This window comes from Pleurodeles waltl, chromosome 4_1 (assembly GCF_031143425.1).
Source record: "Pleurodeles waltl isolate 20211129_DDA chromosome 4_1, aPleWal1.hap1.20221129, whole genome shotgun sequence".
NCBI classification, from domain to species: domain Eukaryota; kingdom Metazoa; phylum Chordata; class Amphibia; order Caudata; family Salamandridae; genus Pleurodeles; species Pleurodeles waltl.
In genome coordinates, this window is record NC_090442.1 from 759,510,605 (window position 1) to 759,582,693 (window position 72,089).

The following is a 72,089-nucleotide window of genomic DNA, read 5'->3' on the forward strand; positions in this document are numbered from 1 at the left end:
AGCATTAGTTGCTGGGAATGTTATGTGAGTTACAATGTGCTTACACAACTGCTCTGTGACTTCAATTTCCTTGACAGTGTGGCCTAGACTAGGTGGTCCAGAGTGGGACTGGCATACTGACACCATGGCATAGCTAATACTGTGATAGCTTGTGTGATGGCCTGAAATGAGTTCTTTCTCCTCACTTATGGTGTTTGGCGTCAATTGCTATGCACATTTCTTAGTTGTATTGACCAGATGAATGTAGGCTGTTATGTTACAGGGGCTCATGTTGCTCTACGTCCTTTAATTCTCATTTGAATGTTATTAATGGTTTCCCTTTTTGCAGATGTTGGTGTGGTCACTACTGTGAACTCATGTGATGCCTACAGGCTGCTTTCACACAGTTTGGAGGATGGTGACTTGTGGCATGCTCTCACACTAGTTATACGTACCCCAAAATGACTGTCCATTGAATGGATTCACACTTTACGTTACATTTGCACAGGATGATTAAGGTCAAGTCATTGCATATTGTTGTAATTAAAGCACAACACCTTCAGTTGTGTTTAAGTGTGTTTATTGAATTGACAAAAAGGTAGGGATAGTGCAGTAGAGTGGGGTGATGGTGGGCAAAATCTTCAGTGCTGTGGCCCAGTTGGTTTGTAGCACAGGTCCAGATTCCATGGGGCCATAGGAAAAGGAACAATGGCAGTCCAAAGTAAACAATGTGTCTCAGTGACTTACAAGGGAGACATTTAAGAGGGGATCACTTTCTCCCAGTGGTTTGGGTCATGGCTACAGTCTCTGGTGGCAGTCTGGGTCACAGGGAACATTTGTGGGGTGTTTTTTCTGCTGCAGAGGGAGGGGTGCTGGTGGCCTGTGAGGCCTGTGGCAGGTCCTCCTGTCCACTAGCTGCAGCAGATGCAGAGGGCTGGTCAATACACTGGCTAGTGGAAGGGGCCCATTGGTGTGCTGTGTACTCACGCATGATGGTAGCCATATCACTCTGCAGTGGAAGCCATGTTGGCATTTAAGGCCTGCAACTGCTGACCTCCTGGTGGTGTTCCCCCTGCAGCGTCTGGTTCCCCTGCAAGATGGTAAGTACCAGTCCAATCTGTCCTGGGATTTCTGGTATGCTCCCAGGACATGTCAGAGTGCCTGCTGGGCAGTCAGTTCCCTGGTTTGGCCTGCCCCTTGGTGCACAGCTATCCTCCCACTGGCCCTGGTCCCCTGTGCCTGTGTCCTCTGAACTGTATGCCCACTCCCACTGACACCAGGACCTTCATCGTCTTGCCTGTGTGGTGTCAACTCGGTCCCTGTACAGGTGGGCACACTGTTGATTGAAGTGTCCTCAGGACAGAAGTTTGGGGATGTCGGGTGCTTGCTGTGGTATTGGAGTCCAATGTGGGGTGCTCTGTGGTGGACTGGGTGTTGTCTGTGGAGTTCGACTGACCAGTGGTCCCAGAAATTCCAGGGAGATCATCCAGTTCCAGACATGCAGAGTTGCTGTCATCACTGGAGCCTTCTTCTGGTGGAGGACTGGGTTGACGTGGCACATGCTGGCCGCTGACATTCGCTGAGGTAACTGTGGACATGTATGAGATTTGTTACAGTCATTGTCAGTTACATATTCAGCATTTCTGGCTTTCCCTTTGGGATGGGTGTTATTCTCCCACCTTTGGTTTGTGTCTGGTGATGGATTTTGGGATTAGTAGTGCTACTTCCTGCCCATGCATTACTGTTGTGTGTGCATGCTGAGCTTGGAGGGGTGTACTTGCAGTGGGTACACAGTTGACAGTGGTTCTCTCTTTGGGATGGAGTGGGGTGAAGGGAGTCAGGGTGATGGGATGACATGCCTTGCAGGTATCAGTGGTGGTGGAGTAGTAATAGTGACTTACCAGTTTCCAGCCCTACAGTGATTCCAGTGAGGCCCTCTGGATGTAGGATAACCAAGACTTTCTCCTCCCATGTTCTCAATTGTGGGAGAGGAGGTGGGGTTCCACCACCAGTCTTCCTGACGGCAATGTGGTGCCTGGATGCTATTGTACGCGTATTCCCCGTAGGTCATTCCACCTCTTTCTTGTGTCATTCCTTGTAGTGGATAGGTTCACATGGAGTTCACCTTGTCCACAATCCTCCACCATAGCTCCATCTTCCTGGCAATGGATATCTGCTGGATCTGTGCACCGAACAGCTGTGGCTCAATCCTTGCGATTTCATCTACCATCACCTGCAACTCCTCATCAGTGAAACAGGGGTTCTTTTGTGGGAACATGCCTATTGTGTAGTGGGTGTAGTGTGTGTTGTGCAGAGGGTGAAATGTTTTTTCGGGATGCAGGGTGTGTGTGTATGTGGGATGCTGTGGAGTAGTGATTGTATCCAGTGTTGTTTTGTGTTAGGTGTTGAGGCATGGTATGTGTTGTGTGATACGTGACAGGTGTATAGGTGGTTGTGGTTTGTGTGTGCAGTTCTGTAAATGTTTGGGCTAGCAACGTGTAGGTCTATTTTAGCTTTTTCAAAGACTTGTGTGTTGTGTGGGGGTGTGTTTTATAATGCTGTTGGTGGGTATGTACAGTGTGTCTATATGTGTCAGGTGTGGGTTTTTCAATCTGGCCAATGTTGGCTTCTGTTGGTGTGGAGTGGGCAAATCGACTGCAGTGGTCCGCACCGCCAATAGGTAACTGCCGTTGAGTGACCGCTGTGGTGATTCGTGGGTCATTATTTGGAGGATGGTGTGTTGCAGGCATGACAGGGAGGGTGGTGGGACTGACTGTTTTTTGCCTTCATGAGGTCTGGCGGGATTGTTGTTTTGGCTGCTTTCTGGAAGTTTTGTGTTTGTGAGTCATAATCTGGCAGGTGGATTGCCACCTCCGTGGTGGTCTGTTGGTGGCCGTCACCACTGCGGTCTTCTGAAAAGACCACCAAATTTATAATGAGGGCCTATTTGCTGATGTTAGACTGTTACTAGAGATCCTGTATTATTACAAACTGTCACCAATTTGGGACTCCCCTGGGACTCCTGAGTACCTGAAGGATGTCTTAGCCGGCTCTTCGTGGAATGCACGGATTACGAGTTGGGGACAGGTAACAGTGGGAGACAAGCTAATGCCATGGGATGATTGGTCAAGGATTGTAAAATCGGGCATGTCCAGATTCAAGTATTCCCAGTTGAACAACTGGTTTAGGACAAAAGACTGGACAAACTGAGATCGTCTTGGTATTACTGATATAGAGTTGCATGAAACTAAGGTCTAGAAGAAGGAAGTAGCTAAATGGTATCAACATCTAACACTGGCAGACAAGAAGAATCTGAGATCGGCATATAGTATATGGGAAGACATCATGCCTCAAGAGGAACTACATGATCTTTTGCAATTATCCTTTAATTTACTTTATCCTTCAATAAAATCTTACCCTCTCAAGAAAAATTACTTGTTCACTCTTCACAGAATTTATTGGTCACCTAAGAAACTGGTGAAGACCAACGATAACAGAGACTCGAGGTGTAGAAGATGTGGAAGTTTGGATGCTGATGATCTCCATATGTTTGTTAGTTGTTTGGCTCTGGCATACTTCTGGCACCTAGTGGGTAAAACATTGCAAATATCTTTGGACCGGTGATGGAGGTAAGCCCAAAGCTGATTTTATTTAGAGCACTGGAGGGCAATGCAGAGCGGGCCTGATTTTGAAAAAGTATGCTTTATCTTGCTCCTCTTGGCAAGGAGAGAGATTTGCAGAAGATTATCCCACTTAGAGCCTCCTACTTCGTTAGACTGGTGGCACTCAGTGGTACATATATATTTGTAAGATCGAAAAGAAAATGGCAGGTAGGGAAAACCTTTCAGCCAGTCTATATTTGATCCTATAGGTAGACAGTTGGAAACTGGTAAGGTCCTGTGATTATGCCTCTATGGCTGAAATCAGTGTCATGGCTCTGGGTACCGTTTCGAGACTACTGGCCTTGGATTTAAACCTGATGAGCACTGGAAATGGTATTGCTGTCTGCATGCTCATATGAGGACTCAAGAAAAGGGCTGGTGCTTGCCCGCCAACAGTGTGTCCTCCCTCTGCAGGTTTCACGGATGGTAGGGCATGTGGCAAGGCACTGTGAGTGAGCAGGATGCTGGGTCACCAGCTGCCCTTGTTTCTGACAAGGATCACACTCAAACTTTGTTCCATTAGGTGAAGAAGTTAGGGCAGAGAAGATCAAAAGTACAAAAGAAAATTGACTGAAGACCAAGATAAATGGTAGCAGAGCAGATAGGATTCAAAGTGTGTACCTCCAGAAATGTCTACATTGACAATCTACTCACGTTCTTCAACCAGGGTAGTGGTAGCAATGGCGTTTGGAAAGATAAAAAGGGATCTGATATATGTGTATGTCTACTTGTACATTTAAAGACTTCAAAACCATCAGCTTGAGACTATAAATCTGAACAGGGAGCTTCCCAGCATTTTACTTACTTTACTCACTTTATCTTGTCTGTTTTTGTCTTATCCTACAGTTGACCTACTCTTTGAATTCAGGTTGTGTTCATCTCCCTCATGATGGCACGTGCTAGCAAGAAGAAATGTGTCCAGGCAGGGACCAGTGAACATACATACTGGGACAGGGGAACATACATGCAGAGGGACTGGTGGAGGACGAAGGATCAGGAAGAGTATAAGGTAGCATATGTGACACGGACTCTTTCTAAAACCCACAAGCTACTTCTCAGTCCACTGATCAAATCACCTATCAGTCCTAAAAAAACACTCCGGTCTGTTGACAACAAACTACAAAATCTAGTTTTGTAAATTGAGCAAACAAATATGCAAAGCAAAATGGTCATTTAATTACAACCACTTTAATTATTTCAGCAATCTCACCTAATATGATCAACACACATATCTCTGAACTATAGAGTCAATTTACGGCTGTGATGACTTTCCCACAAAAGTGTTAATTACACCACTTGTGTTAGACCTGTGATCCTAAAGGTGGTCTTCCCCTAAACCGTTCGCCTTCACCATTCCGATTCTTGCTGATCTTGTTTTGCTGGTCTTAAGGCTGTGCATTTCACTACTGCTAACCAATGCTAGAGTGCATGTGCTCCCTCTTTAAAACACAGTAACAGCTTACCCTCAAAATACAAATTTAATTTACCTATAACTCCCAAGTAAAATGGTACTTCATGTACCCAAGGCCTGTACATAAAAAGCTGCTAGTGGGCCTGTAGCACTTATTGTGGAGCCCACTTAAGTAGCCTTTTCAAACATGTCTCAAGTCTACAAATGCAACCTGTGTGTACAGTGTTAAACTGCCATTTCGACCTGGCAAAATAAACCTTTTGCTAGGCCCATACTTTCCTTTTAATTCATATAAGTCATCCCCGTGGTAAGCCCAGCACAGCCCAGAGGGCAGGGTCCAATATATTTAAAAAGTTGTATATGTACTTTTAAGTTTTGCATGTTGTGGTAGTGAAACCTCTTAGATTAATTTCTCACTACTGCAAGGATTGCCTCTTTCTATAGGACAACATTATTACATTTAATAAGATGAAACTAACAAATGGGAACAGGTAACAAGTTCATGTTTGGTGTCTTTACAATTATAATGAAAACAACACTTTTATGGTGAGGTCAGATTTAAAAATGCAATTTTGAAAATTCCACTTTTAGAAAGATGGCATTTTCCTGCCTTAGCTATTTAGTGCCTACGTTGTGTCTTTGGGTCACGTGACTGGGTGTAGCTGACAGTGGGCTTTGTGTATTCTTTCTGGACAGCCACACACAATAGAGAGCTTAGGTGTGCCTGGATGGGCCATCACTGGCAGGATGGGAGGGCTGACCTGGGCAGAGCCCTACTTTCATTTGAATAGGTTGTATCTTAATTCCATTCAAAGGGCTGCATACCCTCTAAGTTATTCTGGAGCCAGGGAAGGCAGGACACCTGTGGACTGCAAAACGAAACATCAAGCAGCTTCTCTTACTTCAAAGGATGGTCCAAGTATATATATTGGACCCCAGCCACCAACTCTTCAGTATACATCTGGATCTGTGGATACTCTGTCAGGAAGAAGGACTGCCTTGTTGCTGAAAGGAATGCTGATCTGCTAGACAGCTGCTCTGAAGGCCTGTTGCCCTGCTGTGTTGACCTGCTACCTTCCTGCCTGGGTATGAAAGACTGGCCCTACATCTGTGGAACCCAAGACACCAGAGTGACTCTAAGGGCTAGCTGGCTGACCAACTAACTAAATCCTCAGGGCCAGAAAGCTCCAATAACCATTAACCCAGTGCCTAGATTCTGCCATCTGTGTGTCCTACCCTGCCAAGGGGTGCTGCACCAGTCCTGGACCTTGGAAGTGGGCCTGAATATGCTCTGCCAGCCCATCTGTGAACCCAGCAGGATCAACACTGCTGCGCCATCTAAAGCAAAACCAACACATCACCTCTGCTGTGAGTATTCTATGAGTGGAAGGACTTCACATTGATCTTGCTGCCCACATCAGAACCATCACCTGTGCGAAGCTTTCCTTATGCAGGCACTCTCAGTGCAAATTTCTTGTCAACGGCAGCCTCTACGATGCAGGTTCAGGCATCACAGCCTTACAGCTACTCGGAAACAACGTATTGCCTTGACTAGGAGACGCATCCCGGACTCCAGATTTCACTTCGCAAGCCCTCATCAATGGGGTTTCAGGACTGACTCATTGCCTTCGCTGTGCAACACATTCCTCTGCACAGGACCTCGCACTGCTCCTCAACCTGGATATAAGGTACTCTTGTTCAGCAAGCCTCAGTGGGTCCCTGTAGCCAGGCCACGCTCCATCGCAATCATGCTAAAACTGATGAGTTTGTCCCGGTCTAGCGCAACCAGATTTCCACTATTCTCACTGAAATCTTTAAAATTGCCTATATCTGTTTCTACTGATTCAATTTTTGTAATTTTGGTCTCATTTTATTTATTAAAGAATAATATATTTTGTTTTAAATCTGGTTTGTGTTCCTTTTCTGGTGTGTTTTCACTGTGTTACTGTTTGAATTTTTGTTCAAATACTTTACACATTGCCTCTGAGTTAAGCCGGACTGACCTGTGCCAAGCTAGCAGGTTGCTGAGCACAGGTTAATTTAGGGTTTGATTGTGACTTCAACCTGACAAGAATTTGTAGTCCCTGCTTCAGTAGTGTTTCACCCCTCTCAACCGTTTCTTACAATGAGTTTCTCTTTAGTTCTGTCACCTCATTCAGGCAATCACAGCACTCTAGCCTTCAACCTCTACATGAATGATTCTTTCACATTTCAGCTTCATTAGCAACCATAGCTGAACTTGAGGCACTCTCCTTTAACAAAAGAGACCCTAATATAATTAGTGCATCAAAAATTACTCTCAGTAATTCATTTCCTCTAAAATTTAGAGCCAGTTTCTGCTGCTGCTGCCTTGTGTCGTGACCCTTACAACAATATACCACCATCACTTCCCATCTTAACTACCATGGGTGCCATTTCTGCACCTGGACTGAATTGAGTCACACATTGTTATTTCACTTCTATTTTTTAAGCAATCATTGTTCATTCTGTCCGCAATCAAGTGATGCAGTTGAATAATAACTTTTGAGAAATTACATAAAGGAGGCATAGCATACTCCGTTTTGATAGCCTACATGACAAAATACATCTTCTACTTGCTAAAATTGGGTCTATGTTAAGCAAGTTTGCCACAGAAGGAGTTAACACCTTTGCAACCTGAGCAAGTCAATACAAAAACAACTACAGTCTGCACTGGTTTTTACAATCTTACGGCAAATTAGCTGCTCTTTCCAGTTCCAATTGCGACTATGAGTCCCATGCAGAGCTCATGCTGCAGGATTCGTTTTTGGAAGTCCATCTTCCTGGACTCCTGAAGCAGAAAACCCATGGCCCTTCTCAGCCATACACATGCAAACTTCTAGATTTAATAAACTTAGAAAACTGAATAAAAATGTCAAAACTGATATTTTGTCTGTTTGTACTTCATTGCTGAAACCTTATCCTGTGTTTTTTAATGTGACTGGGTGGAGCAATGTTCATCTAAAGACTAACTGAGAGCCTGAAACACGTTGCACCTCAACTGTGGGGTAATTTTGGTATAAACGATAATCGTGAGTTGACAATTACAACAACAGATATGAAAATCAGTTTATCAATGAAAGAAAATGCATTAGACAAAAACAAAAATAGTTTATCCATATTAATTCCCAATCATAATGGCAATTCAGCTGACATATATGATCAAAATGAGCCTACATAGTCGAAAAATCATCCGATCTACAGACTGAACAAAATGCCAGTGGGAATGACCACTTTCCTAACAAAACATAAACAGTCCAATAAAGTACCATGATGAGTGGTGTGAGGGCGTCTGACTTTATTGATTTCTTCATGTTAGTCGATAAGTGGACGCGTTCAACGGTCAATAGACTTTTTGACTTGTTTAAGATGTTCACACCCTAAATACGTACATATCATAATTATCATCAAAACAACTAATACAATTCTTTGGAGTCACTAACTTTCACACACCAGGACCCATTAGGTCAGGAATAACCACACCTTTAGTATCAGTTAGAAAATGTATTTCCCTATATTAACAATGCTAGTATCACGTAAATTAGTCTCAAAACGACATAATATAAGTATAAAAACAACACTGGTTGACCGAATCTTCTAAAGAATCTCTACTTAACTAAAGCATTAATAACTAATCCCTCTAAAACCAAAGTACAAATCAACAATAAGAGTAAATGCGCAATGTAAATAACGTACATTTGAATTCAGCAAATTGAGTAACATCAAATAGCAATATAGTTGGAGGTAGGAAATCTCTCTAACTTCAGATTACTTTAGCATGTTGGGGCTTTATGCAAAAGATTTTAGTAAACATACATTCGGAAAACATCTAACTATGGCGCTATCAAAAGCAGCGGTTGGTACCTAGAAACAAAAGACAAATCAACAGTAAAGGCATTATCAAATTTTATATACCTTTCCTTATGGATCCGCAAGCTGCAATAATTTTTGTCAGTGGGCATCAGTTTGATCAGCAATCGGCAATGGGACATGAAAGGGGGTAATGGTTCAGAATCGTGGACTCTTAGCTCTCCGAACCATTAGAAAGAAGTGTCTAAGGTAGGCAGCAATTAGCATTAAAAGCCTAGCAAAATAAGTTAAATATCAAAATTCTCTAAGTAAGAGAATGATCAAAGGCACATCAAGCTCTGAGCATCGAATGCAAAGGTGAGCACCAGCATTACGCATGGAGCACAAAAGAGGTGAGAGATGGGGAGAGATTGTCCTGAGAACTCTTAGGGCAGTGCAGTTAAGTTAAAATTGTCCCACATTGTCATTGGTCAAAGAATCATGCGATAGCCATTAGTAGAATAATATTATTACACATTGATGATTGGCTTCTCTTCGTCTATGCACATCATTTGACTTGTCAAGAAACAATTTAAAGATCCTTCCGTCAGTACATCCATTGTTAGTTCCTAGGAACATCTCTTTTTCACACGCTTCAAGTTTATATTTGTAACAGTTTGGAAGATTCAGGTTTCTACACACATTTCCTCACAAGAAAACATTTTGCTACTACTATGATTTGGTCAACCTTCAGTTAGCACAGTACATCATTATTATTCAGAAAACATGAGATCATATTTTATTCTGACATTGTATTTTTTCAATATGAGGCTGTGTAATACTAAGGCTTAGACCTCGCTAACTTGAGGCCTACAGTTAATTTAAACGAACATATGGCATTTAATCGTAAGTATAGCATACTACTACAATTTTCACATTCATATAAGTTCTAAATATACATTAATATGCTTTTAATAAAACACTACATAGTATGTGGCAGCCATTCAAGTGGGCACATTTTCAAGTTGCACATTATTTTATGTGTGAATTAATTTTTTTTGCAGATTCAAAATACAGGATACATGAAATATTTATTAGTACTAATTTCAGCGCTCACAATCCCTCCTCTGATGACTAAATACGTCATAACACTTACATTCCCCCCATTTTTTTTCTTTTGTCTGTTCAAAATTCGGTCTCTTTTATATTTTTATTTAATCCTTTTTCAATTCTTTCATTTTATTCACATTATACAATTTACATATTCCCCATACTCCAATTAGGCAAATCACAATAATCAGAATCACTTGCATAATCTTCATTGATATCCTTTTTCCCAGGTTGCCAAGCCAATTCCCCACAGAAGTAATTCCTTTGACAACATTTTCCCAGTAACTTATTTCAGTTAGTTCTTTTAAGTCAGCTTTATCTTCGGTTAGATTGTTAAGAAGGTCTCTAATTTTTCTGCTATTAGCATGTATATACGAGCAACAATGTTGTGGACTCAGCAATTTACAAACTCTACCCTCCTTTGCTAAAATGATGTCTAACGCAAGGGGGTTCTGAAGAGTCATAGCTCTTAATGTAGCCATCTCTGTATCCACTAGGATAATGGCTCCTGAATAATCTGTCAACATGTTTTCCACAATAGTAGACAGCTTTCGAATTTTTATAGAATTCAGAACAACTCTTACTGAAGGAATCATTGCTCCAAATATGTCTCCAACTATGCCAGAAACTGATTCTCACTTTTGTCTTTCATGATGTAATTCAGTCATTTTAGTCTTCAAGTTGGCACATTTTGAGGAAAACTATCCTCAAGTAATATGTGCCATACTAGCCTCTAGGAAGATGGTAATATGGATTTGGCACACAGATGTAATAAACTCCTGGAACTGCTGGATCCTGTCCATTCAAAATAAATGGCCATTTATACTGAAACAGAAACACATGCCTGCATTCACTCTTTCCCTCAAACACCTTGTGAACTCTAGATTTAGGCCTATAGACACAAAGCGTTCCTACATGTTGCACATCTAAAGCTAATTTTCCTTGTGTGTTTATGTCACTAAATGCATAATCATTTCCTGGTGTCCTTATTACTAACCCTTTGTCTATTTTCTCTTTTAGTGCCTTTCTCCTGTCATAAGTATGATCTTAAAAGCTCTTTTCTACAGGTGTAAGCAAGCATGTTAAATTGTTTCTATGCACATAAACCATTCCAAATGTTAATGTAGGTTCAAAGAAATCTCTCACTATTACTATGTGATTGCACTTAGCTATTTTATTGAGATCTCTAATCTGGGGACAAACGAAAACACAAAATCATAATTGGAATAAAAATATTGGATATACTCCTGGTTATAAAATCTTGTTAGTAAAAGACTACAACCTATGCCATAAGTAAGGGGCAAACTATGATAGGTTACTCCTTCCTCGTCTGAGGCAGGAATGTGTGTGCAAACATAACACTCTTGCATCCATTGTGTCAACATACTCATGCAATAAGCGTTAGAAAACGTTAGCAGAAAGTTCTCCTTGTGTGTCATCTACGTGCAGATATTTCTCATCTAACCTAAACTTCTCTCTGAGAGTATAGTAGTTGTCTCTATAGCTGAGGTATGGTTGGCCTCAGTCTTGTCAATAATAGTCACACCTACAATCAATACCAGGCACACTATCATGCATACAATTGCCAAACCAATACCCATATATTTACAGCATCTACTCTTTTTACTCTGCTGGTTATGGTTACTCATGGTGTGTAAGGAATCAGAAAGTAGAAGAGAAAACTTATAACTATCCAGCAAAATCAAAAAAAAAAAATTCAGTCTTTCTTCCAGGACCCTTGTCAAAATAGGTAATTTTGCCAAAATCGATTTAGCAGCTTGTCAAATCAGGTTATCAAAATGGACTCTTCCGGTTAATTTCAACAGTCTCTTTTTCTCTTTTCTTAGAATTACAGGTTTACAACAGTTCAGTTCATCAGTTCTCTTCACGTGCCTAAATATTCACCTGGGATATCTCGATCAAAACAAAAGGACAAAAATTATTTCTGCCACTCACTGGCAGATACATATGCCCATTCAATTCTCTTTCTTTTCAGCTTTTGAACTCCAATTAATTCTCCATCACTCAAATCTTCCTTTCTTGTGGTATTGACTTCTTCCTCGATTGTTGTCACTGTAATTGCTTCTTTTCTCTTAACTTGTGACTTTGGCCACTTATCTCCTTTTCAGTGGACCTTCCGTTAACGGCTTTTATCCGCCTCAACTCCTTCCCCGCTAGGGTCAGTCGATTGTTCTTCTCGTCTTTCAAGACAGTCTGCTTCTGGGAGACCTCTCCTCTGATCAGACTCTCCTGTTACTTCAGTTGATGTTTATTCATTGTTACTGTCCTGTATGCCTTCCATTTTGTTTCTCACAGGAGGGTATTCGTTGGATGTGGTCTGTTTAGGTTCAGTCTCTGGTTCGCTTTCTCCTCTCTCCAATCCTGGAGTGTGTCTGGACATTGTTGGTATTCTCAACAACTCTGCTTCCTCATCCAAAGGATTTGGTACTCTCCGAGTGTGGCTGGTGTGAATACTGTTTGGAAGTCCATCACACTTTACAGCTGCTGTTGAGATCAACTCTATCTGGTAGGGGCCTTTCTACCGAGGCTTCAAGCACGACTTCCTCACATGCTTTCTGATCAAAACCCAGTTACCTTCTCTCAGGTTGTGTGCTTGGTCTTGAGACGGTTGCAATGTGGTGGTTTCCACCTGATGAGCGAAAGAGCGAACCACATCAGCCAGGCCATTGTACTAGTCCAACACCATATCATCTGTAATGTTCACTAGAGCATATCCAGGGACCGCCGGCAACCCATTGCTGTCAGGAATACTTCTCATTAACATCAGAACTAACAGTAGTGCGTCAGGCCATTTCAGATTCATGGACTCACACATTTTTTGCCATTTTTGACTTCAAGGTACCATTCATTTATTCCACAAGTCCTGATGCTTCAGGGCGGTAACTACAATACAGTTTCTGCTCAATGTTTAAGGTTGAACATAGCAATTTGATTACTTCATTGTTGAAGAGACTTCCTCTATCTGATTCTAAAGAGACCACAAACCCAAAATGTGGTATCAGTTCCCTAAGCAATAACTTCGCTACTGTAAGGCTGTAATTTCTTTGCGTAGGGTAAGCTTCAATCCAATGACTACAGATACACAGTCACCAACACATATCTCAATCCTCTGCACAAAGGCATCTCAATGAAACCCATTGCAATGTGGCCCATGTAAACTACTGTTCCTTTTCCAACATTCATCTGCTGACAAACAATACACTTATGGCAAATTGCTTTGGCAACCTATCTAAACTTCGGATTGAACCAACATGTTGCTTAAAATTTTGAACCATTGCATCCCTTCCAATATGGGCTTGTCCATGATAATATCTAGCCATTTGAGTTAGCAAACTATTCAGCAAAACCACCTGTCTTTCTTCTGAGATCCATACATCATCCTCCCCCTGAACACATTTCATCTTAATCTATTCCCGCTTTTCATCTTTAGGTACATTGTCCTGCAATGCTTTCAATTCCTCCATGGTATCTACAACATGCAAAGCATAACTAGGATGCATTTCATTGTCATCAGGTAACAGTTCCCATTTCTCTTTGAATGCGATACAGTTCAATGCGCAAACCCTTTCAACTTGATCTGCATATCCATTTGCCATTGAAAAAAAACTTGCGATTTCAGGTGTGTACTGCATTTCACCACAGCAATCTTTTTGGGCAACTGTAACAGTTCATGAATTCTCTCGCCATTTCTTACTGGTGAACCAGAAGAGGGCAAGAAACCTCTCTGCGACACAATTGGCCAAATTCATGGACTATTCCAAACGCATACTGACTGTGTGTGAAAATGGTGACCATAAGCTGTGCGGAAACACGGCATGCTCTAGTAAGCGCTACCAGCTCTGCCACTTGTGCAGAATATACTCCATGAAGCCAGGACGTTTCTAGGATCTCAGAGATAGTACATACAGCATATCCTGCTTTCAATACGTCCGTGTTATCTCTCAGGCAGGAGCCATCAATAAAGACAATTTGATCATTCTCTTCCAAACAAGTATCTCTAATATCGGGTCTTGGTTTTGTGCACAATTCATTTACCTATAGACAGTCATGTTCAATGTCATCCATTTTATCAATTTCAACATTCTCATTTGGAAGTAAAGTTGCTGGGTTAAGCACTGTACACCTTTTGATTAATACATTTGGGGACCCCAGGATTACCGTTTCATATTTGGGTGACCTGGCACTGGTCAAATGCTGGGTCTTGGACCTAGTGAGTAAAACTTCAATGGAGTGAGGGACCATTACAGTTAAAGGGTGTCCAATCACAATGCTCTCGATCTGAGTGAGGCTCTGTTCAACTCCTGCAATGAACCTTAGATTTCCTGGTAAGGCTGCTGCAACTTGGTCCAAAGTAGTTGAAAAATATGCCTCCTTGTGAGTCAGCTTTTGTAAGGGTTTTTAAATGACCGAAAAAATTGGAATTTGGCGGCAGTAGCTCACCATTCCCAAAAACATCTTAACATCTCTCTGAGTGGTTGGAGGATTCATATGCAATATGTCTGCAACTCTTTCTCTGGATATTTTCCGAATTCCTTTCTCAATGACATGACCCAAATATTTCACTTCTTTCTGACAGTACTGCAAATTTGCTGGAGACACTTTATGACCATTCTTCCCTAAATGTTTCATTAAGGCAATAGAATTGTACTTGCATTCTTCCTTTACTTGGATGCAATCAACAAATCATCCATGTACTGTACCAATGTCGACTGGTAAGGCAATTCCAGTGACTCTAAATTCTTTTTCAAGATCTGATTGAAAATGGAAGGTGACTCTGAGAAAACCTGTGGGATTCTACACCAACAGTAGACTCCATTTAAGAATTTGAAACAGAAGAGAAATTGGCTATCCTTATGAAGAGGAACAGAGAAAAATGCTTGTGACAGGTCCACTACTGTGAACCATTCAGAATCGCACGGGATTTGAAACATAATCACTGCAGGATTGGGTACCACCGGGCAACATTTAACCACAATGTTATTTATCTTTCTCAAATCTTGAACAATTCGAAACTTCCCACATGGTCTGCGCAATCCCATTATTGGTGAGTTACATGGACTGCTCAGCACCTCTTTCAAAACACCTTGGTCTACAAATTCTGAAATTATTGGTGCCAAACCTTAATTCCTCTCTTTTGTCATGTGGTACTGAGGAATCTGTGGAAAAAATGCTTTTTGCTTGACTGTAACTTTAACTGACTCAACTCCCTTTATCAGCCCGTTATCTTTTATTAAAAAGTCCCACACTTTCATCTTGACAGTTCCCTGCCTGTAAATCAGAAGGAAGATCTCCCACAATGAAAACTGGAAATAAACTAATCAGAGGATATTCCTCAGTCACTGTGTCACAATTTGTCTCTGTTAGTGAGTCATCTTCATCAACACTGTTTGTCTGAATTTCAGTTCTGTCATTTGAGCAAGTAATTGAGCATTTAGTTTTGCACAACAAATCCCTTCCCAGTAGGGACACAAGGCTCGAGTCACAAACTACGAATTTGTGCAATCCCCTGAAATTGGCAATTTTGACCGGGACTGTTTTTGTAATTGGGTTTGTCAAATATTGGTTTGCAACTCCTACAATCTGAACTGTTTTCCCTGAAAGAGGCAGGTTTGGAACTTCTGCAGTTCTCACTAAACCATCACTTTGCCTTTAACATAGGGACCTTTCTGATTTACCTCTAGTGATGCAGCCAACACGCATTCTTTCTCATCCAAATTTTCAATCACACAGTCATCGTTTATTCCATTCTCACTGTGTAGTGTAAATTGTTGTACAGTTTTATTACTCTGTTTAAACCTTTGACCTGTCACCGGCTGAGAAAGCTTCACTTGCTGCTGTTCCCTAGGTGCTTGAGGTATTTGAATTTGTTGTCTAGGCACCATTCGGACTTGAGGTTGCATCTGTTGTGTCTAGGGTATTTGAATGGTGGCAACTGCACCTGCTGCATGATCTGGAAACCTTGCATCTGATTCACATTATTTAGAAATTTTGGATTTGGACCTTTCATTCTTGGCCCTCTCATATTTTGGAAAGAATTGACATCACTCATTTGCTGAACAGCACCTCCTTGACTTACCATCGGGCAATCCCATTTCCAATGCCCGAGGCCTCTGCAAGCATGACACTGCAACATTATTTTCATGCCTTGCACATCATTCTTAACCACTACAGTATTAAAATCAGGACTACGATTTACACTTACTCCACGACCTCTACCTCTGCCTTGATTTGAAATGGCTGTTTTTGAAATTTGTAAATTTTGTTGTTGTGGAAAAATTCCCTGTTTGTGCCGTTTTGATCCACATCACCATTGCATTTTCTTTCAACTTTATCTACTTCAACTCAATCTCATCATTACAGTACTTTGCGTTTTGCAACACCTCATCAATCAGCTTTGCTTGCCAGCAAATCAAATGGCTCTTAATCATCTGGCTAATTTCAGGTCTCAGTCCTTCTACAAATCTGAACACAAAATGATTCATGTCCTTCAGCTCAATTGTTTCTGTGCCACTGTAATGCTTAAACGCCTGCAACAATCTCTCATAGTATGCATGTATGGATTCTTTTGCCTCCTGAGCTGTCCTATTTATACGTTGCCAGTCAACGTTTTGGGGCGAAATCCTTGTTTCCTAAAATTCAATAACCTTATAGTAATATTTCATTACTTCAGGAGATGGTGCACCTTTGCTGGATCTCTCTCTGGTTCCTTTGTTGATCAGTCTACACTCCTTTGCATTCCACCAATAAGTCTGCTGAGACTACTATCTCTAACAGAGTGTTTAAGTCTTCCCATAGCCCCAAGTTTCAAAATCCTATCCGTCTGCTGGTACCATTCTACAGGTTTCTCTCTCAGCCAAGGGTAGTCATTTGTAAATAACAGAATGTCTCTTCTGCTCCAAGGGACATGAACAAAGTTCCCTCCTGGAATTTTCCTCATCAGTAACATTTGACTGGGTCCTCAGCCTGCTGCATATTTGCAGGTAGAGTTTCAGAATCCCTTTTCCTTTTATCTCTTTTCTTCACCCATCTGCCTTCCCATTTGTCTAATGCTCTCAATGCTTAGAAGCACTTCTCTAAGGTGTGTTTTCATTCCTGGAGTTCTCATGTGTTCAAAATCTTTTGTGTCAAATTCTAACCTGCAACTTCTCTTCAAATGTTTAGCTTTCTCAGTGTCTATCTCATATTTATCTGCTATGTCTGCTAATTTTTGATGTACTATTCCTGCTCTTTTTGTAATTATTGGGCACAAGTAACACAGCTCATCTTCTGTGTATGACTCAATTCTGTTTACCCCCATTGTTCTTTCAATTAGTTCCTCTGCTTCTATCGCACGTCTAATACATTTTACGTAATTCCCTCCACTAGAATCGCCTCGAGAGCTACTCAGCTTTTCCAGCCATTCGGTTAATTGTTGAGCTGTCAAACTGTGTAATGAAAGGTTGTTGGACTTAGCATTTGGCAACTACTGGAAGGTTAGGTTTGGAGTCTATGGTGTCACTAAGCTCAGGTTAGGGCTCATGTATTACCTCACCTCAGTATTTGGAGGAGCTCTGTAAGGATGTAAGTCTATTAACGATCCTGCTCCATCAAGTGTCTGTCTCATAGGGATATTAATCTGGCATTCTCTTCAAGTCTCTTTCCAGATACGTTTTGGCTCATGACTCTGTCCGCTAGTCCCACTATTTCTCTGTGCGAACAATGGTATGACTGGACTGTAACTAGTACTGATACTGCGTCTGGACTTGGTCAGACGTTTGGGTCTCGTGGGTGCATTATTCCTGTATCCTGACTCATCAGTGCAGACATCTCTGTCTGTGATAAGGGTATACCTTGGAATCATCTATGACAGCATTAAAGGCATTAAATTTGGAGCTGACTCTATCTGAACCAATGCTGGTTTGGGTAAACGTGTCCTGCCTGCACTATCAGGTTTATTGCAGTATCTATAATGGGCACATCTGGGTAAACTCTGGGACTGGGACATTAGATTATGAACTACTGAAGTAGTAGGTCCACTAGGACTACTCTGTATCTGACTCTGTTGGTTCAGCTTGTGTCGGTGCTGTAGGGTTTACATTAGTGTTTGAGCCCTCCTTGTGTGTGCCATATGGTGAGGGACAATTTCTTAATAACTGTAAAATGAACTCATCATCATCTGACTCTTCATTGAGAGTCAAAGACTTCTGAGATTCTGTTGATCTCTGCTCTTTGAGCTCAGAAGGACCTGTATCCTTCTTTCTGATAGTTTTGCTGGCTTTGTTTTCATTGTCTTGTGTAATTGCAAGAAACAATTTAATTCCCTGTAAAGTCTCATCTCTCCAAACTTTCTGATCACTGTCCCATCTAGCCTCCACTAGTGTCTTTTCATCCTTTCTCATCCTTCTCTAGAATTTTAACTGCTTTTGCTGTCTACCTACTAGTTACCAGATTGCTAGCGCTTCAAACTGTGCTGGTCTTGGAGGAGGTTTCAAGTTATATAATACCCTCCTTAAATTCTCTAAAATCCTCAGATTAAATGCCCCATGGGAAGGAAACTCTAGACTCCAATCGTTTTCTGTTGCTTTGCACCAATGTTTTAACCAAAGGCATGGCGCAGCATCCTGCTCTTCGAATACAATATATGCGGGTGTACCTTCTGGTGGTTTAGCTTCCCCTATTGTCATTGGAATATACACATCTTCTCTTGGGGCACACTTTAAAGCTTTGAAAAATTTCATTTTTGCAAAATGTACACTACTTTCAATCAAATCAGTAAGTAACTTTTAAGCAAAATCCTTTTCGCCAATCTTCTCAACCAATTGTGCTTCCAGGTTGTCTGCCAATCCACGCTTGATCCTTCTCACTAACCAACCTCTCCCAGCGCAGCTCCAATGACGTCACACTCACACGTACAGCGGCTGACAAAGTCTTGCGGCTCATGCTCCTCAACTCGGATTCATAGCAAACTAATGCAAAATTATTGCGAACACTTCAACAAAATCCAAAAACCCAATTTGTCTGTTTACTACAGGTAGGGTAACACAGTTGCTTCAGAAACCTTACCGATTTTTCACTGACGGCCTTTCAGTCTAGCAGCTACTCTTTCTTTCTCAGTTTCCCTGATTTGCAAGCCAAATTCGACCTGCAAATTTTTCTTTTTGGACTTCGTAATGCCAGAAAACAGTTTTCTCATTAATCGCAACCCTACGATTTATTTATTCCATAGCATTGACTGAACCGGTGTTTCCAAATATTGAATCCCGGGCAATTAAAGAACTGGACGTAAGATATAACTTTGCTATACACTGGCACATATGAAGTTTATATATTATTTGTTATATATTGATAGTACATGTTGGTCTTCTCTGTCCATTTAGGTTCGTAGGTAGATATATAACCTGCCTTTTGAAGCCAGACACGATCTTTTATATTTGAAAATAATACAAGGTATGATCACGTGGTAGCACACTGCACCTTTGACTCTATGGGTGCTTCTGTTATTGGTATTTGAACTCTTGATTTGATCTATTATATAGTTGAGCTTCGCTATTGTTGGACTCTGGCATTGGACTTTTCCCAGTAACTAATAAACTAAGTAAGTCATACATTTAAATATATGCTGATTTATACTTTACTTGGTAGTGGTTTTTCTTTTTGGTTTCACTTATTATATCTTATAAATATGTAAAATAATTTGTTTACGTGGTGTTTTAGTGGACCAATGGCTAACTAGACTTTTTTTCTCCTCATACATCGGAGCTATCATATTTAATAGAATCACCTCTCTACTATCACTATTGGGCCTTTCCTTTCTTTTACACAAGGGTCTTTAATAGAATAAAATTTGTAACAAGAAGTTTGAGCATTTTGGTTTCTAATACTAATCTTTATTCATAATTTAGAGCCCTGAAGAAGTCGTTGGGAACTTCCCCATGACGAAACACGTGTTGGCTCAAAGTTGTTTTTCCATGAACGATGCTGTAAAGTAGAAGACATTTCTAATAAATCTCTGGATTGGAATGGACTGAAAAACGATTTATGTGATACTTTTGACTGCATTTCCTTGAATTGAACTCACTTGAACTTGACCTACTTGTGTCACAACATTTCTCACTTGACTCTTGATTTGGGTTTATTGTACTGAAATAAGTATAACTTGTACCGAGGGGGCCTCACATTGTGTTAAATGTTTTGGTCGGGTTTATTCTAAACCTCGGAGGGATGGGTGTTTTCCCTTGTGGTGGCAACCCCTGAAGTTATATTTGGCAAAGTTTTTTCCTGAGCGCCATTTATCCCCTGTTATTACACCCTCTTCTTTATTTTTATTACCCTTATTTGATGTGCTCACATTCAAACTCAGTCCTGTTTTACTTTATGTGTCTATAGCTCTTCTGCCAAACAAGATCCAAAATCTTGACTTGTTATTCATGCAGTCTACGTGTTTATTGTTATATTTAAAATCCTCTATTCCTTTGTGCAGACTGCAGCTTGATGTTGGATTATCCTCATCATCTCTTTATAAATGCCAGTGAATTCATTTATTCTGTGAGTGAGCTTGTGCTAATAAAGAAACTTTAAATTTGCTGCTTTATATGGAGAAGCACTTTTTTATGTACATATTTCAATTCATATGGTACATATTTCCAACACATTCTTAATTGGTGAGTTACTATCTCTAACGGTATGTCTGCTCTGTCAACATTTGCCTACATACAATTACTAAAGTCAACATTTAAAAATGGTCCTATGGAAGGGACTTCAAGTCTTCAATAAAAATACAAATTCTCTGGTTACATTCAAGACTCCAACACATCCTTTTATACATCATTGTATTATTGTCATATTGCATATGATACTTGCAATAGTCATGTAAGTTTTGTGGTGATCTCGTTTGTAATGTATATTACAACAACCATACATATCATTTGAGTGAGATGGTTGAAATAATGCTGGCTCCAATAACCCTGCATTAAAATAGGGACATTTAGACACAACTTAGCAGTCAGGTCCACAAGATTTCTTTTAACAGGAAGCAGGCAAAAAAGGGCATATTTGGGACCTTTTCTACCTTCATTTCTCAATTAAAAAGTGAACAAGTAGAGGAAAAAATATGTATAAGGGGACAAAGTTAGCCTTTTTGCATTTTAGCTAACTCGTGTTGGATAAAAAGTTGAGGTGAAACCAGTGCTTAACTTTTAAACAAATGCCTGCTGAGGCCCTAATTGTCCTAAGAAGCCCAACAGCTCTGCTGCTGGATGTTGGGGTTGCCGAATACCAAGGCTGTTTAGTCTCTATTTCACCCTATACATCTTTTATCCAACAATATACTCTACCTGCCCCATAGCAAACTCTCATGTGTGCCTTATGTCCCTGATTTCTCCTACCATCACCTCTGTAGTTTTTCTTTCTCTTCCTCCTTCTTCTCTTCGTTCCTTTTTTTCTGCTTTGCCTCCCTTTGTTGTGGGTCAAATTCTGATGATTAAAAATAAGTCCCAGTCCCAACAATGAGTATTGGTGGATCCATTCTGCAACCACAGAACAAATTGAGCACTGGGCAGAACCTCATTGAGTAAGTAGTGAGACAAGAGACGAGCAGTGCCAGAATGAAGGGGGTCTAGCTTGATCCTAGATGTGGCAGCTATATATTGATACAGACTAGGGGTCTGTATGTCCCTAGCGTAACAGGCTGAATGTGTCCCAGTGTAATTTGTCAATACTGGGACACATTTAGCAACAACCTTAGCTACTGCTTCTTGTTCAGAGCAGCAACCTGCAGGTGGTGAAGGGGCTTTCTTATTTTCAAATCCAACTATAACAGCTGAATTTCTATGGCTTTGTGCATCTAAGATTTGCACCCAACTAGAACGTCCTTGTACCCACTGGATTTTAGTGAATTTCTAAGGTTTCTTTATTTAACCACAACATCCCTGTAACCTTTGTTTTTTCATTGAATTTCTAGGTTTTTTTATGTTAAGTAACCTGGCCATCACAATGCACTGGGGAAGAGTTGAACATCAGATCTGGCCTGGCACTTTGCTGCCCCCACACAAGCTTGCTGCTCCTGCCCACCCCTCCTTGCAAGCCATTGTCCAACTCCATACCCCTGCTCACTCATTACAGTCCTGTGTGCCCATTGTTCTGCCACTGCTCTTCCCACCTGCCCTGAACAGTTAGCTTGCTGCCCAATCCACCTCCTCCCTCCCCTCTGTTGTCCATATTCATGCACCACGTCATCCCTGTGTCTCTGATTGGTCTGATTTGCTGCCACTGCCCTCCATTTAGCTTGATGTCTCTGCATACTCATCCTGCCCTCCGTTGCCCAATTCTATGCCCCATCATTGTCCTCCTGGTTAGCCCCTGTGCTTAGCTTGTTGCCCCTACTCTCCTTCCCCATTCCTTCTGATGTCTGTGTGCTTACCCCTACTCCCTCCTTTTTGCTCACCATGTTTAATTGACTTGCCACTACCCCTCCTATCTACTCTGTGTGGTCTGTTGAGCTGCCACTGCCCCTTCCAACTGTCTAGCATGGTAAGATGACTGCTGCCTGTCCCTGCTACCTCCACACTGCCTGTCCAAGTTCCATGCCCCTACCCCTATCCTTCCTGGCCACCATGGTCGATTTTGCTGCCACTCTCTTATGTCCTAAATGCTCTGTGGTGCTGCAACTGCCATCCCTTCTCTCCTCTATGGTCCTTTTGGCATACCCCTGCCCCCCCTCTTTTGTCCGCCATGGCCGTTGTGCCGCCAGTAAACCTCCAGCTTGCCATGAATGGCCTTCTGTGCTTCCCAGCCCCTCCTGCCCTGTGTGGTCAGCTTGCTGCCCCCTCCTACCTTGCCTTAGTTGTCTGTGCGTATGCCATTATAGTCTCACAGTAGCCCTCAATGGTGTGCTGTGCTTCCAGTGCCTATCCCTCTTGCCCTCCCTTATCAGCTTGCTGGTCCAGCCCTCCTGCCCTTCATGGTCTGTTAAATTACAACTGTCCCTCCTGTCTGTGCAGTATGGCCAGCTTGCTGCCCTTGCTTCTTTCTGTCCCCTCCCTATTGCTTTCCGTGGTGTGTTGGCTGCACTGCCACCCCGCTTGCACTGTGTGGTGTATTGGGATGCTGCAACTCCTGACGCCTACCCTGCAAAGTAGGTTTGCTTCCCCTACCCATCTCCCTCCCACCATCTGTTATTCAGGTCCATATCCCTACCCCATTCCTCCTGCCCTCCGTGATGCAATGTACAATACTTGCCAACATTTTGAACTAGGTAAGAGGGGAAGTGGGCAATTGATTTTCCTCATTGTCTTACATTTCAAAATAGGAGATTTTAGGCAGGAGACAGATAACATAAAGCACTCTTGGGCCAAAAAACAATGGAAGTCTCCTGCCTGAATCAGGTCTGTTGGCAAGTATGCTTGTACTGCCACTACCTCTTGCTTCTGTCCTCGGTGGTCTGCTATATTGCCACAGCCTCTCTTGCCAGTCCTGCATGGTTGGTTTGTTGCCCCCGCCCACCTTTACCCTGCCCTCAATGGTCCATTGTACTGGCATTGCCCCTCCAACCTGCCCAATGTGGTCAACTTGTTGCCTCTACACCCTCCTCCCTGCCCTCAGCTATCCGAGTCTGTGCCCCTGACATCTGTCTCCCCACAGTATTCTAATAAACAACTAGGTAGTTAACATTCTATATTTATTACAACCACGTGCCACGCCTGACGTCGCCTGATGTAATCAAAACTGTAATATCTAAAGTATTTCCTTTAACATTAACAAAAATGAGAGGGTCTTATTCCCCTAGAAATTATGGTGAGTGCTCTAAAAAAACTAAAATGAGGACATATTTTCTGAGTTCTCAGCAACAAATCACTTTAAAATTAAAATCCAGTTGATCACTTACTGGCACTTAGGGGAGAGAATGTAGAGACTTTGCAACTGGGGAACCAGGTTAGAGTTTTGGCATCAGCTCGACATCCTGTGATTCTGGGAAAGTGACTGAATCTCCCCATGCCTAAAGCCAAAAACGAATGTCTCCTTGTGTAATGTAACTGATGCACATTTAAAGCACTTCAATACCTTTGGATCAAGTTTGCACTTTATGAAACTGCAAAAAAACAAACAAATTAAGGGACTGGTTTAAGAGCCCCTGGCGCCATCCTAACAACACATAAGCGTCTTTTTTTTTTTACACTAATGTGGCGCTAGATGGCCAAAAATGCAGCCCCATATTTACAAAATGGGGCAATGGGTGCAATGCAGCACTTTATAACCCTTTGCGCTATATTATGCCTGCCTGACCCCTGTTGGGGGAGGGGAGGTGAAAAAATGGTGCAAAGAAATCTAAGAGATTTCTTTGTGTCATTTGTTTGGGCACTTTTAACACCTGCTATGAGCAGGTGTTAAAAGGAAGCACACCATTATTTGTAATGGGCCTCAATCTGCTTTGCAGGATTAGCGTCAACATTTTTTATGCTAATCCTGCAAAATTCAGAACTAGCGTCAAAATGTTTGATGCTAGTTCCCCTAACTACTTCCAAGATATGGTGGCATTAGGGGGCCGCTAAAGGGTGCAAGAAAAGGGGTGCTGCACTGTGTACAATGCCACTTTTCTTAAATCAGGCCCTAAGTGTTTTGCACACTTCTGTCATTGGGCTATACTGAGGCTAAATTTGGGTGATATTTGTGTTTCATTTGGGCTACTTTTGGTTCCCTGGTGGCCATCTTGAGAGAGTTATTTGTTATGAAGCTCCCTAATCATATTTACTGCAGTATCTTCGGTAGAAAATGCTTTCTGTTTTCTACTTCGATTCCATCAAGATGACGGTCCAATGTGCCACACTTTTGGCATACATTTAGAATTTGCATGCTTTACTCTACATGTCCGAATGTTTTAATGAAATAGAAGAGGAAGATGTTTCAGAACTCACTTAAAATGTGTTGTAATTTGTCTTTCTACAGGACTAACCATAATTTCTATGACAAAATAAAACTCCTCATTTTGTTCCTTTCTAAATGAAATATTTTTGGTTCTATATTGTAACCAAATTCTGTTATCATTCTGTTATACGTTCTTTTTTGTGACCTCAAAACATGTCATTCACTACAATGCATTTCAATAGGGTGCTATCATGTACATTGGTCCCCAGATGGCTGCCATCACTTTTTGGTTGAAGTGTGAACGGCTAATCAGATCTCACCATGAGATCTGTGGTTAGGCTCCACCCAGCAATACAAATTTGGATTTCCTTTAATATCTCGAAAACTATGGAAGGGATTTCACCAAATAACAAAAAGTCTGCTTTCTGGACCAATAGCTACCTTCCTGACCCCCCCTCTTTTTCTCGGCCCTTGCTTGACAGATCACCCTGAAACTTTCTATGCACAACAAGATACACAACACTTTTTTAAATAACATTTAATGAAGACTCGTCAAACTGCACCAAAGATATAGCCAAGTCAAAAAATGCTTTTCCTATGTAAATTAGATCAACTATCACTATCTACTGGTGACTGCCAGTAGGTAATTATATATAAATATATGTATATAACCATAGAAAATCAGCAGGTATAGTTATGGTTAGCTCAAGTAACTATATCTCATGCCCTAAGGAAACTATAACCCGCGCCCTCACCATGCAGTTTTGTTCTCAATAATTTTATCACAAATGTTACATTGATATTATCAATGAGGTTATCAAAGATGTCATGAGTGATGTAATATGTGGGGTAATTAGCAGTGTATGGTGAAGGCACGAGTTATAGTTACCTTAGGGCATGATTTATTGCCTCTGTGAGTGAGTGTATGAGTCTCTGAGTGGGTCTGTGAGTGAGTGCATGAGTCTGTGAGTGGGTGCATGAGTAAGTGTGTCTGTGAGTGGGTGTGTGAGTCTGTATGGGTTTGGCAGTAGCTGTGTGAGAGACTCAGCCACTTCTTAGAAGCCCAGGAGGGGGGTCCGCATGGCCCACCTCCATTATTGATAAAAAAAGCCCTGGAGAGTGGTGGTGGTCCCCGGGGCTCAATTGGTCTTAGGAGGGAGCCCAGTGTGCCCCATTCTTTTTTTTTTAAATGCACTCAAGATCTGGCCCACCCAGCGGCTCTATTCAAAACAAGCACTGGCGCCTTTGCTTGTTTTTCTTTTTAATGTTCACTGGATTCATGGCTCCTTCAAGTTTTTCGGTGAAAATAAAAAAAAAATGCTTTTCTGTCTTGGTGAGGTCCCGATTGTATCCTAGCTTTCAATGGTTGTATAATAATTACTGAATCTCTATAAATGAATTAATATTTTGTGACGAGTATCAGAATATATATCTATTAGATTCATTATGTATTTATTCTTTCATTCACTCCAGTAGTTGTTAGAACTGTATGTTATTAGGTTCACCTCTTTATCTGTACTACATTTTATGGATATTTTAGTATGTTGCAAGTGTGGGACGAGTGAGTTAGGTTTTTGTATTTTTTGTCTTAATTTTCATGTCTTTAATATTTTGTAATCAAATTTAATAAAATTATATTTTTTTAATGTCATTCTTATCCTGAAATGCTATATGTTGATAAGTATTTAGCCCAAATCGTTCATTTAGGAGATTTACTCTTATGTGACATATATAATTAAGATTATTGACAGAAATTGTGATATTGTTTTTGAGGAATATCCATCCTAATATATTGTTAGTAGCTCATAACTTTGATTCACTTTACAGCCTCAGCCTTTCCCATCAAACCCACATCACACCCCACCTCAGGCAACTCCACTGGCTCTGCGTACTGAAGAGATGCCAGTTCAAGCTGCTGACTAACGCACACAACGCTCTATACAACCAAGAGCCCGTGTACATTAACCACTGCCTGAACTTCCGATAACTGTCAAGAAGCCCAGGCTGTGCCTCCCTTTCACTTGCCCACACTTGCCACATCTGCCAAAGCAGAAGTGGAGGACACACTTTCTCCCACATCGCAGCAAAAACTTGGAACAACCTCCGTACGCACCTCCGGATCATCACCTCACTTCTGGAATTCTGAATGGCCCTCTGGAACCGGCTGTTCGAATAAGCCTCCCGGACCTGCAAGCGACTGGATAACCTATCGGGTGATTAGCCGCACTTTATTAATCCTGATTGATTGATTGAATTACACTAATGTGGACAGGAAACCAGATCATGCTGCTCAGACTGTGCTATTTGTTGTTTGGTGTAAATCCATTGAGAAGTTTACAGTATTTAAAGGAATACCAAATATCACAGAGATCTCATGCTTAGATCTGACTGGCTTCCAACACTTCAACCAGGAAGTGTTGGCAGACATTTTGGGAAAAGGGGGCATGGCAGGAATACCCTGAACCCCCAGCCTTGGTGCTGGGGTCCACCTGCGGCCCTGCCATGGCAAAAAAACAGTTTTTTAAAATGTGCATGGAAAATCGTGGCAGATCCATGAATCAAGTGAAAATTTAAAAAACATGAACGTCTCATGCATTTGCTCACACTTTAGCCCCTGGGTGGGCCAGGTCCTGGGGACATGCGGCACTATGAGTCCCTGGAACTACCACCTTCCTGGGGCTTTTTTAAAATATTAGAGGGGGCCCTTCCTAGCCATATATGGCCCCAGGGACAACCACCTCCCTAGGGCCGGCCTGTGAAATTAAAGGCGAGATCTGTGTGGCACCCCTCCTGGAGCCATTAACAGCCCTGGGGACCGTCAAACCCTAGGGCCAACTCCCACCCTTTGGAGATAGCAGTTTGCTTTTGCTTTGCGGGAGCTGTCAGGGAGAGCATACACTAACCCTGCTCCCAGCAAATGGGAGTGGAAAAACTGAACCTGTTTTCTAGGAGTGCAGTTTTCATCTGTTTCTCTGCCCACTGTCATACAGGCAGAAAAACAGATGAAATGGTTGTTCCCACTTGTAAGGAGCTGCATTTCTTGAAACTCCCTGCATGCTGGAGAAACGCCAGCTCCTGCAGGAGGCAGGGAGGCAGCTGGGACTGTGGAGGCAATGAGACTCCCCTACAATCCCCTTCAATGAACACTGGGGGCCCCAGGTGTGGCCAAGACACCGAGGTACAAGTGGCCAGTCCCAGGAGGATGGGGTCCCTTGGCTCAAAATTGATCCAAGGAGGGGGGTTGTGTGGCTCCCCTCCCTTATCAATAATTGACCAGGCCCCAGAGATGGGGTACCCGAGGCCAAAATTAGCCCAGGGAGGGGGTCTGCATTGCCCCCCTCCATTTTAATGATTGGCCAGGCCCCGGGACGGGGTCCCTTGAGTCAAAATCGGCCCGGGAGGGGGGACCGTGCTGCCCCCTAAACATGGGACTAACAGGGCAGGCCCCAGGGGCTGGGGTCCCCAGTGCCAAAATCAGCCCAGGGAGGGAGCCATATACCCCCCTATTAATGAATGGTTGGGCCATGGGACCCTGGGGCACAAATCGGGCAGGGAAGGGGACCCTTCAGGGGGTTGGCTGCAGGGCCTGGCCTGCAGTGAACCCCAACCACGCACGGCCAAAGGCCTTGCTTGGCACAGGTTTAGGTGCTAATAAGGGGCTGTGCATGGCAGTGGTTGAATTAATGCAAAGTGACTAAATATTACTTAGCCTTAAAAAAACGAGAAAAGCCAAAGCTTACAGAGACGTTATAGTTAGGAAATAGAGATAGAATTTTAAAAAAACATAGACTTTCACTCAAAAAAATTTAAAATAGAAATTCACTCAAAAAATCAAAGGTTACAGGGATGTTATAGTTAGGTTCATATTTTACTCACACAAAACCACAGAAAATTCAGCAGTTATAGTTATCTCAGGTAACTAGAACTTGTGCCCTAAGGTAGCTATAACCTGATCCCTCACAATACATTGCTATCTATCATTATTGACATCTTTCATGACATCATTCATAATATAACTACAACACTTGCAATAAAATTAATGATAAGAGAACTGTGCTTGACGGGGCCCAAATAAGTGTGTATGCATGTATCTATATGTATATATATATATATATATATATATATATATATATATATATATATATATATATATATATATATACACTCTGGATACCTACTGTGGGACTGGTCGAGTCAACACTTCTTTATTAGAAAAACTCTCTGTCAGTGTCTTATGAGGAAGTACTTTAAACGTAATTATGTAAAAGAAGAAATCACAGTTTAAAACAGCCATAACGAAAATAGCTTGAACGATAATGATTGCATAAGAAATTGTTCACCACTCGGAACTTGAAAAGCTTTTAATATTGTTAAACAACTAAAGATTCTTTCTGCCCTGCTATTGGAATGTAGTGTTTTTGTTTCCTGCTTTTATTTGCTTTTACCTCCAAAAATACACACAACCTTTTCCAGTCCCATCGGTAGTCATTCAGTAGGTGTCCTGCATTTGCGACACTCTCCACTCCACATAAACATTTGGGGCTACATGTATCAACCTTTGGTTTTGTGACTCGCAAATTGCGAGTCAGAGCGACTCGCAATTTGCGAGTTGCAAAACAGAATGTTGTATAGTGTCAATGACACTATTTGTGACTCGCAAGGGGGTTGCAAATGCCTACCTCATGAATATTCACGAGGTAGTTCACAATTTGCGACACCCTTGGGAATGACCGCCCTCACAGGGATGGTGGCCTGCTGGAGACAGCAGACCACCATGTCTGTGACTGCTTTTAAATAAACCAGTTTTTTTTTTTAAATGCAGCCCGATTTCCTTAACCCCTTCGCTGCCAGGCCTTTTCCCCTCCTGTGCTGAGCCTTTTTTTGGCTATTTGTGGCAGTTCGCGCTTAGGCCCTCATAACCTTTTGTTCACATAAGGTACCCACGCCAAATTTGCATACTTTTTCTTCCAACATCCTAAGGATTCTAGAGGTACCCAGACTTTGTGGGTTCCCCTGAAGGAGACCAAGAAATTAGCCAAAATACAGCAAAGATTGAGTTTTTTTCAAAGAAATGAAAAAAAAGGGCTGCAGAAGAAGGCTCGTGTTTTTTTTCCCTGAAAATGGCATCAACAAAGGGTTGGCAGTGGTAAAATCACCGTCTTCCCAGTTTTCAGGAACAGGCTGACTTGAATTCGAAAACCCGATTTTTAAACACAATTGTGACATTTTACTGGGACATACACCATTTTTACTATTTTTTGTGCTTTTAGCCTCCTTCCAGTTAGTGACCAAAATGGGTGAGAAACCAATGCTGGATCCCAGAAACCTAAACATTTCTGAAAAGTAGACAAACTTCTGAATTCAGCAAGGGGTCATTTGTGTAGATCCTACAAGTGTTTCCTACAGAAAATAACAGCTGAAATAAAAGAATATTGAAATTGAGGTAAAACAAAACAGCAATTTTTCTCCACGTTTTACTTTGTAACGTTTTCCTGCGATGTCAGATTTTTTAAAGCAATATACCATTACTTCAGCTTGACTCTTCTGGTTGCGGGGATATATAGGGCTTCTAGGTTCATCAAGAACCCTAGGTACCCGGAGCAAAAAAATTAGCTGCACCTTGCAATGGGTTTTCATTCTATACCGGGCATACAACAATTCATTTGCTGAAATATAAAAAGTGAAAAATAGGTATTAAGAAAACCTTTGTAATTCCAAAATGGCCACAAGATAAGGTGTTGAGAAGCAGTGGTAATTTGCACATCTCTGAATTCCTGGGTGCCCATACTAGCATGTGAATTACAGGGCATTTCTCAAATAGACGTCTTTTTTACACACTGTCTTACATTTGGAAGGAAAAAATGTAGAGAAAGACAAGGGGCAATAACACTTGTTTTGCTATTCTGTGTTCCCCCAAGTCTCCCAATAAAAACGGTACCTCACTTGCATGGGTAGGCCTAGTTCCTGTGACAGGAAACACAAAATGGACACATCACATTTTCACAAAGAAAACAGAGCTTTTTTTTTTTAAGTGCCTAGCTGTGGATTTTGGCCTCTAGCTCAGCCTGCACCTGGGGAAACCTGCAAACCTCGAAAGTAGGACAAAAAAAAAACACTTTTTCCTCTCATTTCGGTGACAGAAAGTTCTGGAATCTGAGAGGAGCCACAAATGACCTTCCACCCAATGTTCCTCCAAGTCTCCTGATAAGAATGGTACCTCACTTGTGTGGGTAGGCTTAGCGCCCGCGACAAGAAATGCCCTAAAACATAACATGGACACACCACATTTTCACAAAGAAACCAGAGCTGTTTTGTACAAAGTGCCTAGCTGTGGATTTTGCCTCTAGCTCAGCAGGTACCAGTGGAAACCTAGCAAACCTGCACATTTTTAAAAACTAGACACCTAGGGGAATCCAAGATGGGGTGACCTGTGGGGCTCTGACCAGGTTCTGTTACCCAGAATCCTTTGCAAACCTCAAAATTGGGCCAGAAAAACACTTTTACCTCTCCTTTTGGTGACAGAAAGTTCTGGAATCTGAGAGGAGCCACAAAATTCCTTCCACCCAGCGTTGCCCCAAGTCTCCCGATAAAAATAGTACCTCACTTGTGTGGGTAGGCCTAGCGCCCGTGACAGAAAATGCCCCAAAACACAAGTTGGACACACCACATTTTCAGGAAGAAAACAGCTGTTTTTTACAAAGTGCCTAGCTGTGGATTTTGGCCTCTAGCTCAGCCGGCACCTGGGGAAACCAAGCAAACCTGTGCATTTTTTAAAACTAGACACCTAGGGAAATCCAAGATGGGGTGACTTGTGGGGCTTTGACCAGGTTCTGTTTCCCAAAATCCTTTGCAAACTTTAAAATCTGGCCCAAAAAACACTTTTTCTTCTCATTTCGGTGACAGAAAGTTCTGGAATCTGAGAGGAGCCACAAGTGTCCTTCCACCTAGCGTTGCCCCAATTCTCCCGAGCAAAATGGTACCTCACTTGTGTGGGTAGGCCTAGCGCCCGTGACCGGAAATGCCCCAAAACACAATGTGGACACACCACATTTTCAGAAAGAAAACAGAGCTGTTTTTTACAAAGTGCCTAGCTGTGGATTTTGACCTCTAGCTCAGCCGGCACCTGGGGAAACCTACCAAACCTGCACATTTTTGAAAACTATACACCTAGGGGAATCCAAGATGGGATGACTTGTGGGGCTCTGACCAGGTTCTGTTACCCAGAATCCTTTGCAAACCTCAAAAGTTGGCCAAGAAAACACTTTTTCCTCTCATTTCGGTGACAGAAAGTTCTGGACTCTGAGAGTAGCCACAAACTTGCTTCCACCCAGTGTTCCCCCAAGTCTCCCAATAAAAATGGTACATCACTTGTTTGGGTAGGCCTAGCACCTGCAACAGGAAATGCCCCAAAACACAAAGTGGACACACCACATTTTCCCAAAGAAAACAGAGCTGTTTTTTACAAGTGGGGAAACCTAGCAAACCTGCGCATTTTCAAAAACTAGACCCATAGGGGAATAAAAGATTGGGTGACTTGTGGGGCTCCGACCAGGTTCTGTTTTACAAAGTGCCTAGCTGTGGATTTTGACCTCTAGCTTAGCCGGCACCTCGGGAATCCTACCAAACCTGCACATTTTTTAAAACTAGACACCTAGGGGAATCCAAGATGGGGTGACTTGTGGGCCTCTGACCAGGTTCTGTTACCCAGAATCCTTTGCAAACCTCAAATTTGGCCAAAAAAAACACTTTTTCCTCTCATTTCGGTGACAGAAAGTTCTGGAATCTGAGAGAGCCACAAATATCCTTCCACCCAGCATTCCCCCAAGTCTCCCAATAAAAATGATACCTCACTTGTGTGGGTGGCGCAGGTGCCTGCAATAGAAAAATGCCAACAACCTGTAGAGATTGAAGGAATAGCACAGCGAGTTGATAAGCACATATTTTTCTTTTATACATCTTTTAGGCTGACTCTGCTTTGGGGACCCATGCAAGTGAGGTATCATTGTACTTGGGAGACTAAGGGGAATGCTGGGTGGTAGGACATTTGTGCTGCAGCTGTGATCCTACAAAGAAAAGTTAGGAAAATATGATTTTTTACGCAAATTTTGAGGTTTGTCAAGGAGTCTGGGTAAGAAAATGTTGGGAGATCTAGGCAAGCCACACCTCCTTGGACTCCTTGGGGTGTCTTTTTTTAAAAGATGTCTGGGTTTGATAGGTTTCCCTAGATGAAGGCCACACCCGGGACCAAAACCATTGGTGCCCTCCCAAACACAGGTAGTTTTGCAATAGATCATTTTGGTGTTTCCACATACTTATGTGATGTTCCAAACACTAAAATTGTGAAAATAAATGCACTTAGGTCATGTTAAAAAGACCCCGCACCCACCAACCAAGTTGGTGGCATGCTTCATCATCGGGGTCCCACCTGAGACACGTAGCGTGTTGGATTTAGCACGAGGGTGAGTGATGGTTCAGTGGATCAAATTTTATTAAAAGAGATTTCACAAAAATGAAATGCACTGTTAATAACTGTATGCCAAAAAACTGAACCAATGACTCACAGCTTGTGAGCTGTAAAGCCTCGGCAAGGCACCAACTGCTTTGCAGTCCATTCACACACCTTTCATATATGACATGCACAAGACCATTCACGCCGCCTGCCAAGGGCCCAGAACATTGCAACACTTGCATCGACAGACAGTGCCACTCAAGGGCCCATCACTACATACACCAACATGCCTGATACATCAATCACACCAGCTGACAGGAGTGTCTGGATTGGCGTTTGGCTGGCAGTGTGTTGCAGTAGCCAACAGCAAGTCAATATGTACAACGTCAGCCAAGCGCCACTCCACACAAAATGGCATCACTTTTTTTTGTTTTAAAAACAAAGAAACCACTAACTAATTAGAAATAATTACAAAACTACAAACACAAAAGCTCTAAGTACATGACAGAAATGCCAACCATGAAACTGAACACATGAAAATATAAAACAGGCAGTTTACACTCATGGTAGTTCCCAGTAATTCTTCTAGGTGTGGTAATTCTTGAAACAACCACCCACACACAGCCCAGGCTTTGAAGGACAATCTGAGCAGTACATCCAAGTCTCCCTTCAGATACCTCTTTGAGCACACACTCTACATTTCTTAGCAGGAAAGTCTTTTTTGGGTTTGGTAGGTATGTGCTCAGCAAAGTGGCAATCTTTCCATCTAGCCACATCCTCTACCATTGCTTCTCTAGGCACTCTTGCCTATTCCACCACAATTAGGCTCTCTATCACTGACTCCTGAAATTTCACAAATGTCACCTTTGACTCTGGGGACCTATCCTTAAACACAATAAAAGCATTAAAAGTTGCTAAGTGGAAGAGGTGAATTGCTAACTTCTTACACCAAATGTAAGACTTGTGAATATCAGTATAAGGTTCCACTCTCTGATCAACTCTATCTACACCTCCCATGTGCTTATTATAATCTAAAATGCACACAGTTTTGCACACTTCAGCAACCTGGCCCCAAACAGTCACTGGGGAGGTACTCTCATCATGGATGGTACTTAGCATGTAGACATCCCTCTTGTCTGAAAATTTCAAAGCTAGCAGCTCATCATTCCGCAAGGCACTGCACTGTCCCCTCTCAAGTTTTTTATAGACAAGCTCCCTTGGATAGCCTTTCCGGTTGCAACAAATTGTGTCCACTCTAAACAATTCCTTGAACAACTGCACTCCAGTGTAGAAGTTATCTACATACAAATGGTGACATTTGTTGAACAGTCGTCTACCAAGTTCCCACACAATTTTCTCAGTAACTCCAAAAGTGGGAAGGCAACCAGAGGGGTCAATACTGGAATCCCTACCAGTGTAGACACGGAAACTAAACACATATGCTGTACTACTTTCAGACAGCATATACAATTTAATTCCATATCATGCCCTCTTGCTAGGAATGTACTGCCTAAGTTCCATACGACCCTTGAAGAGGACCAAAGACTCGTCCACAGCTATTTATTTGCCTGGAACATAGACCTCTGAAAAACGATCTACAAAATGATCAAGGACAGGCCTAATCTTAAAAAGACGTTCAGAATCAGGGTGATCTCGTGGCAAGGGTAATGCATTGTCAACAAAATGCAGCATCCTAAGAAGAAGCAAATACAGATTACGACATATGGTTGCAGGAAATATAACTGTTGCCATCAAGGGAGTAGTAGACCAATAAGAAGCAAGTGACAGCTTCCTTATCAACCCCATCACAAGAGTCAAACCCAAAAGCCTTTTCATCTCCTCCAAATTTGTGGGAATCCTTTGTGTAGCTCTAGAGTGTGGCCTAAGTCTAGCAGCGCTGTCCCTCAAATACTGCTCCGCATACAAATTAGTCTGCTCAACAATCACTTCCAAAAACACATAATCCACAAATAACACAAAGAAATTGACAGGCAAAAAGTTTTCTGTATTGACTCTACACCCCAGGAGACCAGTAAAGGCAGGCAACTCTGGCTGCTCCATGTTTGGGGCAACCCAGAGTTCAGGCCTTCTAAAGGGAAACCTTTCAGCCCCAGGTTGCTGCACTAATGGCACATCAGTGTCCTCCTCTAAAACAGGCACTTCATCTGCACTGAGAGCGGCTTCCTCATCAGAAGATTCCTCTCCGACAGAAACTTCACTGCCAGAATCTCTCACTTCCTTCTCTGCCTCAGATGCAGATTCCGTCTAATAATCATGATCAGACAATGACTCAAAAAGCATACCAACCACCTGCTGAGCGGTCATCCTGCGGCTAGCCATGATCTTTCCTACGAAAAGTAACTGGACAAATGCACCACCAACAACCAGCACTGTGTAAGATAAGTAATAAAGTGTAGCTTTATCAGTAAGAGTTATAAACTCAAAAACTATACCGCTCACTTGCCTGAAAAAGCTTGATTCACCAGCAACTACTCTGCACAGACACAGCAATCACCAATTATATTCACTAAAAAGAAAGAAAGAAAAGCAAATTAGAAATAAGACAACACAAATATAATTGTGCACAAATCTAAGGACAATTTCAAACACAATCCTGCATTTAGTACACCACCTACAATCATGTCATTCATGCATGGCAACAATACTCCTTTGGAGTAAATTGTTTTAACTTACCTAAAATATGCAACTATCCAAAACCACAAGGAACCACAGCAAAGAAAGCAAAAGCTTTGAACTAGAACAAAAAGGGGATTTTTTTTTTTTATCACAAATGCAAATACTTTGCCAGTTGACAAACACCCCACCATCAAGCATTTAGAAATGTGTGCCTAAGTGAATTCTGCCCACCATGGGGGCAGATGGGCCTACTAAAAAATAGGCCTATCTGCCCCAAAGGGGGCAGAAAATCCCTTTAGTAGTGTGTCCCTATTGGGGAAAGGCCCTTGCCAGAGGGGGCACCCCCAAAACAAAAACAACACACACACACACACACTATTCCTGGTGCCTAAGTGGCTTCTGCCCCCCTTGGGGGCAATGGCCTAATAAAAATAGGCCCATCTGCTCCCAAGGGGGGCAGAAATGACAAACAGGGGCACCCCTCCACATAAATAAACATATAAAAAAAATCCTTGGTGTTCTAGTGGTTAGTCCCCCTCCCTTGGAAGCAGATCAGCCAAAAAATAATAGACCGATCTGCCCCTAAGGGGGGCAGAAATGGCCTTGATACACGTGCCCCCAAAGGGGATGTGACCCTTGCCCCCCATCCACTAACACACACACTATCCCTGGTGTCTAAGTGGCTTCTGGGGGCAGATGGGCCTAAAAGAAATATGCCCATCTGCCCCCAAGGGGGGCAGAAATGGCCAACAATTCAATGCCCCCCTTGCCCAAAGGGGTGCCCCCCACATAAATACACATTTTGACCAAAATCCCTGGTGTTCTAGTGGTTTCTGCCCCCCTTGGGGGCAGATCAGCCTAAAAATAATAGGCCATGCCCCCCACATGGGAGTGACCCTTGCCCAAGGGGCCACTCCCCGACACAAAAAACATTACATATAAACAACCAAAGAAATCTCTGGCGTCTAGTGGGCATTCCTGCTGCCCGATCACAATGCGATCAGGCAGCAGGAATTCTCAAAGAAACACCGGGGGAAAGGAAAAGCCTTTCCTTTCCCCCGATGCCTCTTTGTATGAAACCCCCCACCCGCCGGAGGAGAAACTCCCTCTTTCTCCTCAATCTCACTGGAAGCAAATGGCTTCCAGTGCGGCCAGCACCCTGTAATGATGTCAGCACGCGATTGCACGCTGGCGTCATTAGGGGGGTTGGGAGCGTGGGTTGAAGGGGAAGGGCTTCCCCTTCCTTCCCTGCCATTACGTCCACGGCACAGAAGGGGTTAAAGGAAAATGAGCTGCATTTCAAAAACAAAAAATGAAACATTTTTGTTTCATTTTTTCAGAGCAGGCAGTGGTCCACAGGACCACTGCCTGCTCTGAAAAAATGTTTTTATTGATATTCACAAAGGGGAAGGGGTCCCATGGGGACTCTTTCCCTTTTGCGAATGGGTTAGCGCCAGTGTGACACTGGTGCTAACTGCGATTGTTTTGCGACGGCATTCGCGGTCACAAAACAATCATACATGGGATTGCGAGTCGCAATTAATAAGGGAACACCCTTTCCTAATTGCGAGTTGCAATCCCTTTTTGCGTTTCGGTAAATAGTTTACTGAATCGCAAAAATGGTTTGGTACATGGGAAAGTGCATTTTGCACACCGCAAACGGCCCGATTCGCTATTTGCGACGTGCAAAAGGTACGTAATTGTGGCCCTTTGTGAAGTAACGTTGCTGCAAAATACTGATGGCTAACGTGCATTTTCATTAAACATATACCGTTCTCCGATTTCTTGCAATTATACCTACATTTGTTTTACCTTCTACATTTCTATACGTTTTAGTGAGGGTGAGATTCATATGCCGTGTGAAAGTGCCAAAATTAGCAGTGTCTTGGTGGGGTGCACATAATGATAATTTATTTTAATTATTTGCTTGTTTGTTATGATGTGATACAGGGCAGGATGGAAGGATTGGATGCAATTTTCTATTTTGTGGTGGGAAGGTGGGGTTGGGCATAGGATTCCCTAGGATTCATGAAGGTTCCCAATTGGCAGTGTCTGCGCCTTCATTTTGTGAATGTCCTTGTTTGAATGTTTGCATTAGGCCTTGCTTCACTTTTTACAGCAGTCACCAAACATATGGGAAGATTGAGGGTGTGTAGGAAGCATAACTACTTTCTTTTTTAGATGTTCATTTGTGCATCAGATAAAATGATCCATAGGTGTTGGAGTGGCAAAAGACCCTGGCATGACTTTGAACAGCATGCACCTCTTATACTTCGTGTCCTCCAGCAAGATTGTCACATAATTCACTTAAAAACGACTCACACTTATCAGTTGGAGAAAGAAAAATAAACACTAATTTCCAGGTTAAGAGAATAACCAACAATTTGTCAGAAGACCATCTGACATTTGACCTCTGTCTTAAAAGCACCAAATATAACAAGATAAACAAAGAATTTAAAGGCATCTTTATTTTCTGCTCATACTTTCCCGATTCACCAAAAATTGGCTGGCAACCCACCAGTGGGTCGCAACCCAGTTTGGGAAATGCTGTAATATGCTGAAATAGTGGGGTTTAAGTTGGTTTTCAGGGTCGAGCCTGCGTCACATGCGCATGCATATAGCAAGTGAGACGCTTTAGGAATTAGAAAAGGGCTCGAAGCCCCGTCCACATCACGTCAGTGTATTTCATTGGTTCGTGGGCTTGCCTGTTAGAATCGGCTTGCTTTCATTAGTGGAAGGCACGCATACGTCATGCCTTTTCCGGTGGTTAGCCCTCCTCAAGGCGCAGCGACCAAGTACTTTGGACTACTTTTTATCTTTTTTTGCAGCACGATCTCGCTAGGCAGAAGTCCAGCGCTTTGCATAACATCAAGCCTGTTACATGCTTAATTGTACTTTTGACGGTTACGTAGATAATTGCACTTTTGCCGATAGCATTCACTACGAGTGAACTGTAGCAGCGCGGTTTGAATCACATTAATAACACTTGCGCTCCAGTCTCCATTTGGCCACACCTTCCCCTGGGCCATCAACATTTTGTTGTTCCTTATCAGTCGTGCCCAGGTGTAGTGCTTTCCTCTTATCTAGTTTCTAAAGCACTAACATAACACAACAGAAATGCACTTCTGAGGTCAAAGAAGACTTTTATTGTTGTTAATTCTTCCCCAACCACAATATTTTATGTATGACGAATTAGTAGCTTTCAAGTCCGCGTTAATCAAACAAAATATATCAGTTTGCAATATACACAGCAGGTTATATTTATAAGATATTGAATGCAAAGCAAAACAAATACTTCACCGTGTGGGAACTATTCACAGCTTCATCTTTCTAAGGTCTGCAAGCTGATGACCCCTGTCAGCCGCGAGAAAGAGAGATTCATCTACCCACACGGGATTGCTGGCAGCCTGCGCCAAGCTCCAGCACGAGGTCCGGCAGATTCGAATCTGACCCTCCGCAGCATGTTACATTTGTTACAAAGGTGTGCCCCCTCCTCTCAGACCTGGGAAACTGAGCAAGCCTTTTGGAGACTGGCCAGGTCTCCAAGACTACTCCTGTTCCCAAGCTCAAGCGAAGAAAAAACAACACCCATGTACTCTCTCTTATCATGTCTAGTCTACTGTGAGAAAAACATCTTGGTTCTCTGGTGCAAAAACACAGCTTGGAAAAATACAGCTTGGATTCTCAACTGCAATGTCTAACTCCAAATAGGCAGCTAACCTAGATATCAAATGCAATGTCATGTTAAAGGCAATAAGCATCTAAGCTGAATACAAAATGCAATGTCTTATATCATGTCAAAGCCCATAGGCAGCTGAGCTGAATACAAAATGCAATGTATAATATCATGTCAAAGCCAATAGGCAGCTGAGCTGAATATAAAATGCAATGTATAATATCATGTCAAAGCCAATAGGCAGCGGAGCTGAATACAAAATGTAATATGTGATATCATGTCAAAGCCAATAGGCAGTGGAGCTGAATACAAAATGTAATATGTGATATCATGTCAAAGCCAATAGGCAGAATATCTAATAGCATGTCAAAGTCAATAGGCAGCTAAACTGAATACATCATGTCAAAGCCAATAGGAATGCAATGTCAAAGCCAATAGGCGGCTAGACTGGATACAGCATGTCAAAGCCAATAGGCAGAATACAGAATGTAATGGCTAATGCAATGTCAAAGCCCATAGGCGGCTCAACTGAATACAGAAAGTAATGGCTAATGCCATGTCAAAGCCAATAGGCAGAATACAGAATGTAATGACTAATGCAATGTCAAAGCCCATAGGCGGCTCAACTGAATACAGAAAGTAATGGCTAATGCCATGTCAAAGCCAATAGGCAGAATACAGACTAATGCAATGTCAAAGCCCATAGGCGGCTAAACTGAACAAAACATACCATGTGCTACTGGTGAACATTGAGCAACTAATATGCGCAGTGGTGAAACACAAAGTCATTGGTCAAAACAAAATTCAACAAATGACAGTACATTCCGCCCTTTGACCAATGAATTTTTGTTTCACATATCTCTTGTTTCAAACAAAAACAAAAACATCAGCACAAAACAAAAAAAACAAACATTATATTTGAATGATCAAAGCAATCCCTGTAAAGCAATAGAAGTGAATTAACACATTGATCACATAACCTTTCACATCAGATACATCTACATAGAAAAGACTGAGCAATTTTTATACTCTGAGTGAGTCTCTAATTCAACAGTGTTAGCAATTTGATGTGGCATGAGTTCTGCTCATGTAAAGAGGCACGGTCCACCTGAAAGGTTTGCTGGAAGATAAGCAAAAGTCAGAGTTCCATACGAGAAGGGAAAAAAAAAAAAAACACAGCTTAGTTCCCGTGGAAGAATGCAATCAAACAAGTTGAACTTGAACTGAAGGCGCAGTTTGCGCAAAATGGATCCATGGTGCTGGCACTTTACTCAGCCAGGTTCAGGTTGGGGATTCGGTCCCTTCCCCGACCCCACACGCACACACCGGAAGGGGGACCACACAGCACACTCAGGGACAGTGGCGAAACGTGGTAGGATCTGCAAAAGAAACAAGTATGACTTTTCTTGCAAATAACATTTTTCATTTAAACTGCACCCTTCCTCTTTCTTTCCCTGTTTTATAATCAGCAGGATGTTTTTGGGGCCCTTTGTTATATTCTCTGCAGGTTCTGGAGGGTCACTTGGGGCTTCAGCCCACACATCAGCACTGAGGTTTTTATCTGCTGCACCACAGCTTCCCTTTTCTTGCACTGTCAGAAGGGCTGGGGCAGACTCATTCTTTACCAAACCTCCATTCACTGCATTTTTGCCAAGTTGGGCCATTCTGTCTCCAATTTTTATGAATAAATCAGATTCTTTTCTAGGTATCAGCATAATTTCGATTTTTCCTTGGTAATCTGCAGCAATCACTTTCCCTAAAACCTGATCAATTTGTCATTTCTGTCCTGGTAACTTTCCTCTCCCCAACTGCTCTGTGACTGCTTGCATGACAGATTGCTTTTGTGCGTGCTGCACAGTTTTTATCAAATCTAGGGGAATGTGCATCTCTCTCATCTCTGCCCACCTGTAAGTGGCTTTTTCTCTCAGCTGTTCACATTTCTGGGGCACCCACTTAGCCATCCCCACTAAGGCAGAATTCTGGGTGTACACTTCTCTCTCTGAATTTTTCTCATTAACATCTGCAAGGTAATTGAACCAGTTAGGTGCTAAAACATTAGCAATGAACCAAAAATCAGCGTAAAAATGACACATCTCACGTAGCTCTTGCTTTAAAATCTGACACACATTATACAACGCTGTTCCTTCTACTGTGCCAGAAAACAACATTTCAGTCAATGAATCATTAGTAAAACATACATGCTTTTTATCTTCAGTAGACACGAATTCAAATGGTGCACACAATTTCACCGGTAATTCTTTTACCTGTGGTACTCTAGCCCTGTCTTGCAAGTACCAGATCCATTGAATGATTCTAGCTAGGGGCACTATTTTCTTTCCTTGTTCTTGATTTACATGTACATAAGTATTTCCTTCTTGCACTGCGCAGAAACCTAAAGTCTGCATTATTTCATTTGCCAAATCACAAGCGCGCAACTGCATATTATTTTTCACAGTGACCATATACAAAAGTGTTAGGATTTCACTCAAATGAGAGCTATTCTTTTTCCAAAAATCAAACAAGCTAATGAAAGTCGGCTCTTGCTCTAAAATCTTTCGGGCATTTTGCAACGGTAACTCGTAAATCACATTCTGGTCTCTCTCGTCCGTGTTATCAGTTAAGGAATGCATTTTGTCTGCCAAAAACCCTGGCTCACATGAAAACTCAGTGCAGCTCGGAGCTGTCTTAACCCCCTCCTTACTGGAATGGGACAAGAAAGATTCTTCAAAAACAGCCCTTTTATAACTTTCAGTCGGGCTAATTTGCTCACGTAAATTCCTATTTTCATGTTCCAACTTCCTACATTTCTCCTGCATTTCTCTGTAAGCAGATAAAGGTATCCAGACCTTTCTGTCATCATTACTTCCAAAACACACGTTTTCTACACATGCATTTTCTTCTGTAATTCCCCAAACAGAAAACAATTAACAGTTTTTCTTAGCACCATCAGGCAGTTTAACAACACATGACATGGTCTGCCGTGCTACTGTGATTCTCCAAACAACAAACAATTCACAGTTTTTCGTAGCACCATCAGGCAGTTTAACAACACATGACATGGTCTGCCGTGCTACTGTGATTCTCCAAACAACAAAAAACAATTTCTGTAACTCTCCAAACAACAAAAAAACAATTACACTTTTAAAGTGTGCACTTAGAAATCTACTAACTCGTCAAACCCCTTCTTAATCACCTCTTAATGACCGACCCCACGACTCCAGGTACCAATTGTAGTGCTTTCCTCTTATCTAGTTTCTAAAGCACTAACATAACACAACAGAAATGCACTTCTGAGGTCAAAGAAGACTTTTATTGTTGTTAATTCTTCCCCAACCACAATATTTTATGTATGACGAATTAGTAGCTTTCAAGTCCGCGTTAATCAAACAAAATATATCAGTTTGCAATATACACAGCAGGTTATATTTATAAGATATTGAATGCAAAGCAAAACAAATACTTCACCGTGTGGGAACTATTCACAGCTTCATCTTTCTAAGGTCTGCAAGCTGATGACCCCTGTCAGCCGCGAGAAAGAGAGATTCATCTACCCACACGGGATTGCTGGCAGCCTGCGCCAAGCTCCAGCACGAGGTCCGGCAGATTCGAATCTGACCCTCCGCAGCATGTTACATTCGTTACAAAGGTGTGCCCCCTCCTCTCAGACCTGGGAAACTGAGCAAGCCTTTTGGAGACTGGCCAGGTCTCCAAGACTACTCCTGTTCCCAAGCTCAAGCGAAGAAAAAACAACACCCATGTACTCTCTCTTATCATGTCTAGTCTACTGTGAGAAAAACATCTTGGTTCTCTGGTGCAAAAACACAGCTTGGAAAAATACAGCTTGGATTCTCAACTGCAATGTCTAACTCCACGTTAAAGGCAATAGGCAGCTAACCTAGATATCAAATGCAATGTCATGTTAAAGGCAATAAGCATCTAAGCTGAATACAAAATGCAATGTCTTATATCATGTCAAAGCCCATAGGCAGCTGAGCTGAATACAAAATGCAATGTATAATATCATGTCAAAGCCAATAGGCAGCTGAGCTGAATATAAAATGCAATGTATAATATCATGTCAAAGCCAATAGGCAGCGGAGCTGAATACAAAATGTAATATGTGATATCATGTCAAAGCCAATAGGCAGCGGAGCTGAATACAAAATGTAATATGTGATATCATGTCAAAGCCAATAGGCAGAATATCTAATAGCATGTCAAAGTCAATAGGCAGCTAAACTGAATACATCATGTCAAAGCCAATAGGAATGCAATGTCAAAGCCAATAGGCGGCTAGACTGGATACAGCATGTCAAAGCCAATAGGCAGAATACAGAATGTAATGGCTAATGCAATGTCAAAGCCCATAGGCGGCTCAACTGAATACAGAAAGTAATGGCTAATGCCATGTCAAAGCCAATAGGCAGAATACAGAATGTAATGACTAATGCAATGTCAAAGCCCATAGGCGGCTCAACTGAATACAGAAAGTAATGGCTAATGCCATGTCAAAGCCAATAGGCAGAATACAGACTAATGCAATGTCAAAGCCCATAGGCGGCTAAACTGAACAAAACATACCATGTGCTACTGGTGAACATTGAGCAACTAATATGCGCAGTGGTGAAACACAAAGTCATTGGTCAAAACAAAATTCAACAAATGGCAGTACACCAGGACATGCACAACTGGCAGCACGGCGCTTCTGGCCTACAACCGCAGACAAAGCCCATAGCCAACACGAAACACCCCGCACCCCCCCACCTTCTGGCAGCTTCAGTGGCATAACGAAACCTGAGGGGGCTGGGCGGCGGCCCTCCGAACACATTCACACACTCTCAAGCAGGGTGCGGTGCTGAGGGGTCCTTGTTACGCCCCTGGGAAGCTGTGAAAGTACTGAGTGTGCCACTTGGTTTTGGTGGTCAGATTTTGAAACCCAAAACAATTGGACATTCCGCACACACAGAAGTAGGACTGTAATTCTGTATCCATCGAGAGGGATAGCATGACTAATTGACAGCTCTATACTCAACAAAGAATACAACGACAATGATAAGGGTGATTAAATGTTGCATTTTTTTTTTTTTACATAGGATCATGTATATTAAATTACAGTATTAAAGGGCTAGGAGTTTCATGTGGCCTAATAGACTGGGAAACAGAACAACGTGTTTTTTTTGTTCTGGGCTGTAACATGTTCTTTACCTTGCGCTTGCTGTAGAATATTGTTAATGTTTGCTGATCGGCAGTTAGATACGAGCACCTGCACTTGGTTCTTCTGTCCCTTACCATGCCATGTGACTCCATCTCATCACTGACAGTATTTCACTTAACGGGTTTTCAGTGTTTCACTTAACAGGCTTTCATGGGAAAACCAAATACAGGGGGTGATTCTTACTTTGGCGGGCGGCGGAGGCCTCCCGCCAAAGTAACCCCGTCAGAACACCGCACCGCGGTCGAAAGACCGCTGCGGTGATTCTGAGATTTGCCCTGGGCTGGCGGGCGGCCGCCAAAAGGCCGCCCGCCAGCCCAGGGCAAATCAACCTTCCCACTAGGATGCCGGCTCCGAATGGAGCCGGCGGAGTGGGAAGGTGCGACGGGTGCAGTTGCACCCGTCGCGTATTTCAGTGTCTGCAAAGCAGACACTGAAATACTTTGCGGGGCCCTCTTACGGGGGCCCCTGCAGTGCCCATGCCATTGGCATGGGCACTGCAGGGGGGCCCCCCGCGGCACCCCCTACCGCCATCCTGTTCATGGCGGAATTCCCGCCATGAACAGGATGGCGGTAGGGGGTGTCTGAATCCCCATGGCGGCGGAGCGCGCTCCGCCGCCATGGAGGATTCAATGGGGCAGCGGTAAACCGGCGGGAGACCGCCGGTTTACCCTTTCTGACCGCGGCTGAACCGCCGCGGTCAGAATGCCCTCGGGAGCACCGCCAACCTGTTGGCGGTGCTCCCGTGGTCGGTGACCCTGGCGGTCACCGGCCGCCAGGGTCAGAATGACCCCCACAGTTTGTTGTACTTTAACATTGTTTCCATTTAACTAATTAGATGAAACTATCCTACAGCAATAATTTGTAGGTTACACACCCAGGATGGAAACGGCGTCCGTGATGACATACCACAGGAGCCCCGTTAGAGTAGGGGCCAGGATGTACTTTTATTGCAACAGTACACTGGGGGCAGATGCAGTGGCTGATATTATGAACAGTTGTCACTTTTCATGCCTCAGTGTTTTGAAAAAACATTTTACACAGATACAATGTATAAATTACTGTTTGGTTGAGAGAAAAGAAAAAAGGACAGAACAATCAGGTGCTAAATGTTACTTTGCTTTTTATTGCACTCTCAAGTGGCTCTGTCATGTGTGATTCCATCAACCATTCTTTTCTCTTCAGCCAACAGCATGGCACACTATGGGACTTGTATTTTTGCTTTCTAGTATACCAACATATATGTAATAATACATTGTAAAACAATCTATTGTGTAAAGTGATGTTAGCTAACATGTCCAGACTGAGAGAAGGTGATAGAAGTCACAGGGTCAAGCTTGACTGCTAGTAAGTAATAAAAACTCCATAAAGTACAAACAGAAGAAAAAAAAGAAAACAAAATACACAGCTTAATGGCAAATATATGTCGTCCAGTAACACGGTATATAAAGCGATGAATTATGCAAGAGAGCAAATACATCAATAAACAAGAATAAATAGTATTCAAATGAGTGGAAGGCATGCATACGTCATGCCTTTTCTGGCGGTTAGCCCTCCTCGAGCGCAGCGACCAAGTATTGAAAACATGCGAGGCTCGCTGTTTCCCATCAGGTTTGTGAACTACTTTTAATCTTTTGAGCGCAGCGCGATCTCGCTTGGCAGAAGTCGAGCGCTTTGCATAACATCGACTCTGTTACATAGTTAAATGCAATTTTGCCGGTTACATAGATAATTGCACTTTTGCCGATAGGTTTCACTACGAGTGAACTGTAGAGGCGCGATCGCCCTCTTTTTTCCATTCAATGTGGCAAGAAAAATCTAGTTGGGAGTTTACAACTGCTAATAGCTGTAACTCGGAGAAATGTGAGACCCTAGTGCATTGCAAATGCTTGTTGAATTTCTTAGGCCTCAGTATACAGAACTATGTGCGTGCACTGTAGGCCTACTATGGCATGGTATGCGACCGAAAGCAGGACTCAGTTCTTTAGAGGGGAGCCACATGTACACCCTTCATGTCTGAGCATGCACATAGCTATGGAAGACTGGCGGTGGTAGATGCACATATATATTGACAGGCCATGCCTTTTTTTCCAGCACCTACCTGCTATAGCTTCCTACTTGTCTCTCCTGTGGTTTTACATTGGTCTAACAGAGCAGTGCAACTGGATTCTATATTTCATCAATGAGGAACTTGGATTAAATGTGTGTATATCTTACATATGTCCCGTAGGATGCACTTGGAGTGTGAGTTTCTGTGCCAAACCAGGAATCGTTATTGATTTTCTACACTGGAGTAGTATCTAAGATGGGGGCTGGAGAGATCCCAAATAGAATTCTGGACCAGAGGTCTGTTAAAGCAATCCTGAGGTCCAATTTAGTGGAACTGAATCTAGGGCTACAGAGGTTCTGTACTACTGCATTGTAAATGAGGTAGAGGAAACCTCATATCTTTCCAGCACCAATGGTCGCTGAAAGCGTTACACGCTAACAAGTTGAGAAGTAAAGAAGTGGGGAAGCCTCTCCCTTATTATGCTCTTATTTAGGAATACCTCAGAGAAGGGGTGCTCAGCTTTTACTCACTTTTCAGTTGACTGTGGGAGTCAAGGACTATGACTGGTCTATTCTGGGTGGAATATGCAAAAGGCATGAAGTGCAGGAAACGGTCTCTGCAAACCACAACAATGCTACAAATGGTGTAATGTAAGAGAGGATACATATTTAAGTAGTCGCATCAAAAGATTACTACACTTTAGAAAGAATATCAAAGGAAAGTCTGCTGAAACAAACGTCATAAATAATTATTTACTTATTAAAGAGAATAATGACATAATGGCATCCAAGCAGTGCAACGAAACGTGTGTATATAAATGGAATGGGGTAAGAAGCTGGCCCGATAATACAATCCTGCCAGAACGCTCAACTGAAATTCAACATATAATAGTGTTGATGCAATTCCAATGGAAACATACCTTATTGTAAGTTTGGTATTACGTTGCAACAGATCCTTTAATTGTATATAAAGCTAGCTTCACATACCTATACAGACATGGGGCGAGGAATGAACTAGCATGTTGAAACTCTTGCAATCTTCAGTATACACTCAAACAATTATTTCTGAATAGCTGTGGGAAATTAAGGGGTGTTGTGTGAGGATTTTATAGCATTTTCACATCATAACTATTCTCTTCAAATTGATTTAGGATTTGCTTTGTCTGCACTGGCAATCTCAGCTCTCAGTATAGAAAAATTAAAGAACTTGATCCAAACAGATATTCCTTTGTGATAAATCTCTAACTGAAGTGAGGCTTAAAGTCAGCTTCATATAGTGCACCCAGCTGGCACTCCACGTCTGATTTCCGTAGGCCTCAACCCAGGCTCTATGTGTGGCAGGTGCCAAATCTCAGATTGCATCTTCTTGGTTTATACCCTCTGGTCAGATCATGAACTGAACACATAATTGTCTTCTATGTGGACAACCATAAGTGAAACTAATTGGCACAATTTTCAACCTTCAGCCTCACAAGCTAGTCTTGGCAATTTCTCCAACACCAGCAACTTTACAAGGCAATAGAGTCAATAAACACTTGCTTCTTTGACCATATCATGAGGTGATGGAAAACACTGAATCACCTGAAGCATGCAGGCTGTTTTGCAGCTGATGCTCATGGCATTCTAAGAGGGACTCTTCAATGGGCTACAGGATCTGCTCCCTATTTTCAAACACATGTAGACATCCTTCACTTTAGGTCAAGGATCTGAGTTTAGCTCTAATGTGATGCTACTGAATTCGACGGAACATCCACTCTTTATGGGATAATTCTCTGAAATTATTTCACATTGTCCCTGTTGAACGTCATAGTTTTTCATAGTTCTCCCTACTCAAATATTAGTAGCTATTTCTTGGAGTTTGTCTTGACAACTCTCACACCCCTCCCAAGCCAGATTCAGTGTACGTCTCTTCGAGTGGAGATAGAAGAATGGGGCAGAGAAGGATGAATTTAATGGGTGCCCCTTCTTAGCCAGATTCAATGTACATCTCATTGAGTAGGAGTTGAAGTACAGGGGCAGAAAATAATTAATTTAAATGGTGCCCCTCTTGAGCTAGATTCAATGCACGTCTCTTTGAGTACGAATAGAAGTATGGGGGCAGAGAAGGGTGAATTTAAATAATGCCCTTTCTGAGATAGATTCAATTTACATAACTTTTTGAGTAGCGATAGAAGTACAGGGGCAGAGAAGTATGATTTTGTTTTATAAAGTTCAGCTTGTCTGACAATGTCTCTCTCTAGGTCTGGACTTCCCTACCAAATGGCACACATATCTGTACTCCGAGATTTGCTTCACCCTTATGAATAAAATAGGGCAGTTCAGCTCCTTTGAAGGTCTACAAATGCTTCTTTGAATATGCAAATTAACAAAAATCGTTTTTCTGGGTGATCCTTTACCCTGGCTAGAACCAAGCCTTTACATTACCTCCAGTATTCTCTCTTCTTGTTAACCCTTGTAGTGCCTCACTGAGTCTCTTACTGAAGATCTAATCAGCAGTGCACCCATATGGTTATTTACCATAGTCAGTCCTTCTTAATGTGATACCTTTGGTACTTATTGGTGAACACTATATACTAGCATTGCATGCCAACCGAGTAGACAATGCCAGGCCCCCAGGCACAACCTGCTAGTGGTATCACAGCATTTGGGAGCTCAGCGCTTGATTCAGTGTGACATCTGTGTCCAAGAAGGTCTCCTTTGGGCATTGTTGGGTCTTTTTCTGGTCTGTGTGGGTGCTTCTGCTTGTTCGTATTTTGTCCTGGTAGTTGCACTCCTTGACATTCTCTGCTTGGCCCTGTATTTCTTCTCTCTACACGGTTCCTCAAAGGGATTGTCTTCTTGTTCGTTTCTCTCCTCGCTCTCTCAACTCCTTACATACCTTCCCCTCGACCTACTTCCTTAGGTTTACACCTAAAACATTATTTTTCATCATTTTGAATGAATTGCGAAAGAAACTCCTTAAAGCCATATGATGGCAACGTATGGGTTAATAAGGATGTGTTTGTTTTAGCATGCTGAGAATGCGAGGTACAAAATAATTGTTGTTCTGTATAGGCGGAGAGCTGTATGAAGGGAAAACTTGTGACAGATAATGGAATTCATCGAGGATTCTTCTGTCTCCCTTAGCTCTTCACCATTTTTGATTCTATCCATTTTCAGCACCACAATGTGTCTTTCAGTTCTCTTATTTTGTGTGCTCGTTACGTTAAAAAGGGACTTACAGCGGTTCAGCCCCGAAGTTATTCTTATGGAAGTGACAAGAAATGGATGGCATAGTGTAACAGAGGAAGAACGACTCACTGAAGCTGAAAGAATATGCAGCATTTGCAATACGTTTTACTTTTCTGTAAAAAACAAAATACATTAAGTAAAGGATCATCAAAAAGTACAGGTACATTAGCAGAAAGAAGCCAAGCACACCTAGGTCTCCAAAATAAATGAAAAGACAGCAATCCAAGAACTACAGGGCTCCAGGTTTCATCCAAGGACACTGAATTTGCAAGTGATGTCACTGGCTTGAGCATTGTGAAAAGGCGTAAATCCCTGGAGTACATTTTTTGTCATGCCAAGTGCCCATCATGGGAAGATACCTTACTTTGTTGCATTGGGGCATTGGAGTCACCTGGAGGACATTCATGTAGAGCAATTGGCTGATGTCATTGGGGGAGCAGGGTTTTCTATATCTTAGTCTTCGGATGTAATTGTTAATTAGAACATTGGAATGTTGGCAGCTCCATTGAAAACAATGGAGTGCTCTGGGCTTTTACTGGCCGGTAAAAGCCTGGAGCGCCAACATTCCAATCTTCTTCATTCACAGCAACAGCTGTGAACAAAGCCTCACGGAGCCTTAGGGGATTTTAATCCCCTACAGTTCTGTGAAGCCTTTGTTTTATTTATGAGAACATTCTGCCCTCTAATGCCTTTGGCTCGGGCTTTTTAACAAGGGAGCGGGCCTTTAATAGCCAGTAGAGCCCGCTACGGTGGGTTCTAAGGCTATAATAACCCTCGCCAGTGATCATATGGACCTTTGTTGTTTGACAAGGAATAGTAAGGAACAAACACATAAATCAATCTAATAACATGATAAATCGTTTATTACTTTTAGTACAGTCAATAAAGAGTGTTTTGCATTAGTTTTAATCTTTTCCTCAATAAGAATTAGGGGGTCATTCTGACTCCCGCCGGGTGCGGTCACCGCGCGCCCGGCGGGAGCCGCCAAAATACCGTACCGCGGTCGGAAGACCGCGGCGGGTATTTTGAGTTTTCCCCTGGGCTGGCGGGCGGCCTTCAAAAGGCCGCCCGCCAGCCCAGGGGAAAACGACCTTCCCACCATGAAGCCGGCTCGTAATCGAGCCGGCGGAGTGGGAAGGTGCGACGGGTGCTACTGCACCCGTCGCGTATTTCACTGTCTGCTATGCAGACAGTGAAATACAAGCGGGGCCCTCTTACGGGGGCCCCTGCAGTGCCCATGCCATTGGCATGGGCACTGCAGGGGCCCCCAGGGGCCCCGCGACACCCCCTACCGCCATCCTGTTCAACAGGATGGCGGTAGGGGGTGTCAGAATCCCCAAGGCGGCGCAGCATGCTGCGCCGCCTTGGAGGATTCTGACGGGCAGCGGAAAACCGTCGGGAGACCGCCGGTTTTCCTGCACTGACCGCGGCCAAAGCGCCGCGGTCAGAATGCCCTGCGGGGCACCGCCGGTCTGTCGGCGGTGCTCCCGCCGACCGCCGGGGTCAGAATGACCCCCTTAGTCTTTTAAGCATCAGCATTAGTAATAAACATAGTCCGATAATTGATATTTCAATATGTGGGAAAATAAGACATTAGTGATTATTGTTTTAATACAGCACTCATTTTCTCTAAAATAAATTCTCTAATCTAAATATAATTGGAATAATGTGAGAAAAAGGTGTCAGTTCAGATACCCAAAAAGAGTTCTGATGTGAGAATCAATGCACACACATACAGCCTTTGCATAATAATTATGAAAGTATTCTAAGCTCCAAATAAGAATCAATGAAACAATTAAGGCAACCTCTCATGTAAGAAGTATCAGAAACTCAAGAATGTCTACAGTCAGAGAGTTGGGTAAGGTAATTTTAGTCAATTCTAGGAACAGGCACACAATATTCTATCCTGTAACAGTATTTTCTTTCTTCTCCTGAGTCCTCCAATAAGATTTGAGTAAACTCCTGGGAAAAGGCAAACACCCGATTTTCCCATGCTGGTACAATAGTCTTTAGACACTAGAACTTATAAAGTTACATCATTGATATTTTGTAGTCCAGACTATTCTTCTCATGACTCGTTCTTCCTGTTGCATCCTCTCCTCCTGGTGAGAATCTCACTATTAGTTTTCTAACACAAAAAAGTGTCTATTCACTAGTTAACCAAAGGCTTCTGGAAAAATACAACATCTGTAACAGAGAGAAAAACATCTTGCACAAACAAGTATTCAATGTGAAAACAGGCCTTGCAGTGTTAATGCATTTTTTTTCAGTTAACATAATACTGACAGTTAGTCTAACTTAAGTCAGTACTATTATATATTTTGAAGGCCAATAACATCTAAGTGTAACTACCTACCAGATATTTTGCACTTAATATATTTGTCTTAAACATAGGCTTTGCTTATTATTAATGTAAGCATTTTGTTAGCAAATAAAATTCACTTTAGCAGTCCCCCCCACCGATGGGCTAAAGACCCTCATACTTTCAGGTTCACAAATGGAACATTGGAGTGCACTATAATTTTCTGCTAAGTCATTCTTTGTATTTCTATGTTTTAATTTCATTTAACTCCCTATAATTTCTAATATTTATCTCTTTCAATTGTATTTCTTCTCTAATCTGTCTCCCTTTATCTTCTATGTTATCTAAATCCTTTATACAAAGCATATAAACATATCAAGCAAATACTAATTATTAGTACATTTCTCAATATGATTCTTAAAAGTCCTCCTCCTTCTACTGTTGCAAACCAGTTGCCCATGACAGAGGCTTCTTTGCCTACATTTCCTAACACACTAGTAGTTTCCAAAGGCCCTAACTCAGATTTAAAATCATAAATGTTCTGCTAAATACTTCTGTCTTTCTACTCTCATCAGGGATGTATGAGCAGCAATGGTAAGCTTTCAGCTTTCAGCATCTTGCAGACTCCACCTTTCTCTGCCAACAAAATACAATAAACTAATTGATCTCACAAAACTGTTGATCTAATAGCAACTAACTATGTGTTAATAGCAGCAAGGCACCATATGTGTTGGTAGCCAATTTATCTAATACTGTTGATAGCTTTCTAATTTTCTCATCATTTAAAACTGGTCATACGGGTGGTATGATTGCTCCACAAATGTCTTCCACTAATTGTGTTCCATCATTAGAACTAAGGGCCAGATGTAGAAAGATTTGTGCATGGTGCAAACTGCGAAAATCGCAGTTTGCGCCATGCAAAAAGCCTTTTTCGATGAACATTCACAATTTGCGAGTCGGTACCGACTCGCAAATTGTGAATGCGACTCGCAAGTAGGATGGGGTGTTCCCTTCCTATTTGCGACTCGCATCGCTATGCTAACTTGCTTTGTGACCGCGAATGCGGTCGCAAAGCAATTCGCAGTTACCACCAGTGTCACACTGGTGGTAACCCATTCGCAAAAGGGAAGGGGTCCCCATGGGACCCCTTCCCCTTTGTGAATGTTGCCAATAAGGGGTTTTCAGAGCAGGCAGTGGTCCAATGGACCACTACCTGCTCTGAAAAACCGAAACCAAAATGTTTCGTTATTTTTTTTATTTTGCAACTCATTTTCCTTTAAGGAAAGCAGGCTGCAAAGTAAAAAAAAAAACCTGCTTTATTTAAAAAGCAGTCACAGACATGGAGGTCTGCTGACTTCAGCAGGCCACCATCCCTGTGAGTGCAGGGACTCACTATGGGGTCGCAAAATGCGACCCACCTCATTAATATTAATGAGGTGTGTCTTTGCGACCCCATAGCGACTCGCAGTCGGTGTCTGAGACACCGTACTGCATCTGATTTTGCGAATCGGAAATTGCGAGTTGCACCGACTCGCAATTTCCGATTCGCAAAATCGGACTTTGCTACATCTGGCCCTAAGTGTGTCTAAGGAGTGGTGTCATTTTTGAAGCATCTTTATTATTTACATGATATATTCTAAGAAACAATAAGCCTAAATAACAAACACCCTCTGATTTAGCAAGTAACTAGACATAGGAATCTTGTCTGCAGACAAAGTAAAATCCAGAAATAACTGCCCATTCCCCTGTAAAGATTTGGACAGGTCCTCCCAAAGCTTCAAATGTGTGTTCTCAATTGCTTATCCTCATATGCCTCTTTCCAGACTGATTTTTTCTTTTGTAAATGATGCATTATATTCTTGAAGAGGCACACAGTGATTGAATGTTTCACACCATTTATTAAGAATCCTCTTATCTAATCACCCAAAGGTTCACCCAGGTCCTTGGAGATCCTCTCCTCCCAGCTCTCTCCTTCCAACTCACTCTCTACATTCTAGAACAGAACAGAATGCCTATCATGTGCATGGCACATTCCATTACATGTAAGATCAAACCATAACAGTGAACACATAATTTCCCTTTGTGTCCTCTATTTGGTTTTAATTTTGGGTAATCAATTTTCTTTTTGTATTTATCTTCCTCTTTCTTCCAAAAAAATCTTTAAAACATATTCCTGTTTATTTTTAGTATGAAAAATGTGAGCTCTTTTTTCCTATAATGTTAAAATGTATCTATTTTCTAAAGGCCTCATTAAACAGGTTAGATTATTTTTGTATGCCTTAACAGTGTCTATAACAGTAGGGGACCTGAAGAAATACCAAGCAATCTCCATGTCTTTTGCTTGTGAGTGAGGATTCATTCTTTTCTGAAGGAGAACTTTAGAAAGGATCATGTCTTAATGGGGAAAATTATATTCAAAACATTCCTGTCTCTAAAATAGACTAAGCAAAATACTACAGGTAATTGCATAGGCCCGTGAGATATGATGTGAGGTCACATATTTTGCAGCTGAAGAAGGTAAGTGTGCACAAATGTAGTAATCTTTAGTGTCTAAAGCTTGACTGTGTTCCTCAACTAATCTAGAATAAACAGGGGGCGTGGCCAAGGTCTCGGAGATGGCGCACGCCTAAATTCCGAGCTCCGGAGGGGCCGGTGAATAATTGAGCGAAAAAGCGCCTCTGCCGGGCCGACCGAAGTCCGGACTGAGGGGTAGACTCACAGGAGGGGGCTAGGCGAGAGAGTGCCCCTCTGGTGACGGCGAAGTGAGCCCGGTGCCGAAATCGGCCTCCTGGACGGCTCGGGGGACGAGAGGCCTGGGCGCACGACTGCATCCGCGGCCTCGCGCTGGGCTGTGGCCAGGCCCGCCGGAGAGGGAAGGAGGCGACGGGACGTGAAGGTGCGGGGCCCTGGGCGTGGCCTTATCAGACGGTGAGAGAGCAGGGGGCGGCCGTGCCCGCGGGAGAAGTCGCGCCCAGTCGGGGCGTTGCAGGACGGAGTGGCTGAACGCGGGCGGCCCCGGGAGCAGACGGGCGCCGACCCGGGCGAGAGACTGCGGCCCCTACAGCGGCCCTTGAGGGTGTCGGGTGGCGGAGCTGACCGGCCGGCGTGCCCAGAAGCGGGCGGCTCCAGCGGAAGACGGCGGCACCATCCCGCGGTAGGAGCGGGCAATGCGAGGCGCGAGGGGGGATAGTATGGAGTCCCCTCCTCATAGCGGCACAGGTGCTGGAGGGGCCTGAGAGCCCATGAGCTCCCGCACCGGAACGGGTGCGGCGGGGCAGCGCCCCGGGAGGCGAGCGGCCCCGGGTGGACTCGGAGACCTGCTCGAGGCGGTGATTGAGACCCGGGTAGGGCTGCAGGCCGGGGCTGTGATCAAGCGTCTGGTCATTGGACCCCAGGGGACAACGGAGGAGTTCTCCTCCATCGCGACGGTGCAGCCGAAGAGCGCCCAGCGGCGAAGACTTATCGGGAGGCTGTAAGAGGGGACCAGTGCAGCGAAAGGCCGGAGTGATAAGGGAACACATGGAGAGGTCACTGGAACGGAGACGGAACCCGGGGCCCTGACATTCCCTATGGCGGCGTAACGTGCAGTAAAATCGGTCCCTTGAGGACTGCTGTGGACATTGACGAGCCTGCGTGGGACTGGTAGGCTGTTTGGGGCAAAAGTTGAAAAAGAACGATCTGGACCCGAACCAACGTGGGGCCCCTTGGGGGCTGATCTGATCCCTGGGACGGGGGGACCCATTTGTCTGGACTGCAATAGGGGAGCAAAGGCGCGGAGCACCCAACGGAGAGACTCAGAAACAGTGGACCCTGAAGGGTACGGGGACCCGGCTGAGGAAAAGCCTGGGGCAAGGCAGCGGCTCATGGAGGGGAGGGAGTGACATTTTGGAGAAGATAGACAAACACCGCCGGGGCTGCTGTCAGGGGTCCCTGGGGCGGGGCCTGCGGCCGCGCTGATGCCCTCCAAGGCCAGAAATATGGAGTCCAAGGCTCAGGCCGAGTGCGAAGAGTCGGGCGCGCAGGACCACACACAGGTCAAGGTCCAGGACACGCTAGATAAAATTCTTGGAGCGATAGAGGACACCAAAACAACGCTGCAGCGAGAGATCAGCCAGGTTGCGGTTGAGGTGAGCTTGCTGAGAGCGGAACACCACAAATTGGTAGATAGAGTCAAAGAAACAGAAATTGCCCTGGCGGACATAGCACCGAAGCAGGAAAACCTGACAGCTGAAGTGTCCTCCCTGGTTGACAGAGTGACGCGCCTCGAAAGGAGAGTTGAAGACGCAGAGGGGAGGAACAGAAGGAATAACGTACGTGTGGTGGGTCTCCCAGAGGGGACCGAGGGTACGAACATGGTTGAATTTTTGGAGAAGTGGTTCGGTGAGACGGTGGCTCCGGGGCGCCTGACCCCCTTCTACACGTTGGAGCGGGCGCATCGGGTGCCGGCGAGGCCGCTGGCCCCGGGCAGGCCCCCCCGGGCCGTGATAGCTAAACTGTTACATTATAGTGACAGGGACACCCTCCTGCAGAGGGCCAGGGAATCGGGCCCTTTTAAAGTCGGAAACGGGGAGGTGACATTATTCCCGGATTACACTCTGGAGGTACAAAACAAGCGAGCTTCGTTTCTGGCAGTCAAGAGAGCCCTAAGGGAGGAGGGAATCCAATATTCGCTACTCTACCCAGCCAGATTGAGAGTGATTCTGGAAGGGAAGACATCGTTCCTTCAGTCACCTGAGGAAGCCTGGGAATGGCTAGAGTCACACAGCTCCCGGGCAGGAGGGTCCACAGGAAGGGTCGCGCTTGGGAACGGGGCGCGCCGAGCGCTGAAGGGAAGGAAGCCCAGAAACCGCAGACGTATGGTACCTACCCAAACACAGAAAGAGAAAGGAAGGAAGGAGGCATTGGAGGCAGCGGCACGCATGAGCGGAGAGGCGTCACCCCAGGAAGGATCCGGGAACGAGTCTGACGACACGATGGTTTCATCTGCAGGTGAAGCGGATCATTCAACCCGAGCCCCGAAAGTAACCCCGCAAACAGCTGACGAACTTGGCTAGCCTGGACGCACGGAAGGCCCTGGAGACAGGGCGCGTATTGGGATCGACCGGCCCCTCCGGGCAAGGCCACCCCCCCAGACCAGTACTCTGCCGTTTGACAATAATGGCGGGTACTGCTAATCCGAGACTGAACAAGTTGCACTGTTGCACAATTTGCTGGGCGACCTACAAGTTCGGAGGCGCCCTGGGGACTGGGAGTTGGGTCATACAGTTAAAAGTTAATAAGGCAATGTGGGAATTGGAATTGGAATGTGACAAAGTTATAGATAAAGGGAGAGGAGGCTCCGAGGCTTGGGAGGGCCGGGACAGAGCCACCAAACCGAAAATGGGCAATGGCAGATTACAATCTCATGACCTGGAATGTTAGAGGGATGGGCACTCCGGCTAAAAGGCACAAGATACTCTCCTATCTTAAGAGAAGGGGTGTACAGGTGGCTCTATTGCAGGAAACTCACCTGGCGCCTGGAGAGGGAGAGAAGTTGAGACGTAGGTGGAGGGGGCAGGTATTCGCAACGGAATACTCTGCCTACGCTAGAGGTGTATTGGTATGGATCAGGGCGGGGGTCCCCTTCACGACGATCTCTTCCAATATTGACAAGGAGGGTAGATTTGTGATACTGGAGGGGAGGCTGCATGGTGTACCGATAGTCTTGAGTTGCATCTATGCCCCTAACCAAGACCAGGTAGCCTTCATGTCAGGGTTATCGAGTCACCTTACACGCCAATGCACCGGAGAGCTATTAGTAGGTGGGGATTTTAATGCGGTGCTAGACACTGAACTGGACAGGTCTACCCCTCCTATACAGGGGGCTGCGGCAATAAAAACAGCCAAAAGGGTAGGGGAGTGGTTGGACGGGTGAGGGCTATCGGATGTCTGGCGAGTGCATCACCCAACTGACAGAGATTATTCTTATTACTCGGGTCTTCACCAGGTACATAAAAGAATCGATAGAGTAGTATGCACTGCAGGCCTGTTAATTAACATGACACGCTCGGAATACTTGGCCCGCACCTTGTCTGACCACAATCCCTTGTTAATAACGATGAGGGTGCCGGAGGACAGACCCCCCATACCGTCTTGGAGGATGTCCCCCTCAACACTTGAGGACCAGTCGTACAGAGAAGCCTTACGCTGTCATTTGACAGAATACATCGAGACAAACAACGGGTCTACCCCCACTAGGGCCCTGGAATGGGAGGCACTTAAGGTGGTGACGAGGGGCTTTTGCTTGGGGCAGTCGTCGGGGTTAGACGTACACTTGAAAGGGAGCTAAATGCTCTGGAGAAAGACATACACGAAGGGGAGTTGGGACAGGGGAGAACTGCGCAGGAGAAGGAGGATTACAATCGAGCCCGCAGGGAACACTCCCGCATTGAAGAGCAGCTTAGATGCCATGATAGACAAAAGTACACAGCATCCCTGCAGGCGGAGGAGGGTAGATCGGGGAGAATGTTGGCGTGGTTGGTCCGCTCCGGGGGGCAGGGTGAGCCTATCACATGTGTACTAGATGGGGAGGGTTCACGCAAGCTCAGCCCGGCCCAAATAAACAATGCATTCAGGGAATATTATATGCAGTTGTACGGGAAACCCAGTGATCTGCGGACAGAGTCCTTCGACGAGTACCTACAGCAAATCCCGCTACCAACTCTGAACGCAGTGGATAAAGAGGCCCTGGGGGGCACAGTGTCAGTGGAGGAAGTAAACGAAGCCATAGCACAGCTAGCGCCAGGGAAGACTCCGGGAACAGACGGGCTCCCCATGGACTTTTACAAAAAATATAGGTCACTGCTGGCTCCCCAACTGACTGAGATGTACGCGGAGGCACGGCGACAGGGTGAACTGCCACAAACGTTGCGGGAGGCTGTGGTGGTCCCTCTCCCCAAAACTAAAGACAGGGAAGCACGGGTGACGGAGTTTAGGCCTTTGTCAATGCTAAACAGTGATTTCAAAATTCTAAGCAAGATCATGGCTGCTCGATTGCTGCCCCATATGACCAAGCTAGTGCATACTGATCAGAATGGCTTTATTCCTGCCCGAAGCACCTCGTTGAATTTAAGACGGGTTTTCTCGGTGCTGCATATGCCCAGGGCTTTGAGACCGCCAGCTGGGGTTTTGTTGGCGGTGGACTTCGAGAAGGCCTTCGACTCAATCAGGTGGGATTACTTAAGGAAGGTGATGCTCAAAATGGGACTAGGGGAGGAATGGGTGAAGTGGGTGGACCTACTGTACGCTTCCCCCCTGGCTAGAGTTAAGACCGGAAAGTCGATCTCCAGTGCATACCCAATATACCGCGGAACTAGGCAGGGCTGCCCCCTATCACCGATGTTGTTTGCCCTGGCAATTGAGCCCCTGGCGGCACAGTTGCGGCGAGAAGGAGTGGGCAAGGGAATTATCTGGGGTCCGGCTGAGCATATCGTTTCTCTATATGCCGACGATATACTCCTTTACCTGAGGGACGGGGCGGGAGGTGTCGGGTGGGCGCTGGGGATTCTGGAGGAATTCGGGAGTCTATCTGGACTCAGACTTAACAGGAGAAAAACATTTGTATTCCCTGTTCTGGCAGGCTGCGCTCGTCCGGACTCGTGCCCTGCGGACGTAAACTGGGCCCCGCGGACTTTTAAATATTTGGGCATACAAATATTTCACGAACTGAGCGATCTTAGGGACGGCAATCTCGGCAGGACACTTAGATCCCTGCGCACCTCGGTGGAGTTCTGGAGGTCATTGAAACTATCAATAATGGCCAGAGTGGCGCTCTCCAAAATGGTCATGCTGCCACGCTTACTCTATTACTTTGCGAACCTGCCAGTGCAGGTCCCTCCTACATGGTTCCGAGAGTTAAATGCACTGCTTAGAGAGTTGATATGGGATGTGGGTCGCAGGAGAACGGCGCTAACAACCGTCTGTAGACCGGCGCGTCTGGGGGGACTGGGTGCCCCTGACTTCGAGGCGTTTATTTGGCATCTCAGCTCCAGTGGGTGGCCGGCTGGATGGCGGGCAGGGGACAGCTAGACCTGGCAACAGCGCAAGGAATAACAGACACAGCTCGTATAGCGGCAAATATGGCGGGTAGGAAGGTCGCCCTCATAGGTGACAGCATAATGTGTAACGTGGCATTGAAATGCTGGAAGCGTTGCGTGAAAAGGACCGGGGTCGGGCCGCCATACTCTCCCGCTTTACCACTGGAGGTAGTCGCCCTAGAACTACGGGGGCGTGAGCGAGGGGGGCTAGGATTGGGGCCATGGGTGGGAGCGGGGCTGGGGGCAGTGGGGGAACTATTCAAGGAGGGGTTGCTGAAGAGCTTCGATGACTTAGTAGTAGGAGGGGTACCGCAAGGTCAATTCCTATTCTTCAGGAAGCTGATGCACACCCTAAAAGAGCACTGGAGTACAATTAATGCAGAACCCACAATCCATGGGGTGCTGCACCTCTTGTTGACGGCAGGAGAGGAACCTCACATGATCACAAAAATATACCGTGCCCAAATAGAGTCAGCTGTGGACCCCCTGCACTCCCTAAGAGAAAAATGGGAGAAGACAGCCGGGCGAGACCTGTCCGAGTCGGAATGGGCCAGGGCTCTAGCTTATCCTAGAACGATCTCACGCAACACGAGGCTCAGATATATTCAATACAATTACTTACACAGAACTTACCTCACCCCACATCGGTTGCACCGCATATATGGGGGGGCTCCCAAGGTATGCCCCAGATGTGAGGGCGGGGAAGCTGACTTTGACCACATGATGTGGGTATGCCCGAGAATCCAGGTGGGTTGGTTCAAGATGATGGCTACCCTCACGAAGTTATTCGGCTTGGAGCTCCGGCCAACCCCTGATTTGTGCCTACTGGGTCTTCGAACCGGGATTAGGTGGGGCAAGGTTGGGAATCATTTCCTTGACCTGTCTCTGGCTCTATTTAAAAGACTGATCACGAAGGGATGGAAGTCCCCAACCCACCCATCACTAACAGAATGGAGGAACGATGTCACAAGGTGGTCCAGGGCAGAGCTTCAGGTCCTTAGGGCTGAGGAGGCGAGGGGGGTCCTTCAGACCCCAATCGCGGCGGAGTGGGAAAACCTAGTGTCTAACTGGGAAGACTTAACAAAGAGTCCGATGGAGCCTGAGGGAGTGGGATGAGCTAATGGACACGGTCAGAAGATCCCAACATAGGGGAAGTTCACTATAACTAAGACTGAATGACTACTAAGAATCAGTTTGATCCGGATGCGGTATGAGTGTGAGGGGGAGAGCGGGATGGTATAATAAAAAGGATAAGGGAGGGTAATGACGGAACGCAGGGCAATAAAACACGACAAGCAATACCCGGGCAAGCTATCTCCCTTTTTAGTAATTCAGCAATTAAACAGTTCCTCCCACATAGGCCTAAAAGTTCATATACAGTTTGAAGTTGAGTTAAGTCTGTTAACAGGTCACAGAATACAACAGTAACGTAGGATAATGAAAATGTGAATGCCATTATAAAGTTTCAATTGGGCGAAGAAATAACTGTTGATAAGTTAAGTAAATGCATGGTAAAGGCTAACCAAATGCGTAACGTACTGCATGGACCGCAAAGCCCGGAAATGGTATAATTAGCAGAAATGTATAATCACGACAATACGTTACTGTAAGAAGAATTACACTTGTAAAAACAGCAAGTAGTTGATAACAATAAAAACAAATTAAAAAAAAAAAAACTAATCTAGAATAAACATTAGCTGGAAAATCTGCTTTAGAAAAATCTATGAGCTAAGATTTTAATTTTGTCTCATTTGTTGTGTGTGCAGGAGTTACAGATGTAGGTGTAGACCTTAGTGTTTCTATCTCTGGTGTAAAACTCATTCCACCATGATTACTGGCACCACAACTGTCAATGCAACTCCTACATTTATCCTACATCCAGCTTTGGTGAGGAAACGTGTTTCTACAGTCATACCTTTAGAAGAAAATAGCATCAGGAAAATTGAATATTCTGCATCAAATTCTTCTTGTGCCTACTGACAAAACATTTGATGATTAACTTAGAGTTATTTCGTTCAGCTTATACACAAAAGTCTTCCTAACACATCCCTAGGCCTACTTCATCTTCTTTTAGGTGTATTACCCCTACTCTTCTACTGCAACCTTGGCCCTGGGTAATTCTTCTTAATTCTTTTTCTTAGATAATAATTGTCATAAGTGTTTATCACAGTCTCTTATTTTACTGCTTTAAATACAGTTCCAATGATGAACCAATTTGTCATTTCACTTCTTTTAGTTTTGAATTCACTAAACAGTGCTTGTCCAGTTCTTAGTTGCAACACTTGTTTTAGAAATCTTAGGTAAATCAATGCTGTTTTAGTTTGGCATATCATGGAAGTTCAAATGAGTCTGATCTCCGTTCATTAGGAATCTGACTTGATGCATTAGACATGTTCTCTGAGTAGTAAGTCCAATCAGTTGCAGAATACCTTCCACAAGGCACTCTTGTTCTTTTTGATCTACTTGGTGTCTGTTGATCTTCTTATGTCTCGCTTATACCTCTAGATTCTGTTTTCTCAATGCTGATTTGTAGTATACATTCCACTGACACACCAGATCTCAATTGCCTCCTACCACATGGCCATTCTGATTTCCATAGGGTTTTTTCTCTTCTCACACTTGTTCCTTCATGTGGATCATTTGATTACTTTTGTGATGCTTCAACAGTTTTTTTATCCTCAGCTCTCACTTCGTCTTCATTGTATTTCCACACCAGTTTTCTAGATTTCAGGAACTTTTACCACTGTGAGATTTTGCTGTACTTCATTCTCTTCTGGTCCTTATGGATTAAGTGACAAAGGTGCTCTCAGATTTGACTAAAAAAACAATGTTTCTTCATACGGACACCTCACTCTCTGAATTTATGAAGCATGCACCCAATTAGGTATCCCAGTGCATTTGACAGCTGTGTTGGCAAGGAAGATGAGCTGGCAGGGACCTCCCCACCTGAGCCCAATGTAGGATTTTTGCATGTTCTTTTTCACCAATACCCAGTCACCTGTGTTAAAGTTGTGGCACTTCTCATGATATGAACTGGCAGTGGCAGCTCCATCATGATGAGAAACAGAATGCATAAAATCAGGTAATTCTTTGCAGTAATCAACTATCAGGTCATCTGTGATGTTTACAGGTGCATTTGCAGACACAGCAACGACCCATGAGGATCTCGTAACAAACCACTTACTGTGTTAGGGGTGCTTCGAAGACTCATCAAAACCAATGGTAAAGCATCTGGCCATTTCAGAGAAGTAGATGCACAGACTTTAGCCAAAAAAGACTTCAACTTGCTGTTCACCTGCTCAACTATCCCCAAAGCCTCAGGGTGATAGCTACAGTGCAATCTCTGTTCCACTTGAAGAGCCACATGCAGCCATCTAAAGACATCATTATTCAAATGGGTTTCTCTGTCTGAATCCAGAGAAACTGGTTATCTGAACTATGGAGTGAGTTTATATAAGCTACAGTGAGGCTGTCATTCCTCTGTGTTGAGTAGCCTTCCAACCGTTCAGAGAAATTACAAACTATAACCACGACATACATCAGCGTGTTACAAACAGGCATTTCAATTAAGGCCAACTGCATCCTGTTAAAGGGTCCTACTGATCATCCAATGTGGCTAAGTGTTACAGGGGTTCTCCTTTCCACATTCATCTGCTGACATCAAACATCTATGACATAACTCTTCAGCTAAAATTCTAAATTGGAGATGAAACTAGTTCGCCCTGAACAGTCTAACCACTGCATTACCTCCAATGTGTGTAGTACCATGTAAATGTTGTGTGGTGCCAAACAACAGACTATCTGGCAACACTGACCTTCCATCAGCTGAAACCAAAATGTAGTTGATATTTTTAACACATTGGCCCTCATTACAAGTTTGGCGGTTTTCGTGCAAAATCACCATGTGAAATGGTGCCACTATACCACCAGTGGTGACGGTATAGCGACCGCAGGATTACGAGTCACAAAACCCAAACCGCCCAAAAACAGACACAAAACCAACAACACTAGGCCAACCAACGGCAAATGAGTGACTGATCAACTGCCGGCCCCACCATGCCAACACCATTCCGACCGTCATATTTAGAGCCAACTTCCAGCACAGCAGTACATGCACGGCAGTAAACCGTTGGCGGTTCGCACCTCAGCAGTACAAAAAGGCACCGCCGAAAGTAACCAACACCAACTTGGCCAGTTCGAATATCCCACACCTGAAACTCATACACACATCACGTACACGCCATCATATAACACACCCCACATACACCCACAATCCTTAGCGACAACTACAAGCAGACATACTCGATACGAAGCACAACCCAAACACAGCAAAGACAATCACACTGCACACATTGTACAAATTATGACCACAGCCCACCAGTACCCACAGCCAAGCACCCCCACAAAACCACACAACCTACACTGCACCTGACATGCACACCACATACCCACCCTACAACATGTCTTGCCAGAAGCACCCACGGTTCTCCGACAATGAGTTGTGAGACATGGTGGACGAGATCATCAGAGTAGAGCCACAGCTCATGGGAGTCCAGGTACAGCAAACATCGACATGCAGGAAAACAGAGTTATGGCAGAGGATCGTCAACAGGGTCAACTTAGTTGGCACCTACCCACGCACAAGGGAGGACATCAGGAAGAGGTGGAACGGCCTCAGGGGGAAGGTCCATTCCATGGCATCCAGGCAACAGATAGCCAACAAAAAGACTGGTGGTGGGCCCCCACCGCCTCTCCTTCGGTTGACATCCTGGGAGGAGAAGGTCCTGGACATCATGCAACTTGAGGGCCTGACTGGCATCAACAGAGGGCTTGACTCTGGTAAGTCAACCACGCCCCCTAAGCACTAACCAACCCTGGCCTGCAGGCCTCCCCATCACCCATCATCCTCCAACCTACTACAACCCACCCCACTGCAACCATCCCAAACACTTTGCATGCCACACCAACCCACTCCCATCATCCCTACTCACTCACTCCTAATGCACAGATGACAACCACAATGTGGAGAACCACAGCTCCCACAATCCTGCACAACCCACACAGCAACACACCACAGATCCACTGCACAGTGGAACATCTGCATGGACAACCATACCACAGCCCACACCAACTAGCAGCCATGACTTCGTCCCAACACATGGCAATGACAGCAATGCCAACCACCATCCACAACCATCATGCCACATGGAAACCATGACACAAACCCCTACACCAAATCAATGTCTGCAGTGCAGCAGCTGTCATTGTCATCACTGGGAAGCAAGTCTAGCCACTGCATACATCACAACAGGGACATTACAAACACAGTTAATCTCTACCGTTTCCATGCACAGGTGACCCTGCCACTGCCACCCTGAACAGGATGACAGCATCGAACAGCCCTATCCAGGATGAAGGCCCCACTGGATGTTTGGATGGTGACGACTTGCCTGGGCAATCTGGGGCCACTGGACAGTTCACCAATAGCAGACCCACCCTGGACACACCAGACGCCCCCACCCATGTGTCATCAACACAACAGTCAGCCCTGAACCCCAAACCTGTTCCCCAGGGACCTCACAATTAGAGGTGTGCCCCATAGTACAGGGGCCAGAGTCAAGGGCACACACTGCAGACAATGAATGCCCTGCTGCTACTGGGAGTGTGCACACTGTGCCAGGGGCACAGGCACAGGGGGCCACGGGTAATGGGAAGGGGAAGGTGGTCCAAGGCTCTAGGCAGCCACACCAACTGACTGCACAGGAGGCCCTCAACCTAGCCCTAGGTGTATACCAGCAGACCCAGGAATCAGTTGCCCAGATCCTCAATACCATGCAGGAGACCCAGAGGCTGAAGGAGGAATACCATTAGGAGGCCATGCAACTGTGGCAGGCCCACAATGCCACCATGGCCTCCATAGCAGGGGTTCTCAAGGACCTGACCACCATCATGTGTGAGTCCACCACCCACCAGCAGGCCCCTTCCACTGGCCACATCCCATCAGAGCCCTCCATGTCAGCAGCAGCCAGTGGTATGGAGACCCCACCACAGGACCTGCAGGACTCCAGCACCCTTACCCCTGTAGCGGAGGAACCCCCATGCAAGCAAGGATGTCCAACTAGATATCCAGCCGTACATGATGCCAAGACCACAACCACTGCCAGGAAGTGAGCCTCTCCTGAACATTCTCCCTTGTGAGACTGAGACACCCTGCACTGTACACTCTCTTGTCTTCGTTTTCCCATGGTCAGCATATTGGACCTGGACTAACCACAGTGGCTGGAGATATGTGTGAAGGAAAGCAACAGGTCAGGCAGAGACCAGAGTACACCACTACAATGTCCTGAAAGTAAAGCAAGACAGGGACAATCACTGTAGGAGTCAGAGATGCCAACTCAACACAAATGCACTGTAGGAACAGGTATCCAAGGCAGATACGCAGTTAAGTCCACAACCATATGGCCAGTACCAGCACACAAAAACAACACATAACAACCCAATGGTACCACCCTCACAGCATCCAGACCTGACCCCATACCCCCTGCCACCAACAACAATGTAGCATTGCCACTCAATGTTGACTCCCATGATAGATGCTGCACAGATGCAACAACCCTGTGTGGCACACACATAGCACTTGAACTGGCAGCTCAGGGAACATTGTATATACACGTTGATGGCACTAGTGGAACAGCACAACAACTGCCTGACTATAAGCCTGACATGTACACTGTGACTACCTAAGCCATGGGCACATGTGACACCCCCCCAACCCACCCAGAGGCAGAGCTGAAACCAATACCATCAGTTGTCAGAGACAACAAGTGGTAGTAGGGACAAGGCAGAACGTCATAGAGGACATATACCAGACAGTTGACACACACCTGCATCTCAGTCAAAGCCCTGGAGTCAGCTGCATCCTCATCATCCTCCTCTTCATCAATTCCCATGTCCCTTTCATCAGCCACTGGTACAGCTACCCCTTCCTCTGCATCCAGCAATGGGATTTGATGCCTCAGGGCCAGATTGTGCAGCATGTCACAATGATCTGGCACACCTTCTGTGGGTTGTAGAGCAGGACACTCCCAGACATATGCAGTCACCGGAATCTGACCTTCAGCAGGCCGAAGCACCTCTCAATGACCCATCTGGTATGACCGTGGGCCTCATTGTAACGGTCCTCTGCATTTGTAGTTGGACGCCTCACAGGTGTCAGGAGCCAGGGCAGGTTGGAATAGCCAGAGTCACCTGTGTGCACAGAGGTAAGAGGCATGTCAAGACCGAGAGGGTGATAGGGCAGGGACACAAGTGTGCAGAGAGCTGAGGGGCACACATATGCAGGGGTACATACTGGTTAGCCAGGCTTGGTCTCTCGTAAGTGGTGCCATCATGTGTGGGGCACTGCTGTTCCGCAGGATGAAGAAATCATGCACAGAGCCCGGGAACCTGGCTGTCACCTGGGAGATATATTGGCCCTGCAAGACAGACCACCTGCACGTTAACCAAATTAAAGTTTATGCGGTTCCTATAGACCTGTTCACTCATCCTGGGTGGCATCAGGGCAATGTGGGTGCCATCAATGGCCCCAATGACATGAGGGATGTGTGCCACTCCGTAGAAAGCAGCCTTGACAGTAGGAAATTCTGCACATTGGGGGAACCGGATGAAGCTGCCCAGATATTTGAGCAGGGCACATAGTACATCCCTCAAGACGTTGCTAAGCATGAGCTGTGACATTCCTGCTGCCATGCCCACTGTGATCTGGAAGGAGCCTGAGGCAACGTAGTGGAGGACTGACAACACCTGCACTGTGGGAGGGATGGCATTGGAATGGCAAATGGCAGGTAACAGATCCGACTCCAACTGGGCCACCATTTCCATGATGATATCACGGTCCAGGTGATAGGTCTGGATGATGTGACACTCCTCCAGGGTGGCAAGGTTGACTAGGAGCCTGTACACCAAGCATTCCTCATCCTCAACCTTACATTGTACCTGGGAACAGGAGAGAGTGGGTATTATGTCGTGCACCTTAGACTGTGTAGACAGTGTTGATGTGGCCACAGGTCATCAAAAGGCACCCATGACGCACTAACATTTTACCCACAACACACATTTGGACATGTAAAATGGCAGCCGACTATCCTGCATGCATGGGACAGATAGAAGTGTGCTCATCCCACCGGCGTAACACGCCATGGCGGTAGGCGGTCAGAACCGCTGTACAATTCACCATTGGTTAACACTGTTGCCTATAGGAGGTAGGAGCCAATGGTGATCACCGCCAGTGGTGACAGTGATGTCCGCAGCGGCCGTGACTCCCTTTTCATGTGCTCATGCTCACTTGATTCCTGAACTTTGTGCACTGAAGACCTCCACTGCATGTGCTGCTGTGTTCTGACTCTAGTAGTCAAGATGCCACATCCTGAAGGAGATAAGGCCGCAGTCTTCACCCATGAAGAGTTAGAGTGGCTCGTGGACGAGGTCCTGCCCTGTATGGACAATTGTATGGGGCACCAGAGCAGCAGGTGAGCCCACCCCTGGCTACCCCCCCTCCAAGGGCAAGCCCAAGGGCCCCCCTCCAAGCCCAGACCAAAAGACCCCCCCTCCAAGCCCAAAGCACCCCCCACCCTACCCCTGAGGTGCCTGCATACCCCATTGATGACCCCACCCTGTGGAGGTCTGCACTTTGCAGTCAGGAGTCAATTTGGGGTGTCACCTTGTGCCCAGTGTGCTCAGGACACTGTGGGACTTTTGGACTGGCCCTTGAGCCTGTGTGTACGTAGTTTTATTAATGATTTAAACATTTATAATATACCAGCGCCACAACACCGTTGGTGACAATGGTACTTACCTAGTCCTGGCTTTCCTTCCACATGTATATGTGGTGGTTGTGGGTATTAGCATGTATGTGTGTGTGTGTTGGTACGGGTGTGTGTTTGCATGTGTGTGTAGGCATGGCTTCCTGTGTCATGTATGTGTTGTGTGTGTGTACTAATATTGTTCCCTCTAGTGTGTGCTAGGCTGGTGTACTTACGGTTGGTATCTTGGTTGCTGTCGCTGGTCTGGGAGTTGCATGGCCAGGTAGAGCATTGGGAAGAGTTGCAACTCACGTGCCATGGTGCCTACAGACGTGCCTGTGTTCCTGAAGGTGGGTGTTCCCTTTTATATCTTGTGTCTTATCCACCTTTACTGTTCTGCCTTGGAAACTTCTACCAGTAGCCTTTTGATTTCTTCCCAAATATCAGCTAATGGGCAGGCAAAAAGCACAGTACAAACCATGGACTTTCTGTGCAAAAAAATATAGGTGTGGTGGCTCCCACCAGGGCATGACCATGCCCCACCTCCCATATGTATATACAGAACATAGTTATTATCCACAATACGCCCCCTTTTTTTAAAACAAATAAACATAGGCGTGGAGGTTGCCCATCATGGACATAGTCGTACCCCACCCCAAAGTGTACATAGACAGTCTTTCTGGCCCCCTCGTTTTGTTTTTGGGGATGACCCACAATTTTGTTCCTGGGGGTGGAAGGCCACTAAACACCAGAAAAAAAACTAGGGGTGGGGGCTGCCCAACATGGACATTGTGATGCCTCATACCCCACAAAAAAGAGCTCAAGAGTCTTTCTGCCCCCTTGAAGGTAGAATGGGGCAATTAACCCCAATATGCTTCCCCTTGGGGGGGCGAAAGGCCACTAGACAGGGGGGCTGCATTTATAATATTGTTTTGGGTGGGAAGGCCCCTCTTTGGCATGGGACTGCGCTCTCCCCACCCCAGGGCCCAATAGGTTTTCGCCTCCGACAGTATAGATAGGGGTATTCACTCCTAATCTGACCCCTCCATAAGGTTGCAGCCTGCCCTGGCATCTAACGATTCCCATGCCTCTGAAGGAGCCATCGTGTCTTTCTGCCCCCCTTTGGGGCAGATAGGAAGTCTGTCCCAATTGAGGACGTTACTCCCAAATCTGGCCCAAAGGGGGTAGAAAGCCCACTAGACCCCAGCAGTTTGCGTTTAGGGCACAAGAAAAGGGTGTGGGTGTTGCACTCTAGCATTGGCCACATCCCTGCCAAAAATGACAACCCAATCTTCCTTCCCCTCCCCCAGGGGAAGACTGGCTGTTTGCCCCTGATGCCCACAAGGGCAGATAGGTTTGTGGATGACAGAACTACTTTTTTATATAAAATAATAGGGTGGTTCTGGCCAATTCTGACTCAGGCCCCACCCCTACGCCTAAAGCCTCAACAGCCTTTCTGCTCTCTCATGGACCATAACATCCCATCTATCCCACAGGCAAGAGAGAGGGCATTTGATTCTTGTGGGTGTTATTTTTCCATACAGCTCAGGAGATTGTGGTTAAATCCCAATATCTTCCCACTTGCCATGGTGAATCGCAGCACTTTTTGGGCTTGGGTAGGCTGCCACCTATAGAAAACTAGCCATCTCAGACAATTCAGGAAACTAGACATCGAGGGGAGTCCAGTGTAGTTTGCTTCTCACAAATTCCATGACGTTTTCTTACCCACAATGCCCTGCAGCAAACTTCGCCTAAAAACATAAGTCTTCCGTGGATTTCCAGAATCAGGAAGAATTCACGAAATTGCTATTACCTAGCGTTACCCCTCTTGTGCCGATAAAAACGCTGTGCCACTTGTGTGGCTGGGCCTAGTGCCCATGGCAGGAATGGATCAAACCAAGGTCAATGGGAGCCTTTGTGGGGGGGCTCGCATTGACCTTGGTTCGATCAATTCATTTTGGGGGCACTAGGCCCAGCCACACAAGTGGTGTCACATTTTTATCGGCACCAGTGAGGTAACACTGGGCGGTAACTGGGTGGCAATGTTTGACATTTGCAAGGGATTCTTGATACAACAACCTGGTGAAAGCCATGCAAGGCAACCCACTCTGGATTCCCCCAGGTGTCTAGTTTTAAAAAAAAAGGTACAGGCTTTCCTTAGGTGCAGGCTGAGCTAGTGTCCAAAAACGCTGCTACCCACTTCGCAAAAAGCAGTCAGTTTTGATGAAAAAATTTGATGTACCCATGTTGTATTTTGTCCTGTTTCCTGATGTGGGATCTAGGGCTACCCACACTAGAGATATACCATTTTTATTGGGAGACTTGGGAGAATGCTGTGTGGAAGGAAGCTTGTGGCTCCCCACAGATTCCAGAACTTTCCAACACAGGAATATAACAAACATTTGTTTTTTTGAGTCAAGGTTTAAAGTTTGCAAGGGATTCTGGATCAAAAAACCTTGTGAAAGTCAAGTAAGTCACCTGACCCTGGATTTCTCCAGGAGTCTACATTTAAAAAAATGTATGGGTTTGCTAGGTTTTCATAGGTGCCAGCTGAGTTAGGGTACAAAATCCCCAGCCACCCAGTTTGTACAAAAAGGTTCAGGTTCGAGAGGCAAATATGATGTATCCATGTTGCATTTAGGGGCTTGGGGATGTTTCCTGTTGCGAGCCCTGGGGCTACCCACAAGTGAGGCACCATTTTATTATTTGGAGACTTGAGAGGATGCTGAATGTAAGGACGTTTGTGCCTCCCCACAGATTGCAGAACTTTTCATTACAGAAGTCTGAAGGAAATTTGTTTTTTTTTAGTCCAAGTTTGAGGTTTTCAAG